Here is a 63483-nt window from a genome sequence, read left to right as displayed (position 1 = left end):
AATTTAAATATTTCATTACTCTATGTCATATATTTTATATTAATCTATGTCTTTCAATCCATGAACATTTATTATTTTGGAGTTCCTTACCCTACATTTTTGCTGATGTTACTCTTGGCTCAATTTTGATGGGTTTATTAATTTTAAAAAACTTATAAAACTTTTACTGCAAAATGTTATGTTAATGCAAAACTAATTGAGTTTCTTTGTTAATGGCATATTGTTCTTATAAATTAAGTTGTAGTTAGTTTCTTGGAATATAGTACATATTATTATAAATACTGTGTTTTTTAAAGAATATAAGAAAAGTTCTTTTTTTTTTTAAAGATTTTATTTATTTATTCATGAGAGACACAGGGAAAGAGAGAGAAAGAGAGAGAGAGAGAGAGAGAGGCAGGGAGAGAAGCAGGCTCCATGGAGGGAGCCCGATGTGGGACTCGATCCTGGGTCTCCAGGATCACGCCCTGGGCCGAAGGCAGGCATTAAACCACTGAGCCACCCAGGGATCCCCAGAAAAGTTCTTTTTATTTCTTTTTATGCTATATCTAACTCAATTTAGTAGGTTTTGCTCTCAACAGTGGTTGAGATTATTATTTATTTTCTTTTTTAATGTGTCCAGATAGCAACTATTTAGTGTTGCACCAGAATATTTTTCTTTGCTTTTCATTAACTTTACAATCATGTTATCTTTCTTCTCTTATGTTAACTTTAAAATATTTTCACTTTGATTAAGCAATAGGTAACAAAATATCGTTTTCCCCATTTCAGCTAGTCACCAGGTATAATTTGGCTACTTTCTTTGGATGGAATCCTAAATTTAAAAAAATTATAAAGTCAGGATATTTTTTATTATATTTATTAATTATCAGTGTTGTAAAATCTACTAAAATTCGAAGAATGATCCAATTGGAAGATATAGTCAGCTTTCCCTAGGTTAAACTTGCACAGGCAAAATGTCAATATAAATATTTCAGAAATTGTACCTTTTATATGAAGACAATTTGTCTTCTTCACTGTTCATAGTATATTCTCACTTTTTTTCTTAAGATTTATTTGTTTATTTGAGGGAGAGAAGGAAGGAGAGCACAAGAGGGAGGGGCAGAAGGAGAGGGAGAGAGAATCTCAAGCAGATTCCAGGCTGAGTGCAGAGCACAATGTAGGACTCAATCTCATGATCCTGTGATCATTTCTTGAGTCAAAACCAGGAGTTGGTTGCTTTAGTTGAGTGGGCCACCCAGGCACCCCTTTAGTCACTTCTAAGAAAACATTGATCAAACCTTTGTGAGATAGCTCTGTATAGTATGTCTATAGAGAAATTTACCCTCTTTTATTGTGATGTTATTGGTTATTGTTATAAATTTTAACCAATTTTGCTATAAAGCAGGTATCTACTTTTTTTTAAATTTTAGAGTTGGGGGAGGGGCAGTGGGAAAGGGAGAGAGAATTTCAAGCAAGCTCTGTGCCCAACTTGAGCCCAATGTGGGGCTGGGTCTCACAACTCTGAGATCCTGACCTGAGCCAAAATCAAGAGTTGGACACCTAACCAACTGAGCCATCCTGGTGCCCCAGTTGTCTATTTCTTGATTCTTGCTAAATGCTTCTGGAAAGTCCTGTATTAGATACTATGAACATTGATACTTCTTGGATCAGTTTTCTGAGCTGTTCTTCCTTAGAGAACTTTCAGATTGTGCTAATGGATTAGCCAAGATATCCCGGACTGTTTTTAGTTTAGAAGCAAATATATTCCATGAAAGAAGAATGCTTGACATAAGATCAAGCAGAATAAAAATTACTAGAATTGAATAAACCAAGGAGGAAATTAAAATGTCGTTATCTATTTGGAATATGGTAAGTGTTATTTTAAATATTGTGTTTTTAACAAATATAGGAAAAGTTTTTTTTTCTCATTCTCTTTATATTGTATCTAATTTAGTAGATTTTGTTTCTTTGGATGCAAATAAAACATTTAAAAATGATATTTGACTCCCACTGATTCCTTAGAGTTCAAACACATACTTTCATCAAATCTATGTACTTTTCAAGGCAAATATTGCATGGATTAATAAGAATCTGCTATTTTCTTTTAAAATGGATGTAATTGGACAGGTTGTGTAATCAAGGCCTACTTGGAGAAATGATATTTGAAGTTAATTTTCATTCAATCAGACATGATAAGTTCACTATTGAGAAGTATTGGTGGAGTCAATGCGTACAAAGTTCTTTTATGAAATTGACCTGGTACCTGACTTACAAGGCTTCAGTCTCACAAGTATAAGTAAGATCGTTTCCTTGCAAGCCAAGGACCCTGGAATTGGGGGACTTTTACATGAGAGACATTCATTTAACTTTGTGGGTACTATAGGTGAAATAGTAGGTCCTAGAGGGTCTTAAAGGTCTAAACCAAGATTCCTCATGAAAGTTGCTGGACAAAAGGTAATTATGTGGCTTTGGTAGTTGCTTAATACTGAAGGCTCAAGATTTGCAGACAAAATCCAGGAGGCCTACATGGCCGATTAACCCTCCTAGCACTTGTGAAAACAATTAGTACAGACCTAATGAGACTGCCACTCCTCTTTTTTTAAGTCAAGAATGATCTTTGGAGAGGGGAAACCATCAGAAACTCAGCAATAAGGCAAAAATAGGAGGTTGCACATTCTTTCAGTACAACTTGGGGGCAAGGGTCACTTAAAGATTATCAGGGAAAATATACTTAATTCATTTCATTATTTACTACAAATGAAAGTTTCCAGACTCCGTGAAGCTACTTATTGATTTTTGTCAGGTACACATGCAAATAATTTCTGTCTCGTGGAACAAATAACCCCAAAGGTTTTATGGCATATTTTATATTGTTTAATTTTATACCTAACCTATCCTTCTTATCTTAATAGTTTTTGTTAAGTTGTCTGTAAATATCTGAGCATTTTGGATGTTTTTTGAAATAGTTATAACATCTTAGTGGTTAGTTAATTAATGGGTTAAATAAAATCTTTGACATGTGTTCACTTTATGTTTGCTTGAGAATATAAAGTAAATATGTATATATATGAATATATATTTTCTTTTTGAAAATTATACTGTGATGAATAATTTGTTAAAATAAGATACCATAGTTAATAATATTCATCTATGAGTCCTACTATAAATTTTAAAAGATTTTACACAAATTGGCAAAGGCATTCTCTTTTATTTTTAATCTTTTCTTTTTTATGCCTGATATCAAGAAGCAATTTGGGATCCCTGGGTGGCTCAGCAGTTTGATGCCTGCCTTCAGCCCAGGGAGTGATCCTGGAGACCTGGGATCGAGTCCCATGTTGGGCTCTCTGCATGGGGCCTGCTTTTCCCTCTGCCTGTGTGTCTGCCTCTCTCTCTCTCTCTTTGTGTTTCTCATGAATAAATAAATAAAATCTTCAAAAAAAAAAAAGAAGCAATTTAATTTTATATTCAGCTGCTTTGTATCTTTGGGATAGAATTTCTGAGCCAAGTGATATCCAAGTGTAGTGAGGATGAAAATCTTTTGTGTGGCTTATATATTAACAGAGTTTGGGTAATCGAAGATCATTTACTGGACATGACAAGTTTCATTTTGTCAGATTAAACACACATTAGATCTTGGCATGGATTTTCTGAGGCCAAGCTTTGTTCAACAATAACTTGAATCCTTGCAGACCTTTTGCATTTAGTGGCTTGAGTATTCTTTTATTTTTTATTTTTTAATTTATTTTTTATTGGTGTTCAATTTACTAACATACAGAATAACCCCCAGTGCCGTCACCCATTCACTCCCACCCCCCGCCCTCCTCCCCTTCTATCACCCCTAGTTCGTTTCCCAGAGTTAGCAGTCTTTACGTTCTGTCTCCCTTTCTGATATTTCCCACACATTTCTTCTCCCTTCCCTTATATTCCCTTTCACTATTATTTATATTCCCCAAAAGAATGAGAACATATAATGTTTGTCCTTCTCCGACTGACTTCTTTATTTTAATATTATCTCATTAATTCTGATTCCTAAATGTTATAAGAAAAGGGCCTGAGAATATTAAGAGAAAAGCATAAAGATATTTTGCATACTGTTGTTATTTAAGTAACAATGACTACTTTTATATTTTTAAATTCACTAAGATGAAAGGTCTACAAGAATACTTCTACTTTGTATTAAGTACTAAACAAATAGTCCTTGAAGGAGGTACTAGCACAGATAAATATCTATAGATCAGCATTTTCCCCCAAATGTACCTTGAAGTTCAGCAATATTAATGACTCATGAATTTATATATTTGTATTATGAATCTTTTTATTTTCCTTATGACCAAAGGAGAAATATATGAGAAAATTCTCCTGGAGAATTTTAACAGCAAGAAGAGATTCTTCTTTTTTGAGATAAGCTATAAACATGGCAGAAGACTAGATGTGAAAACTAGACCCCATATCTCATCTTAATTTTTGTTTAAGTTATGGAACAAGATATTTAATTATTAAACTGTGTGGGAATATATAAAACAAAAAGAAAATTTCTTGGCTTCTCCTTCTACCATTCAATCATTTGGAATATGCTCATTTATTTGTTCTTATTTTATTTTTTTAAAAAGATTTTTATCATTTATTTATGTGTGTGTGTGTGAGAGAGAGAGAGAGAGAGAGAAGAAGGGAGAGCACAAGCGAGGGGAGGGGCAGAGGAAAAGAGAGAGCCTCAAGCAGACCCGACAGTGGCATGGAGCCTGACACAGGGCTCCACCCCAGGATCCGGAGATCATGACCTGAGCCAAAGTTAGACGCTTAACTGACAGCCACCCAGGTGCACCTATTTGTTCTAATTTAAAAGACAAATAAGAATGGATTAGGTAAACTGGGCCAGTAGTGAAAAGATTATTATTATTATTTAAAAATTTTATTTATGTATTCATGAGAGGCACACAGAGAGAGGCAGAGACATAGGCAGAGAGCGAAGCAAAGACCCTACTTCCAGATAAGGTCACATTCACAGATACCAGGATTTGGGACTTCAACATATCTTTTTCTGTGACACAGTTGAACTCACAACGGATATAATGTGTATTTGCCCTTTTGATGATTGCTGACAGCTAGTTTTGCAAGACAGAGGCAACAATTTTCCTCTTAGAGCTTGGTGAATATATAAAATTACTTTTAAACAAGTTTTGCTTAAAGTGCCAATGAATAACCAAAATTCTGTTTCCTCCTCATTTATTTGACTTTGGAGAAGTATGAAAATCTTTCACATAAAATATTTGTGAAGCATTAAACAATTTGACTGAAATGGTGTTTCTAGCTCATTTTCTTTTCTTTTTCTATGTTCTTTTATTTTTATTCTTTTTTAGTTTCAAAGGTAGAATTTAGTGATTCATCAGTTGCATACAAACACCAGGTGCTCATTACTTCAAGTGCCCTCCTTCATGCCCATCACCCACTTAGCGCATCCCCCTATCTCTTCCTCTCCAGCAACCCTTGTAGCTCATTTGCTTTATTCATGTATTCCAACACTTTGTGTTCATCCATTTCTCCTCTACCTAGCTACCTGTGGGAATATACACACTCTGCCAGTGACCCATTCAGTCACTCCTTTGTTTCACTGAGTGCCTACAATAGTCACGGTGCTGTGCTGAGTGAACAGGCTGCAAATGTGATTAAGATACAGGTTTGGTTTTCAAAGATGTCTGAGTTATAGATGAGAGGAACATAATTTTTTAATTATTCTTTTTAAAAATAGATTTTAGTTATTTATTTGAGAAAAGAGAGAAGAGCATGAGTTGGGGGGAGAGAGAGAAGGCCAAGCAGACTACCCGCTGAGTGGGGACCCCTACATGGGGCTTGATCCCAAGACGCTGAGACTATGGCCTGAGCTGAAGGCAGACAATTAACTGACTGAGACACCTGGGTGCCCCAGAAAACAATTTTTTAAAGTGTGGAATTGTATAATGTGGAAGAGAGATGTGCTAAACCATTTAATTATGTATAAAGAAGAAAGCCCAGCTCTAAACAAATGGTCTGTGTATTTGGATATCAGCAAAAATTTCCTTCTTCCCTTTGCCTAGAAGGTGAACTTTTATTTTTTATTTATTTTTATTTTTAAGCAACCTTTATTTCTCCTGAGGTGGGTGCACCGTTCCTGGAAGTACTGCAATACCAGGTCGATGCTTGGAGTGGATGGGGCAAGCTCCTATTCCATCTCCTAATTCCAAAAATCCATTTAATATGTTGTCCTCGGATAGAGGATGTATCAGATATTAAACTGATAAGAACAGATACTACACTTGATCTTAGCCAAAAGACTGAGAAGCAATTGAAGATGAACTCTTATTATGCAAATCTGATGAAGTCCCAATAGTTCATTTTTGCTTTTGTTTCTCTTGTCTTCATGGATGTATCTTGCAAGAAGTTACTGTGGCCAAGTTCAAAAAGGGTGTTGCCTGTGTTCTCCTCTAGGATTTTGATGAAATCTTGTCTCACATTTAGATCTTTCATCCATTTTGAGTTTATTTTTGTGTATGGTGAAAGAGAATGGTCTAGTTTCATTCTTCTGCATGTGGATGTCCAATTTTCCAAGCACTATTTATTGAAGAGACTTTCTTCCAGTGCATAGTCTTTCCTCCTTTATCGAATATTAGTTGATTATAAAGTCGAGGGTCCACTTCTGGATTCTCTATTCTGTTCCGTTGATCTATGTGTCTGTTTTTGTGCCAGTACCACACTGTCTTGATAACCACAGCTTTGTAGTACAACCTGAAATCTGGCATTGTGATGCCCCCAGATATGGTTTTCTTTTTTAAAATTCCCCTGGCTATTCGGGGTCTTTTCTGATTCCACACAAATCTTAAAATAATTTGTTCCAACTCTCTGAAGAAAGTCCATGGTATTTTTTTTTTTTTAAGTCCATGGTATTTTGATAGGGATTGCATTAAACGTGTAAATTGCCCTGGGTAACATTGACATTTTCACAATATTAATTCTGCCAATCCATGAGCATGGAATATTTTTCCATCTCTTTGTGTCTTCCTCAATTTCTTTCAGAAGTGTTCTATAGTTTTGAGGGTATAGATCCTTTACCTCTTTGGTTAGGTTTATTCCTAGGTATCTTAGAGTTTTGGGTGCAATTGTAAATGGGATTGACTCCTTAATTCCTCTTTCTTCAGTCTCATTGTTAGTGTATAGAAATGCCACTGACTTCTGGCATTGATTGTGTATCCTGCCACATTGCCAAATTGCTGTATGAGTTCTAGCAATCTTGGGGTGGAGACTTTTGGGTTTTCTATGTAGAGTATCATGTCATCGGTGAAGAGGGAGAGTTTGACTTCTTCTTTGCCAATTTGGATGCCTTTTATTCCTTTTTGTTGCCTGATTGCTGAGGCTAGGACTTCTAGTACTATGTTGAATAGCAGTGGTGAGAGTGGACATCCCTGTCTTGTTCCTGATCTTAAGGGAAAGGCTCCCAGTGTTTCCCCATTGAGAATGATATTTGCTGTGGGCTTTTTGTAGATGGCTTTTAAGATGAAATATTCTCTTGCTTCAAATCTTTCAATGGTTCCTTTTTTTTTGAAAGATTTTATTTATTTATTCATGAGAGACACAGAGAGAGAGAGAGAGAGAGAGAGAGAGAGAGAGAGGGAGAAGCAGGCCCCCTGTGGGAAGCTTGATGCAAGACTTGATCCCAGGACCCCTGGATCATACCCTGAGCCAAAGCAGATGCTCCACCACTGAGCCACCCTCATTGGCATCCCTCTTTCAATGGTTTCTATCAACAAATGAAAAATATTGTTCTAGTATTTCATTATCTTGTAATCTTATTCTTGCACATATTTTTAAATTTGTCTCCGTGTATACATTGTTTTATGCTTTCAACTTAGCATACTATGTATATTCATGAAGTTAACCTTCAACTTTGTAGTTCAGTCCAAATTCAGAAAGTAAATCAAATTTAGAATTCACTTCATGTGACTTGAATAAATGAAAATAAAACTATATCTGAATAGGGAAGGCTAAATATTGTAAACTACTGATATTCATAATTATTATAACTTGATTTATATTCAATGCAACACTAAACAGTACCCAATATGATTATGGGGATAATTAACTTGACGAAAGATTTCAAAGTTTATTTTCAAAGAAAATAATAAACAGCATTGCAGGAAAAAAAAAGATAAAAACAGAGAGATGGGAGGAACCAGCCATAGTAGTTTCTTTTTTTAATTTTTCAAAGAAGATTTTATTCACTTATTTGAAAGAGAAACAGTGAGCATGAGGGGGTGGAGGGCGGGGGAGAGGGATAAGTAGACTCCTTGCTGAGCAGGAAGCCTGATGGGGGGCTCAATCCCAAGACCCTGGGATTATGACCTGAGTCAAAGGCAGACACTTAACTGACTGAGACCCCCAGGGGCCCTGCCTTTAGTAGTTACTAAAACATTTTATTAAGCTAAAGAATAGCAAATATTTTACTTGTAAAGAAACATATGCAGGACTTCATCACCCCAAAGATCTCTCTAAAGTTATCCCTTTATAGTCATGTCAATCCCCTCTTGCCTTACCATCCCTAATCCCTGAAAATCACTATTTTTTTCCCATTTCTATAATTTTTTTCATTTCAAGACTGTTAAATAAAAAGAATAATACAGTATGATCTTGGAAATTGGCTTTATTTTCACCAGGCATAATATTTTTGAGATCCATTCAAATAGTTGTGTAGATCAACAGCTTGTTTCTTTTTATTGTTGAGTCATATTCCATGGCATGAATGTACCACTAGTATCACCATTCACATATTAGGGCACATTTTGATTGTTTCCAGTATTTGGAAAGATTGTTATATTTTGCCTATCTTCCTGTGGGTTACTTGAACACATTTTGGAATTCCATTTTGATTAATCTGTAGTGTTTTGAGCCAGTTTTTCATATAGCTTTTATAGTGTTTTTAAAAATACTGAGGGAAATAGATACATGTTTCAGAAGGGAAATATCACATTGATTAAAAAAACAAAGGAAAAGGTAGAAGTGTATATGTCATGAATTTATTCAACATATAAATTTTTTATATATCCAATTCCTGTCCCTTGTTTCTCTCACTATCTTCTCTCCTGATGAGTCCTTTGCAACTGGAGAAGGTCATTTGATAAGGTCCACAGTTTCCATTTTTAAACAGTTCTGTGTCCAGATTCTAAACAGTAGAATAAAAGGTGGGAAAATTAGGAAAATTCTATCATCTACTAAAGGAATGATTTTTTCATATTTCAGTTGTGAATATTTGAACTTAATAGAATTTATTTTAAATGTTAAGTATGTTCTTATTTTTTGTTTCATATTTTAGAATGGAGAAGTGAATGTCTCATAGCAAGTGCTATACTGTCAAAGATGAACATTGTCAACCAGCCTAAAGGAAAATCTTGTAGATCACATCTCTCATGCTGTGCTATATGGAAAATTACAGGGAAAGCTTTCCTGACCCTAACTAGTATAAGTTTAGAAACATCCTAAAAATGTCATAGGTGATAAATATATCACCACTAGGGATAGACTATAAACTAAATATTAGATGATTTAGTTTTTATACGTGGCAAATTTCTGGGTTCATCTGCAAACGAGTCACCCCAGGCCCAGTAATTATACTTCACATGCATTTTTTTTTCTTCACATGCATTCTTTTCCTACTGAGAAAGTCTATAATACATTTTAAATAGTTTAAATTCCTAAAAGATACACCATGGGCTTTTATAATATGATAAAGATATGATCAAGAAGCAAACTTATACAGACAACTGATGTTTTATTTATTTTCTTTATGTTGGCATTAGGCTTTACTGTTTATACTTTACCAGCACTGCAGGGATCCCTGTACTCTTCAATAGTAAATTCCTCTGAAACACAAAATGATGAGACAGCAAGGGTGAAGACATTCAGTAGTAGGCATATGAGCAAGTAATTACAAATATAAGCTAGGAAATATATACTTATAAGTATATATTATATACTTATATATATAAGTATACTTATATACTTATAAGTATAAGCTAGGAAAGAAAGTATAAAGACAATTATGTAGCCATTGAAAGCAAATGACTTCTGTACTAAACCATGCAGGACTGGTGGAGGGGACAGGAGGAGAATATTGGGCTTGGGGAATTCAAGAATTCAGGGGCAAGTTTCACTTTTATAGTGAAAGATTATCTATCTATAGGATAATGTATGGCCCGCTCCACAGCTGTGTTCTCCTTATTGGAGAGTTAAACAACTTCCTCTCTGAACTCTTTCACACTCCAGGAAGGAGTCAAGTTTTAATAGGATCAGCTGCTAAGACACTGGTTTCTAGTTCAAAGTCGTGAGCAAAAGGAAGAATTTATGATATATTACAGAGTTTCCCAACTTTTGTGAGACTACTCAAGGCACAAGTCAAAAAGGATCAAATTTGGAGCTCCTGGGTGGCTCAGTTGGCTAAATGTCTACCTTTGGCTTAGGTCATGATCTCAGAGTCCCGGAATCAAGCCCCATGGTGGGCTCCCTGCTCAGCATGGCGTCTGCTTCTCCCTCTCCCTCTACCCCTCCCCTCTGGTCATGTTCTCGCCAATGCACACTCTCTTTTAAATAAATAAATAAATAAATAAATAAATAAATAAATAAATAAATAAATAAAATCTTTTAAAAACTGATCAGATTTTAAGTCTCATATCACAAATCAATATTCAGATGCTTTTTAGTTAGTACTACTCTACTTATATTTCTGGAATAATTCAAACCAGAACAAACAACTTTATAGGAGAATTTAGAAAGAACTGATCCTAATATTGCTTTATGATTGATCTAGAAGAATGCTTCTAAGACTAGTTTAGGAGGCACATGATTATCCAGTGTCTGTAAACTCACTTTCTCTTCCAGTGAAAGATTGTGGAATTTCGATTTAGTTAAGGTGAACTTTTACCAGGTTAGTCAGTTTTTTTCTTTCAAAGCACATCCTGACCCCAACACTGTCGTGCTGTACTCCCCTGGAATCGCACTCACCTGTCTCATAATAGTCATAGGCTTTTACAGTAGCTGGTTTTAAATTGTCAACTTGGATGTCTTGTTCCACTGAGAAGGAGAAACTCAGAGTTTGATTGGTTAGCTGGAGAGACAGGAAAATGGGATTGGAATCAAAGATTAACATCGTGAATAGTTACCATCCTGTCTTCCTATGGTTTTATCAAATCTTATGGTTATGCTATCCATCTGCCCCAAAACCTATGGAAAGCATGGGACATTTTGAGACTGAGGTCATACACTCAGTGGCAGATACAAGGAGGACAAAAGAGATGATTTTATGAACAGTAAATTGTAGTAAATTGAGCCTTGTTGACTGGTCCAGTCTTCATTTCCCTCTATGGCTATTTTCTCTTCCCTCACCTATGTGTGTGTAAAACATTATCTGGAATCTGGATTGGTGTGTTGGAACCTCCAGCAGTTTTCTCAGGTCCAGCAGAGTCACAGAATCTTACCTCTTCAAAGTAAATCAGAACATGGTTGGTGCTCACTTCAGTCCTTTGAATCTGAGGCTTTTCTTGGAGCTGTTGGCCAAGAGGATAAGCCAAACATATGGATGAGGAAATTACCGGCTGAGAGCCCTTTTTATGTACTTGTGATCTAACTGGCTGCTCAGAAACATCCAAACTGCTAATTATGATTTCTTCAAGGTTAATAGCAATATTTATTAAACCCTTTTTCTATTGTCTACCATCTCTATCATCTATTTGTACCTGTGTATCTCTATGTATCATCTATGTGTACCTGTATCTGTCTGTCCAGCTGCTTATCATCTGTCAACTTACCATCTACCTATCCAATCTATCTCTAACATATACATTTTCATGCATATAAGAGAGAGCATTAGCTTTTATATATATATAAAGGATATATATATATATATATATATAGAAACAAGGAAGAATATCACATATATATGTGTGTATATATGAGTATATGAGATATATTTTTATATCATACATATGTGTATATTGTATATTTTCCCTTCTTAAAATATATGATAGGAAGATAATTCAGTACCTCTCCACATATCTGGATGTCACAGGGCTTGCTGGAGCATTTTTAACCATGTCTATGACATATGTCTTACACTGGAGACTGCATAACAGGGCTATCCACTATTAAAATTATGAAGACACTCTAGAGAAGTGAGTTTGAGGGAGTAAACCTCTTGAAAACCCAATCAGTGAAATAAAATTGACAAGCATAAATGTCAGCATTTATCATGGCTTTGCTATCCATAAGATATTTAAGGTTTACCTTTCTCACTGATGATTTCACGGGTATGAAGCCTGATACCATCTTCACGTCAACAATGACCATGTTGGAGCTTGATCGTTCCCCAGTATAACTATGAAGTCAAGGCATAGGGACAAGGCATTCAAACAAAATTCTTTGGAGTTCAACCAAGATAGAAATCCATCCCTCTTCTCTTTTATTTCTGGTGTTCCTGATCCTTAACTACCACTCAGCTTCCTCATCCATTCTATTTGTTCTGCTATGCTTGTTACAAAAAACCATTATTTTGAACTCACACTGCTAGTATGGCAACATCACACACTCAATGTTAAGGTTTTTTTCAGTAAGAGTGAAGATAATTTTCTTGTTAGTAAATTTTGCAAAAATTCCATATTCATATTGTGTGCCTTTGGACAATGCAGTTTCCCAGCAAAGGAAATAAATTTCTCCATATTCTACAAAAGATATTATTACAAAAGGATTTACCTAATGTTGATGTGAATCTGGAATTTCCTGTGAGTGTCTACTCCATCACAATTCTTGGGGAAAGTATCAACCTTCAGATTGAAGGGAACTTTGCCTTCTTTCTTGGGCAGGATGTTGTATCTCAGGGATGTCTAAAACAAATTGAAAAAAACTTTTTTATCTTTGCATGCAAATAGTCTGTCTCTTCTAGATGATTCATATCTCTCCTTAGTTCATATTTCTTCTGCAACTTGGAGATTCATATGTAGTTCCTGAGACCTATTCTCTCATTTGCAGCATTCCCTAAATCCCAGAAGTCTCACCTGGAGGTACACACATCCTGATCCTGACACTGTTGTGCTGTACTCCCCTGGAATCTCTGGCAACCTGACTTCTTGTAGCAACAGGCGATTGGCATCGTGTACTTCGAATTTTTGGGAGAATGTCTCTGAAGACTTGACAGTGACTACAGTTGTTTTCTCCCTTTTACTGAAAGTTGCTGCTCCATATTTGGACAGGGCTTGGAGAGCTACCACTGTATCCTGAAAAAAGATGGGGCAGAAATCACAGGAGAGAAAGTAACAAAATCATACTGGATGTAAATCAGATCAACGGTATTTTCTCTCAGAGTTATTTCATGACAAACACAGCCCTCCCTGCTCTTAACCATAAACTACTCTATGTACTTGAGGGGAACATGAAAAAGTCTCCCCATTCAAATAGTTTATACATAATGGAGATTAGACCCAAACAGCTGACATAAACCAGAGGCTGTTTCAATAATTTATAAATTTATGTAACAATACACAATATTTGTTGTAAATATTCAGAGAAAGGAGAAGAAAGCAGAACTAGATTAGTAAGAGAAAACTTACTAATGAGAAGGTAAATAAGAAGACTTACTGAAGAAGCTACCATGAAGAAGAAATAAAATTATGTATGTTTCATGAGAAAAGTTTATATGGATAGAAAGAGAGGCATCAGGAACTACCAGGGTGGGAAATATTATGTGGAGACAGAGAAAGGAGAGAGCCAATTCCAGAAAAAGGGGTGGGATTAGCCTCATTAGATAGGAGTATCCGTGTTTACTGGGGGAGGGGAAATGTTTTGAATAACATGTTAGATAATTTTAGTCTTTGTATGAAGAAAAGATTTACTTTATCAGGAAATTAAGTTTATGAAATATTGCTTTAGGAAGATTGATCTATTTTATATTTGAGAGTTGATTAAAAAGAAAAGATATTAGCGACGGTACAGAGAACAGAGCAACAATGAATATATAAAATAATGAGGCTGGAATCTTTCTGGTGGTGGAGGAATGGAGAAAGTATGAATTAGAAAATATTATCCAATTATTCAATTCCCAGAATATAGTTGTGTTTATGTAGTAATATATTTATTTTTCTTCCTAGCGTCTCTTCACAGACCTGAGTGGAAGAGAAGCCCCCATTGGCGTTTTGTTGCTTGGTGATCCATTTCACAATACGTGAAGCCACAGACAGGTCTTCTGAAGATGGGGCAGGCGAAGCAGTAAGATAGGCAAGGAGCAGGTAAGAGGTCATCTCCACTTCAACTGAAGGAGCCCGGGGTTGATAGAATGTCGTAACTTCTTCAACTTTCCCAGGACGCTGCCAGTGGATTGAGTCCTCTTTGAAATGGAAAAGAATATGCTCTTAAATTTAAAGAATGGTTTAAAAATCTAATTCATGAACGATCATTACAATCAGAGCTCACCTGGTAAACTGATGTAAAAATATCACATAAATCTTTGCCAAAAAAGGAAATTAAATTTCTAGCAAATCACATTTTGTCTTTGTGTCTATTACATTCTTGCGTGATATTAAAAGTTGGGCTGTATAGTTTATAATGTGTGAACTGAAAAAATGATCCATGTTAGTAACAGAATTACAGTGTTGGATCAATGATAATTGTTTTTTTGTTAAAAAATTTTTAAAAAGATTTAATTTATTTATTCATGAGAGACAGAGAGAGAGAGAGAGAGAGAGAGAGAGGCAGAGACATAGGCAGAGGGAGAAGTAGGCTCCCAGTAGGGAGCCTGATGCAGGACTTAATCCCAGAACCCTGGAATCATGATTTGAATCAAAGGCAGATGCACTGAGCCACCCAGGTGCCTCCGTGGTAATTGTTCTTATCCTTATAATAATATAATATGATATGATATATGATATGATATAATCATGATGGATCTTCCTTCTTCTTTCAATCACTGGTGATTTTGGAGGTAAATTTTGCAATAGCAGCCCTTACCTTCTTTCACAGCATCTTTGTCTAGTGATTTAAGAAGCTCATTTCGCTTGACCTGGTTTCCTGCTAGGGCAAAGGCATAAGCCAATAATGCCTTCGTATAGACAAGACTTCCTTGGGCCTCTGAGATGGATCCCCAGGCACTTTCCAGGCAGAATAGAGCATTGCGGACAAGAGGGTGCTATAAGGAAGATAAAAAGAGATCTTTAGGTAGCAGAACCAGGCTAATGAATTGTTGGTAGGCTAACACCAGATTAAAAGGCACAATGTATCATGTAACATCATGGTTCTGACCAGAGAATAATTTCCTCTGCAGTTTCCAGAAGGATCTAGTCTTTTATGTTCCAGTGAAATATACCAAAATTAAATAACATAAAACCCGCAACTCATTTTACTCAGTTTCAAGATTTGTATTCCTTGTATTTGTGAGGACTGTGCTGGTACATACAGTGACAGGCAGTGGCATCTCCAGCAGAGCAATGGTGATGTAGGCAGAGAGCGTCAATTCATCATCTACCCCACCCTGTAAAGATCAGAGGCAGAGATATTCAAACACTTCAATATTCATTAGCCAGAGTTGGCTAATTCTACTTTCCCCCTGCACACTCTTCACCAGAAAGCATTTTTTCTTGTGCAACATTATTGATTTTTCCCTCTTTCTCCTCCACCCAAAAATTCTTGAATCTGTCTCACATCATTTCCTCTCACTTTCAGTAATATATTAGGGTTTTTGCATGCAGTTTTATAATTCAATAAATAACTACTAATTTATTGTCAGATTTCAGAAGCTTTAGAGATTACCATCCTTCCTCAAAGCTATGTCGCCAAGACGTGAAGAATCAACAGGTGTATCTTTGCTCCTACACATCACTATTTTCAGGGACCAGAACAAAATTAATGGCACCACCTTAATAGCATTGTTTAGTAGTGATCCAGAGCGTTGGAAACAACCATTTTCCTTCTGTCTTTGTGAGAGCCAGGTGAGGGAACTCGTGATGTGTGACATCTCCACAAAAATGTGTGACCGGGCTTGAGCAAAAGACTTGAGCACAAATGCAGTGAGCCTGTCCAGCACAGAAGAGACAGACGTGAGGACCATCTCACATTTAAAGCTCACTTTGGGCAACTAGTGAGCTAATATACAAAGCAATTCTTAGCTTAGTGCTCTTCTCTCAGTCATTGGTCTTTGCCATCCAGTAGAGGAAATTCTTGGGAAGAATTGATGGGGAAATGACACTTACCCCCTAAATATTCTTTTGTTTGTTCAGCAAATATGAGCGTCTTTTAAAAATCTTAACTTTATTGGTTTCTACAGAATTAACCCAAACTGCCAACTCCTGAATGATTTAATTAATTAATTAATTAATTAATTATTATTATTTTATTTTATTTTTTTTAAATTTTTTAATTTATTTATGATAGAGAGAGAGAGAGAGAGAGAGAGAGGCAGAGACACAGGCAGAGGGAGAAGCAGGCTCCATGCACCAGGAGCCCAACGTGGGATTGGATCCCGGGTCTCCAGGATCGTGCCCTGGGCCAAAGGCAGGCGCTAAACCGCTGTGCCACCCAGGGATCCCTATTTATTTTTTAAAGATGTTATTTATTATTCGTGAGAGACATTAAGAGAGAGGCAGAGGGAGAAACAGGCTCTAGAGTGGGAAGCCTGATGTGGGCCTCAATCCCAGGACCTCCGGGATCATGACCTGAGCCAAAGGCAGATGCTCAACCACTGAGCCACCCAGATGCCCTCCTGAATGATTTTAATATCATCACAGTCTCTTTCTGTCCTTTTCCTTAATGCACAGTATAGAAGCTTATCTTACTACCATTTCACATTATAACACTTTCTGCCTTATATTTTCATTTTGAGCAATCTTTATTTTCCTGCTATTTATTGTGCTCCCACAGCTGGTGTGTATTCATACACAAAATGGTGATATTACACAGTAGAATGACAGACATATGGAGTTTTAAAGGATAACACATTTCAATGAAAGAACTTTCCAGAATTCCAGATTAGAATGGACCCATAGCAAACATATGGAAACAATGATCTTACCAAGTGTTTCCCTGACTTCTTCCATCATGATCCCCAAAGGTGCTGTATGAACCATCACTGTGCTTATAATTCAACTGCCTTTGGTACCCTGAAGAGGAAGTATTCATAGATTTATGAAATAGCAGAGACTTTGGAGAATTAATCAGTTTTTTCCCTAAAAGCTTGGTTAGGAATCATAGGAAGGAAAACTATTATTTTATTAAGATGTCTTCAAGGCTTGATAATGCCATTGAATTTCCTGGCAGTACAGTCCGACATTTTATTGGCTATGGAAGCAACAGTGATTATGAAATCTTAACCAAACGTATGTTGATTTGAGTTCACTGAAAGAGATATTTAGGGAATCAATTAAGATTTCTCTTTTTGTAGTTATCTCTCACCACTGATGAGGTAGTTGATGGCTTTGGACTTGATAGTCTCTGTCAGTTGTCGTGTCTCATTCAGGTAGTTCAGAACATAGATGTTAGGGACAAATAGGACCATATTTTGCTCTCCACAACCATATGGCATCCGGAGAAGATTCTGAAGATTTTGCATTGCAGAGCCTAGAATGTCACCTGGGGAATGAAAGATATTAAAACATCAGAGGAGGGGTACCTGGGTGGCTGAGTCAGTTAAGTGTCCAAATCTTGGTTTCCAGGACGCCTGGGTGGCTCAGCAGTTGAGCGTCTGCCTTGGGCTTAGGGCGTGATCCCAGAGACCCAGGATCGAGTCCCATATCAGGATTCCTGCATGGAGTCTGCTTCTCCCTCTGCCCCCCCCCCATGTATCTCTCATGAATAAATAAATAAGATTTTAAAAAAAAAATCTTGGTTTCCACTCAGGTCATGATCTCATAAGTGCAGGATCCAGCCCTGAGTTGGGCTCTGTGCTCAGTGGGGGGTCTGCTTGAGGATTCTCTCCCTCTGTCTTTGTCCCTCCCCCCACTCCCTAGTTTGAGCTCTCTAAAATAATAAATTAATCTTTAAAAAAAATCAGAGCTGGTTTCTGTTGGGATAGGAAGATAGATTACTAGCTAAATGAGAGGTCAAATCACTTATGGAGGGAAGGACAAGAGTATAAGAGGTGAAGAGAAACAGGAAATAGAAAAGATAGAAAAAAGTGGGAAAAATAAAGTTGATGATTCCAGGATGGGAAAAATAATGGCAGGGCACTTTTTTTCTGATGAACTGCATGTCTGGGAAAAGCTAACTGTTTTCAAAACTATTAGGAAGCATCATCACTTAGTCAATCTCTTGAAGATGAGGGCAGAGAGGGGTGACCCTTCTTATTCCTTCAAGTATGTCAAGGTAGAATAAATAGCACAACATCCATCCAACCCCCTTTCTGACTAATATACAAAGCAATTCTTAGCTTAGTGCTCTTTCTCTCAATCCAGTGCCTACACCCGAAGTCTTCATTAACCGTGGATGGTGAGGCTACATGCACTAGAATAATGAGATGGACAGCTGCTTGCCTTGGGCTGGCCGACTCACCCAAAACCGAATATGTCGCCCTGGCAGATCCTTCAACCACATCTGAAGGAACTTTTAGTGACAACTTTTCAGGTACATCAGTTTCTAATGAAAGAAGACAAAGATATATAAGAGAGGGAAAAAGAATGAGAGAAATGTTCTATTTTTTTTAATTTTTCCCCCTTTTTGATCAAATTCCAACCTGCCATTTCTCTTGACTATTCTATAATAATGTAACCCAAGTTACATTATTTGATGTAACCCGTTTCTCCTAAAGTCATGATTCATGTCAGTTAAGTTCATAATAATATATGTTTGTGCTAAATTTTTATAGATTTCCTTACAGTAGGCCTCGAGTGGGACCCGCTGGGGAAGCCGCAGGATGAATGTGGGGGTGGCACACAGCGAAGTAAACCCCAACACTCCGTGGTGAATAGCCGGGGCATCTGGCCTACATCATCTTGGTAGGACTGCTGCATGTGGTTCTACTCAGCATCCCCTTCTTCAGCATACCTGTTGTCTGGACCCTGACCAACGTCATCCATAACTTGGCTATGTATGTCTTCTTACATACAGTAAAAGGGACACTCTTTGAGACCCCTGACCAAGGGAAGGCTCGGCTACTGACACACTGGGAACAGATGGACTACGGGCTCCAATTTACCTCTTCCCGCAAATTCCTCAGCATCTCTCCTATTGTACTCTACCTCCTGGCCAGCTTCTACACCAAGTATGATGCTGCTCACTTCATCATCAACACAGCCTCATTGCTTAGCGTACTGCTGCCTAAGTTACCCCAATTCCATGGGGTTCGTCTCTTTGGCATCAACAAATACTGAGGGATAGGGCTGGGGATAACACTGGACCAAAGGGCTAGAACATCCTTTCCTTCTCCGTATTGTCTTCTGTATCTTGAAAACCTGAGAACTATATAACCTTTCCCCAACTCCAGGAAGAGAACAGATTGGAAAATGGGGCTCCCGGGGCCCAGCCCTAAGAGCAAATTTTTTTGAATCAGGAAAGGTGGGAAAGATAAGGGCTCAATCACTCTCCTTCATAGCAGGAAGCCATGTTTAAACAGCTCATTTGGTAACTGAGCAGCTTGTTTTGTGATTTTTTTTCTAGATCTTCTACCCACACCACTTTCCAGCTCTGTTTTGCTGTGTATTTTCCTTATAATAAAGATACTTTTTTTTCTTTCCAAAAAAAAAAAAAGATTTCCTTACAGTAAATAAGGAAACATAAACATATACCTTATGTTATGCTTATTTCTTTTCCTTCATTGTTTATGTCAATATTTATTATTAGTGTTTTTAAAAAATAATGTTCCTGGGGTGCCTGGGTGGCTCAGCCTGTTAAGTGTCTGCTTTTGGCTTAGGTCATGATCCCAGGATCCTGGGATTGAGCCCCACATCAGGTTCCCTCCTCAGAGGGCTCCTACTTCTTTTACTATCTCTCTTTCTCAAGTAAATAAATAAAAATAAAATCTTTAAAAACAACACTCATGTCATAAGTACGTATTAAGTGCATACTATATGCCAGGTTCTGTTTTAAGTGCAATGATAAAACAAAAATTTCCTGAATTCCTAGAGTTTTTATTTTAATGGGAGTAATAAAATAACAAATAAATATTTATTATGATAGATGTTAGAGATATAGTTCTACAGAGCAATATATAGTTCTATATAGTAATAATATAGCTCTATAGAGAAAATTAAGGCAGAGAGTTAATATGGGTGAGCTAGTATGACAAAATAAATCAGGAAGTGTAGGGTGTGGGAATCGGGCTCCCCTCTTTGATAAAACAAAATCACAGGTGATTGAAGACTTCATATGTGTCAAGGAGTAAGATTTATAGATATCTGGGGGAAAAGACTTCCAGAAAGAAGGAACAAGAAGTGAAAATACTCCAGAAATTTGAGCATGCAGGTTGTGTTGCAAGACCATACTAGGAGTCCACTGTGGCCAGAGGAGGGTGAGGGAGAAAGTAACAGGATATGAAGTCATGGCAGTAGCAAGGGTTTGGATGGGACATTGAAGATATAGGCTCTAACTTTCAGGTCATGGGAAACTCTTGGAAGATTTGAACAGAAGAGCCACATGATCTGGCATGTGCTTTAAATGATCCCTCTTGCTGTACAGGATCAAGGGAAGATGACCAGGAGATCAGTTAGGAGATTGTTGAGATGATCCAGGAGCGGAAAAACTAGAGTAGAAGTGGACTTGGTAAGAAATGGGAAGATTCTGGATATAATGTGAAGATGGAGCTAATTAGATTTGAAAATAGTTTGGTTGTGGAGTCTAAGAGAGAGAACATAATAAAGGGTGACTACAAAGATTTTATCTCAAGTAAGTAGAAAAAAAATGGAATTTCCATAATATGAGATGGAGAAAACCATAGGAGGAGTGGGCCTGTGGAGACCAGCAGAAGTGTAGTTTTGAACATGCTGGTTTTGAGATGTCTATTAGCCTCTAGGCCTGTTAGTGCAGATGATTAGTGGGCAACTGAATAAACGAGTTTGAGTTAGGAAAAGGGCATGGACCTAAGTAGTGCATTTTGTTGTCTCCAGTACAAAGTTATTAGTTCAAGTTCTGTGACTAAATGAGATTATCAGGGGATGCTGATAGAGAAGAGAGATCTGCACACTGAGCATCATCCCAAGATGATTCTAGATGGTGCAGAGTGAAACATTTTAAGGATAATTTTTATATGATTATATTAATGGTATTAATAAAACATTGGTTTCCTATATATGTTATTGACCTGAAGTTCTTCTTCAAGCAACTTACATAAGTTAAACTTGAGTATCTTTAAACTATTAATTGAATAATAAATAGTACTATTGCCACACAGATATTTTAACACTTTGAAAATTGTTTAGGAAGAAGCTTGAGTGTTGGAAAGAATCCTGTTCTATGCTCATCAGCTTTAGTTCTCATTGTTAGTCAGGAGCTTTTAGATAAGTCTTTTTACTTCTTTAAGCCTTCATCAGGAAAAAATTGTTCTGAATCAAAGATTTTTAGATTTGCACATGGGAGAGTATGCTAATTTTTTTCCCAGAGGAAAATATACCCCCAAATAGCATTCTGCCACTATACACTTTGGCAAGTGGCTTAATATGAGAATTTTGTTTGTTTTTGATACTCACCTGCTGCACAGAGGAGTGTGTTGAAAGTTTCCTCCTTTTCTATTCCTTCAGGCTTTATATTGAAAAAAAAGGTGAAAAAGTAAGGTAATACTGAATATATAGGAAAAACATCAACCACTTTAAAGTGGAAGAGAAAATGTTAGTAAGAAACTGAGTTGTAAACACATCTATATTTTTGGGAAATGAAATGTGATTGTCCCAGACATAGTGGGTAATGCTATATAATATGATAAGGCCCCTGAGAGTCAGAGAAAGTATACCTGCATACCTCAACTAATAAGGGCTTGACTACAGTATCCTTCTGTCCAAGTTCTGGGACTCTTGGCACCTCATTGCCACACAATTCCTGAGACTGCAAGGCTTCCACAGTAGCTGTGAAATTCATCTTTCCTGGGGAATAAGATTCTTAAGGAGTTAAACAGCGATTCCATATTGCATGGCTTGCCTTTTGAAGATATATATATATATATAACTATATATATATATAGTTATATATATATATAAAATTTCTTTCAGCTCATCATTGTTGAAGGAAGAGAAAAAAAAGCACGTATCTGGGTCATAGTGGAAAATCATAGTGGAAATCATTACAACATAGGAAGTAGGATTTGTTAACAACTTTACCACTTACCCAGTGACTTTGGGGTCACAGCCCAGAACATAGTTTTCTGGTGATTTCCACAGATACAGGGAGTTTCTTCGTTCTTTCTCTCTAGGTCAGCCGACTTGTCAGGAGAGGCTTCCAGCTGCACACTGACCTGTCCCCCACACCCACCCACAAATCTGAGAAAGATCACAGGCAGAGGGACAGTAACAGGGGAAAGGAACTTCAAAGGACAATGTGAACCAACTGAGAGGCTTCGAGGAATTGTTCAAATGAGGTAAATCCTGTCCAACGCTTTGTAGTATAGCTGTTGCCCATAGGAAACTGAAAAGCCAATGGAATTGAGATATTCCCAGGGCTTAGGCTTTCATGCCAACACAAGGAGGACATGTTTGCTTTAGTCAGAGTGAAAAAAAAATAATAAGGTAATCAGGTGGCTGTTAATGTCTGAATTTAGGAAACAGCCCTCAGTGAATATGACCTTATCACCTTGGATCAATCAGGGAGCTTTGCTCTTAACACCTATTCCATTCCCCAGTTTGGCTACAGCATTCTTCAGCTACCATCCCTGGGAGATGACCCGGGAGATCCAGATATTAAGTGGCGGTCATGTTTCTTCTTTGCACTTTGCTCGCTCTCAGAGGAGTGTCCTTACCCGAATGCAGTGGGACAAATAGTTGAACACGGTTGCTTTGAGTGTGAAGGCTTCTCCTCGCACCACAGAGTAGGGAAGAGTGAGTTCCAGGAAAAAAGGCTGGAACACTTGAAGAGAGATGGTGGGGGAGAGGCCTAGCCCTGTCATTTCTGACAAGCAGAGGGCACTGGCCTTCCACTCTGTGATGGTGTCAGGGACCTTCACTGCCAGCTCACTTCTACCTGATAAACTAGAGGAGGGAAAGAGAGGGAGACTTGTGAGTCAGTATTTTTTTTTATTTTTATTTTTTATTTTATTTTTTAGCACAGACCCTAGCTGATTATGGAGCTTGGTAACCTAGTCATCCAGTGTGGTCAACACTAAACCTGATACAAGGTTGGGCACTTCTAGCAAAGTCTTTGAAAGTTCATCCTTTCCTTTTAGGGGCAAAGGTAGTCTCCTACTTTCCATGATTTTAGACATATCAGGACCAAATTAGGAAAAAACTGCATTTTAAGCTCTGAGATCAATGAACTATGAACCTAAATGTTTACCAGGAAGAAGTGGAGCAGAACCAAAAGGCTGAGGAACACCAGAATCATAGAGGATGGGTCGCATCTTCTCCTGAACTAAATTCTGGGCAATACACAACTTACTCGACTGGTACCAAGTCCCAGATCCAGGTCTCAGGGAAGTACTTCCGCACTGTCTCTTTCACTTCCACGGCTGGAGAACTGTGTCTCATGACCATTGGATAAACTGCTCCTGCACTACCACGTGCTAGAGGCAGGACTGTGGAAAGACAGTACAAAGGGCCCAATGTAAACCTCATTTTTATCATGAGTTTCTTAGAGTTGCCTAATTTCTCAAATAGAATAAGGTCATTTGCTCAGGGAAGGTTTATTATTGGAACAACTTAACACACCAGCTTGTTACTTTGTACATTTATCTATTCTGTCTTCTAGGAAAGCTAATCCTGCTGCTTCTTCAAAGAGTCTGGACATAAATGTATTTTTCTCAACAAGAACCATATGATCCTTTCAATAGATAGAGAAAGCATTTGACAAAATACAGCATCCATTCCTGATCAAAACTCTTCAGAGTGCAGGGATAGAGGGAACATTCCTCAACATCTTAAAAGCCATCTACGAAAAGCCCACAGCAAATATCATTCTCAATGGGGAAGCACTGGGAGCCTTTCCCCTAAGATCAGGAACAAGACAGGGATGTCCACTCTCACCACTGCTATTCAACATAGTACTGGAAGTCCTAGCCTCAACAATCAGACAACAAAAAGAAATAAAAGGCGTTCAAATTGGCAAAGAAGAAGTCAAACTCTCCCTCTTCACCGATGACATGATACTCTACATAGAAAACCCAAAAGCCTCCACCCCAAGATTGCTAGAACTCATACAGCAATTTGGTAGCGTGGCCGGATACAAAATCAATGCCCAGAAGTCAGTGGCATTTCTATACACTAACAATGAGACTGAAGAAAGAGAAATTAAGGAGTCAATCCCATTTACAATTGCACCCAAAAGCATAAGATACCTAGGAATAAACCTAACCAAAGAGGTAAAGGATCTATACCCTAAAAACTACAGAACACTTCTTAAAGAAATTGAGGAAGACACAAAGAGATGGAAAAATATTCCATGCTCATGGATTGGCAGAATTAACATTGTGAAAATGTCAATGTTACCCAGGGCAATTTACACGTTTAATGCAATCCCTATCAAAATATCATGGACTTTCTTCAGGGAGTTGGAAAAAATTATTTTAAGATTTGTGTGGAATCAGAAAAGACCCCGAATAGCCAGGGGAATTTTAAAAAAGAAAACCATATCTGGGAGCATCACAATGCCAGATTTCAGGTTGTACTACAAAGCTGTGGTCATCAAGACAGTGTGGTACTGGCACAAAAACAGACACATAGATCAACGGAACAGAATAGAGAATCCAGAAGTGGACCCTCAACTTTATGGTCAACTAATATTCGATAAAGGAGGAAAGACTATGCACTGGAAGAAAGACAGTCTCTTCAAAAAATGGTGCTTGGAAAATTGGACATCCACATGCAGAAGAATGAAACTAGACCCCTCTCTTGCACCGTACACAAAGATAAACTCAAAATGGATGAAAGATCTAAATGTGAGACAAGATTTCATCAAAATCCTAGAGGAGAACACAGGCAACACCCTTTTTGAACTCAGCCACAGTAACTTCTTGCAAGATACATCCATGAAGGCAAAAGAAACAAAAGCAAAAATGAACTATTGGGACTTCATCAAGATAAGAAGCTTTTGCACAGCAAAGGATACAGTCAACAAAACTCAAAGACAACATACAGAATGGGAGAAGATATTTGCAAATGACATATCAGATAAAGGGCTAGTTTCCAAGATCTATAAAGAACTTATTAAACTCAACACCAAAGAAACAAACAATCCAATCATGAAATGGGCAAAGACATGAACAGAAATCTCACAGACGAAGACATAGACATGGCCAACAAGCACATGAGAAAATGCTCTGCATCACTTGCCATCAGGGAAATACAAATCAAAACCACAATGAGATCCCACCTCACACCAGTGAGAATGGGGAAAATTAACAAGGCAGGAAACAACCAATGTTGGAGAGGATGTGGAGAAAGGGGAACCCTCCTGCACTGTTGGTGGGAATGTGAACTGGTACAGCCACTCTGGAAAACTGTGTGGAGGTTCCTCAAAGAGTTAAAAATAGACCTGCCCTACGACCCAGCAATTGCACTGCTGGGGATTTACCCCAAAGATACAGATGCAGTGAAACACTGGGACACCTGCATCCCGATGTTTCTAGCAGCAATGTCCACAATAACCAAACTGTGGAAGGAGCCTCGGTGTCCATCGAAAGATGAATGGATAAAGAAGATGTGGTCTATGTATACAATGGAATATTCCTCAGCCATTAGAAATGACAAATACCCACCATTTGCGGGTGGAACTGGAGGGTATTATGCTGAGTGAAATAAGTCAATCGGAGAAGGACAAACATTATATGTTCTCATTCATTTGGGGAATATAAAAAATAGTGAAAGGGAATAAAGGGGAAAGGAGAAAAAATAAGTGGGAAATATCAGAAAGGGAGACAGAACATGAAAGACTCCTAACTCTGGGAAATGAACTAGGTGTGGTGGAAGGGGAGGTGGGAGGGGGGTGGGGGTGACTGGGTGACAGGCACTGAGGTAGTCACTTGATGGGATGAGCACTGGGTGTTATTCTATATGTTGGCAAATTGAACACCAATAAAAAATAAATTTATAAAAAATGTATTTTTCTCTATACATGAAAACAATTGTAGCTCTCTATAAGCTGATTATTCAATGGGTAAAGGAAAGAATAAAGAGTAATTTAATGCACCAAATGCTGCTTTAATGCTGAAAGCACGTGATCTCCATTTGCAGTGAGAATCAAACAAGAAGAATGAAGAGTAGCTACAGCAAGAGGATTTCTGAAATGCTTTTTTATTTTACAATGAGTAAGATATGGACACAAACCCTAGGAAACAGTTAAGTATGTGTTATAGAGAGTAGAGATTCAGCGAAGGACAAAAAGTGAAGTTTAGATTAGCCAGAGAAGACTTCACCAAAGTAGACTTTTAGATGATCATTGAAGAATGAGAAACAGAGGAACATGGAAGAGGTATTTGATGGAAATGGCTTAACGAATACACACACCGAGGTTAGAAAGGATGCTCCATAGGGAAAATGGAGTAGGATGTCTATTTTAGGGCTGTGTTGAGGAAATAGTAGGTGTAATTATATAATGAAACACCTTGAAGATTAGGACAAATATATTAGATCTGTTAAAGTAGGAGTTAGCTTGATTTAAAAATAACAATACTTCAGAGATCAAAAGATATATAAAGATTACAGGTATAAATATATAAATATAAATGTGATAAATATATACATTTATATTTTATACATATATAAAATAATAACATGGGACATTCTTTTTTCAAACCTCAAGGACAGTAATTCTATGAATTCTGGAAATAGTGACTGTCTATGAGAAATATGTGACGTGATAAAAGCAAAGTTTAAGGGTGATGACACCTTTCACAGTATTGAGGACAGATTGAAGTGGAAAAGGACTGGAGGCAAGAAAGGTAAGTTAGGATGGTTTTCATTTATATTTTATTTTTTTTAGGATGGTTTTTATAATCATTTCTTTATGAAATAATGAGACACAAGACTAAGCTGGGGTTACTAAGAATAGAAAGGAAAGAATGGGGGATCCCTGGGTGGCGCAGCGGTTTGGCGCCTGCCTTTGGCCCAGGGCGCGATCCTGGAGACCCGGGATCGAATCCCACGTCGGGCTCCTGGTGCATGGAGCCTGCTTCTCCCTTTGCCTGTGTCTCTGCCTCTCTCTCTCTCTCTCTGTGACTATCATAAATAAATAAAAATTAAAAAAAAAAAGAAAGGAAAGAATGGATAGGTGATAAATACAACTGCAAAATTTGCATAGAGCCTTACAGAGTATGTGGGATAAGAATGTAATGATGGGGGCCCATGGGTGGCGCAATTGGTTAAGCGTCCCACTCTTGGTTATTGTCTGCTCAGGTTGTGATTTCAGGGTTGGGATTGAGGAGTGAGGAGTCTGCTTCTCCCTCTCCCGCTACTCCTCCCCCTGCTCACATGGGCCTCCTCCTTTTCTCTGTCTCTCTCTCACAAATAAATAAATAAATCTTTAAAAGAAAAAAGGAATGCAATGAAGGTACTCTGTTTTCAGGTTTTCTTGATCATTCTATGACCATGTTTTCTCTTAGGATTGACAAGAAAATACCTACTTGGTATCAAGAGGAATATGAACATAAAGTAATAGTGCTTTACAATTTTTTTTAAAAAACATACTATTCATGGAATCATAATTCTATTTTCTTCATTTATGCTCACATATATGCTCAGTGACTTTATCACTCTTAATTTAGGATCAAAGAAATTGAGCCTTTGATAGCTTATGAGTCTGTGAATTTTTGAAGTTCCATATGTCCTACCATGTTGGAGTATAATGAGAATATGTCCCTTTACTCTTAGCACAGTGCTCTTTTTCCATACACAGAATTTTCTTTTCTTTTTTAAAAGAAAAACTTTTATTTATTTATTTATTTATTTATTTATTTATTTATTTATTTATTTATCTATTTATTTATTTGAGACACAAAGAGAAAGGCAGAGACATAGGCAGAGGAGAAGCAGCCTCCATGCAGGGAGCCTGATGCAGGACTCGATCCCGGGACCCCGGGATCATGCCCCGAGCCAAAGGCAGATGCTCAACTGCTGAGTCACTCAGGTGCCCCTGTACACAAAATTTTCTTTCTGTTAAGGGAATATTCTTAGTCACTTCTCTGTTGTCAACTAGAACTTTATTCTTTATCTTCTTTGGTAAGTGATTTCTACTGTGTTAAAATATGTGTTTATTTTTAAGAAACACTTTTTACAGCACATTTCTTATTAGGAAGTAGGATTAGTAGTTATACAAACATGCAGTGAGAGACTTCTCTCTAGACCTGACAGAAATAGAAAAGAATACTCAGAATCTTTCCAACTTTCCCTCATTTCCCTTTCCAGATACACTTGAAACACACAAGGAGACTAGTAGTATATCTGCTGAAAGTTGGATTATTCTATTTTGTCCAATATATCAAAATCACTTTGGTTTTCTTTTTTTTTTTTTAAGATTTATTTATTTACTCAGAGAGAGAGGCAGAGACACAAGCAGGCTCCATGCAGGAAGCCTGATGTGGGACTCGATCCCGGGTCTCCAGGATCACACCCCAGGCTGCAGGCAGCACTAAACAGCTGCGCCACCAGGGCTGCCCTCACTTTGGTTTTCATAAAAGAATGTGACACAGACAATTCGTGTCCTTCACATTTCTCAGCCTCCTTTGCAGTAAGGACAGATGTAATATATGCCACTTGCACAGCTGGCCAAAAAAGTCCTGTGCAAACCAACTCCTTTCCCATGGTAATGATCTTAATTGTTGCATTGGAGATGGAGTCACAAGATGAAAGCAGAATGGGTATCCCTGACTCACTGTTTGGCAAGAAGCTGCTCTGGACAGCTACTGGACTCAAAAAGCAGTTTTATGTGAGCAAAAAATAAACTGTTATATGCTTAGCCACTGAGATTCGGGGTTTCTTTGTTACTGTAGTACAGTTTCTCTTATCCTGACCAATTTAGGTGTTGAAACCACCTTGGATAAGAAGGACTTGAAATAGCGACTATTGAAGGCTAAGTCAAAAAGGCAGTCAAATTTGATTTCAGACAGAGACAGTAAAAAAAGAAACAATAATCTTTTTAAAGGTCCTATTTTTTGGGGGGGTGGGTGGAGATGTTATTTGGGGGAAAATTTACTAAGAAATCACTCCAGAGTCATCACATTCAATACACAGAAAAACATCATTTTTTTCCATTATCCTACCTGGCAAATAAATCTCACCGTTAACTGCTGCATGGGCCATAGGCACTCCCGGATATGGCTGTGGCAGCTGACAAAAATTCGGCTTGTGGATTTTTGAGTTGGTAAAAATATATAATCCTGCGGACTGGGTGAAAATGAATGATTAAAGCATATTGGCAATCCAATCGTAAGAGTGGAATATTGTCTTACATTTGTACTGTAAGGGGCCAAGAGCAGGCTGCCCCAAAATGAACCACATGGCATATTGATTTTTTGGAATTGAAGCTATTTGAGAAACAGTTGGTACAAGGACACTAAGTCCCTCCTCTGTCCTTTCAGAGCAGGAAACACATCTCCCATGTGAAAAGTACCCTCCCTGTAGTAAGCATGAAAAAAAAAATTCCTTATCAGCAGAGATAGAAACTTTAAAGCCAAGAAAGCTATAGAAACGAACCCTGTTATTTTTTTTCTAATCTATGATCTCAGCCCAAATTCATTTTTTTTTCAGCCCAAATTCCACTTAGAATTCTAGAGTTCCCAACATCTGCTTTCCTTATCCTGTCAATTTCTCACAAATGTATTGTATCTTTGTCTAAAAAGTGTGAGAACTGCCTGCATTTCTCTAGGTCTCAATTTCATTATTGGGCTTGCGTGAGTACATAAAATTGTTTTTTTCTCCACTTAATCTGTCTCATGGAAATTTAATTCTTAGTTCAGCTAGAAGACCCTGAGGAAGAATATTTCCTTCCCAACACTATCATACTTTCATTATTATTATGTACAGAGTTCATAAGATCTTCATGAAAATGCCACAAAATAGGGAAGAGACCTATTTTTAAAATATGAAAACAGAGTCACAGAAAGTCCAGTTCATCCAGTTAGTGAAGAGAAGTTGGGATTCGAACTCATGTCTTCTGATTCCTATTTCTGAATTTTGTGTGCTATATGCTGATGCCCCTTTAATTATCTTTTGCATCAAAGAAACTAAATATTTTACACTTGGATGTTTATGTTTCCTTTCTTTTCTCCCTTCAAACAAATATAATGTGGGTGTGCTGGTGTGTGTCTGTGTGTGTAAGTCATGGTCTTACGGCACAGAGTACTTTTTTTGTTTCTTTTCATTTGAAATTATAGGGTTGCATAGTGGAGATTTTTCTTCACAATCCTAGTAAACTTTGCTTTTCTTTATGTTTTATGTTTTGTTGGGAAATATGCCTTTCCCTGAATCTCTGTGCTCAACTCAGCTCTTTCATAATTTATTCCTTCTCCCTTTCTTTTAAGTATCTTGAATCTTTGTATCCAAAACAGACATGCAGATGCCTGCAGTCACCTGGTTCCTACAACCCACCAGGTCTCAGCTGCCTTTTTTTTTTTTTCAATATTAGCCACAGGTAAATATTATTTGCTGTCTTATTTCAGAGTAGTGAGAGACTGTGAGAACTGAGGCACAGCTATCAGTGGTGGCAGTGACATGAGATAGAAAGAAGTCAGAAATACATGTTTAAAGATTAAACAATAAGCTAGGAAACCTAAGAAGTCCTCTTCCTTTTCCCTACCACCAACTGATTTATGATTCTGGAGGCTCCAGAAGAGACAGATTTAAATTGCTGTCGGCTACTCTGCAGAAGAATGACATATTTTCCTCAAAGTGTAAAGAGAGTTGTCAGTCCTTCTGGTGGTGATAAGGTTTAATCTCACAAACTAGATAAACTCTCCTTTCACAACACTGCCTAGTTAATCTCAAAGATAAATATTTTATCTAACATACCCGTAATACTAGCATTACTACCCAAGTTTTGTGAATCTTTTCTTCATGAAAGATTACTTTCAAGTTTTCCTGAAATTTTGCTGCACTTGCTGAAGATGATGAAAGTATCATAGTTGTATGTTCAGTCATTTATTCATTCAATATGTATTTATTGTGCATCAGACTGATATGATGGCTGCCAATAAGGAATTCACCTTTCCAACATATGGGAAATGTTTTGTTATCCTCACATACTAGAATCTCTGACAGTGGCTGAGAGGGGATATGACAGTAGTGAATAGCTTTGGGATCCACTTGGTTGAGGTTGTGAACCCTAAAAGTACACCCCTTGCTCTTTAAAGAGCCAGATAAATTCGTGATAGAATATCAGTATATGTACAAAGTTCTCCATGCCTCTGATGTTTCAGTATTTTTCTATTAATCTTAGCTTTGTTTTAGGGAGCACAGGACCAGATTCTAGAGCTCAGAAGCCCACTTATTCTCCATTTTAGTAAAGACTTGAAACTCAGTTTGGTTATATTATCAGGAAGATGAATTACCTCAAAAATACTGTAAATGTCATCATTATCCAGGATCTGCTTTGGCGTGTAAATGATCCCCTCGTGAATAAAGTCTTCTGCGTGGATACATTGCTCACTATCTTCTCTTCTGAGATCTCCATAACCAACACTAAAGATACCCTTTACTGGTAGCAAATTATAGACCTGCAAAATTGAGAGAAGGAGGGAAAACTCGTTTTTTTTTTTTAATTTTATTTTAAGTGTGATAATGTTCAACCTGGGATTTAGAAGATCATGGTGTTTGTTTAATACTCCCATGCTGATGTTATAAAAAGCAACACAGATAATCATGGGGAAATAATAAGAGTTATGGATCCTAATCTTCCTATGCAAAGGAAATTAATATGTAGAGAAATCAAATTAATTGATCAAAGTCTCACAGCCCATGGTTAAGAATAAAACTCAAGTCTCCTATGTCCTAGCCCAAATGCCTTCCTTTAAAATGAAGCAGAGGGGTTCCTGAGTGGCTTAGTTGGTTAAGGGTCCAATTCTTGATTTCATCTCAGGTCATGATCTTAGGGTCATGAGATTGAGCCCCTTTTGGGCTCCACACTCAGTGGGGAATCTGCTTGTTATTCTTCCTCTCCATCTGTTCCCCTCCTCCACTTGCCTGTGCAGTCTCTCAAATAAATAAATCTTAACAAAAAATAAAAGGAAGCCAAAAATGTGAACAGTACAGAGAAGTGTGATGAAAGAACAGAAGCCACTCATAATCCTATCATTCAGAAATAATCATTGTAAATTCTTAATTCATTCCTTTTCCCACTTTATATAACTGTTTCCAACTCTACTGAAGTTTTTTGTTTGTTTTAGTCTACTATTTTGGGATCATGTCTAGTTTGAGAAAAAACTAGGTGCACAGGCAACCTAGAAATAAACCATTTGCAGTTCAGTCTTTGCCTAGAGCCTAGTGTCAGGCACCTGCTTAGTCATATGGTATCCAGGTCATTAAACAAATACTGGCCTCTGTGCAGACAGTTTAATCTGGCTGCGCTCATCTCTTATCTATGCTACGACAATAACCTACTAACCCTTTCCATTCTTTCAATTCAGTTCTTATCCTCTCAGCAGCAAACAGCATCTCCTTAACAGAGAAATCTGAATTGTCATTCTTCTGTTTAAAACTCTTCAGATTCCAGGTTCAGCAGGTTCAGGTTCCTCAAAGAGTTAAAAATAGATCTGCCCTATGACCCAGTAATTGCACTGCTGGGGATTTACCCCAAAGATTCAGATGCAATGAAACGCCGAGACACCTGCACCCCGATGTTTCTAGCAGCAATGTCCATAATAGCCAAACTGTGGAAGGAGCCTCGGTGTCCATCGAAAGATGAATGGATAAAGAAGATGTGGTTTATGTATACAATGGGATATTACTCAGCCATTAGAAATGACAAATACCCACCATTTGCTTCCACGTGGATGGAACTGGAGGGTATTATGCTGAGTGAAGTAAGTCAATCGGAGAAAGACAAACATTGTATGTTCTCATTCATTTGGGGAATATAAATAATAGTGAAAGGGAATATAAGGGAAGGGAGAAGAAATGTGTGGGAAATATCAGAAAGGGAGACAGAACATAAAGACTCCTAACTCTGGGAAATGAACTAGGGGTGGTAGAAGGGGAGGAGGGCAGGGGGTGGGGGTGAATAGGTGATGGGCACTGAGGGGGACACTTGACGGGATGAGCACTGGGTGTTATTCTGTATGTTGGTAAATTGAACACCAATAAAAAATAAATTTATTATAAAAAAAATAAAAAAATAAAACTCTTCAGATAAGTTTGGAACAGACAGTAAATGCTATGGTACCCTGCAGGGAGGCCAATGCTGTACTCGATCCCAGGACCCTGAGATCACGATATGAGCCGAAGGCAGATGCCCAACCACTGAGCCACCCAGGTGTCCCTTGTTGCTTGTTTGTTTATTTTAATACCTCATAAGACTGTAAGTCTAAGATGGTCAAAAACCACATCTGGTTGTTCACCAATAGAATGCCTGTTCCTAGAGCAGGATCCAGCCCCTGGTCAAGACATAGCGAACATTTGTCGCTTTGTCACAAAGTGAACATTGTCCCTTTATTAGGGGACAATGAAAGTAAACCACAAGGCCTTTTTGAAAGTGCTTCATTAGTAGTTTGAATGGAAACTCTCTTTTGTCCATATTTCAAACCAGTGAGTAACTGCCTAGATTTTTAGAGCAAGCTTAAAAATCAGGCATTTCACAAACTACCTTGAAACGTGGTACATTAAAGGTAGCATTGAATATGAAATCTGATTCCAAATTCCACATTTAAAATATATTTTTGGCCTGCTCCTTTTGTAGTGGTTTTATCTATCCTAGCTATGTTTTCTTCATTCATAAAATTAAGGTAATAATACCCATCTGAAAGAATTATTACTCATGTATTCATTCATTGACAATGTACTGGCATCTTTGTACCTACATAAGGTACTGGGCTAGGCAGGGAATGCGGTGGGGAGCCATGTTGCTCCCTCAATGAGAATATATTATAACAGAGAATGAAGAGAAGTGAGACTTGGAAAGCATTTGCGCAAAACGTCTTTTGTGGAACTGAATTATATTCCGTTTCATACATAACCTACTACACCATGCCTGACACTTAGAAGAACACATGTCCTTTCAGCTATAACCTCCAGTTTCCTGAACTGGTCTTCTCCTGTGTGCATGCTCTGACATGCAAGACTCACCGACTGAGGGGAGAGCTCAGTTTCAGGCTTCATCAGCAGAACACTCTGGTCTACTGCTCGGAGGGCACAGAGGGAGTTAGGAAAGGCCCTGACCTCTAGGTTGGTGTGTGAGGCCGGCAGGCTCTGGTTTGAGGAGAAGCTCAAATTTACCTGTAAAGAGAATACAATTATGGCAGCAAATTTTCTAAGTATTACAACCTCAACACTCTCTTCTACCCCAGGCTAGGGCTAGCTCTTTCTTCACTTGGCTTTTTTTCATCCGTTTTAGACCAGGCTTAAGAGATGTGTATACTGCGGGACTACCAGTTAATGATCTCAGGAATGAACTGGAAATGTGGTTCCAGTTAACTCAGGTTTCCTGCTCCTTTAATAACTGGTGAAATTGGGACGCCTGGATGGCTCAGTGGTTGAGCATCTGCCTCCGGCCCAGGGTGTGATCCTGGAGTCCCAGGATCAAGTCCCACATCGAGTTCCCTGCATGGAGCCTGCTTCTCCCTCTGCCTTGGTCTCTGCCTCTCTCTCTCTCTCTCTCTCTCTCTTGGTCTCTAATGAATAAATAAATACAATCTTTTAAAAAAAATAACTGGTGAAATGTAAATTGGTTTCGGTCACATTGAAATAGAATCCTGAGTGGGAATGAGAACACATCCACTAACAAAGATACATACCTTGCTGTAGTTGACTTCTCTCTGTGCAGGTTTTTGTGGTGAATGTGTGTAGTTTGCATAGTGCCCTGAAAAATCATGCTCGGCCTCTGAGACCAGCCACCTGAAGTCTCCTCCAGGGGGCAGTCTTAGTCATCTGACATTCTAGAAGGGTGCTTTATTGTTTATCAGGATCCGGGATTTATTGGGTCATTTAAAAAATTGAACATCTAACATGCATCCTGAGAGTTAACTGGCTGAGATAATTCAAAGAACTGTGAATAAAGAATAAGAACTACAAAATAATGGAAAATTGTGCAATAATTTTTTTCAGATTTGATTCTGTTTTGGCCAGTAGAAACTCACTGATAAGTGAGTCTATTAGTTCCCTATGTTTATGTAAACATTTCTTGAGTAGAATCTGAGTTTTATTTTATTTTGAGTAAATTTTGAGTAAATTTTGAGTAAAAATTTGAGTATAAATTTGAGTATAAATTTGAGTATATTTGAGTATATAAAAATTTGAGTATATTAAAATAAGTCATTTAGAATTTAGATACTTTAGTAGTATCAGGTAATATCCTCAGTTTATAACTTTAATAACTCTCTTTTCTAACTTTTAGTGGTAAATAAAAATAGTCAACTTTCTTCTAAATACTTTTCTTTTTTAATAGCTTTCTCTACTTTTCTTTTCTTTCTTTCTTTCTTTTTTTTTTAGAGAGAGAGAGCATGCACCCACAACCCTGAGATTCCGACTTAAGCCAAAAGCAAGAATCAGTCACTGGACAGTCTGAGCCACCCAGGTGCCTCAGCATCTCTACTTCTGATGACTAAGTTACAAGATATTTAACATGAAGAGATTGAGAATAATGTCCAGGGACTTATGCTTCTGCGTGAAAGTTTTCTGATGTTACTCAGGAGGTGTCACATGCTTTGTACCAGAGAGAAACCACTGCTGGAATGAACAAAGTGTGACAAAAGCTGTAGCATAACGTGACCATTCCAGAATTTAACGAATAATTAACTACCCATGATTAGCAGTAAGGGCATTGAAGTTTGAGACAGGAATCTCCTCTAGGTTCACAAGGAACACACGGTACATACACGGTACATTCAAGCAGAACAGAAACTATGCTCTTGGATACCTGTCCAGGTTTAAATTAAATTAGCATCCATTGTGTTTTTTTTCTTGGATCATTATTTATTTATTTAGACCTTATATATTTATTTATTTATATATATTTTTTAATTTATTTTTTATTGGTGTTCAATTTACTAACATACAGAATAACCCCCAGTGCCCGTCACCCATTCACTCCCACCCCCCGCCCTTCTCCCCTTCTACCACCCCTAGTTCGTTTCCCAGAGTTAGCAGTCTTTACGTTCTGTCTCCCTTTCTGATATTTCGCACACATTTCTTCTCCCTTCCCTTATATTCCCTTTCACTATTATTTATATTCCCCAAATGCATGAGAACATATAATGTTTGTCCTTCTCCGACTGACTTACTTCACTCAGCATAATACCCTCCAGTTCCATCCACGTTGAAGCAAATGGTGGGTATTTGAGACCTTATATATTTAAAGAGGGATAATCTAATATAGTTTTCATTGCAGAAATGCTCATTTGCTGTAATGCATAGTTTAAATCTCCATAAAACTCATGCTCTATAAGTATATTTTAAAAAAGATATGTGAAGCTGGTGAATGCTATCTGATTGTAATGTTATGACTATAGCACAAAACTCCCTTGAGATAAAGCTTTATGTTTCAGTAGGCTTCTTATTACAGCTATGTATTCTTTGGAAATATAAGATTCCATTTGCAAGTTTGGTTTTTCTGCTATAGTCATTAGAGTGCTCAGGTTATGTTTCTCAAAATGGGGCACACACACATATACCTCTGTTCTGTATTATCAGAATTTAACTCACAGTGAGTTGCTGGTATCAAATAGTTTATGGAGATATGTCAGGGGGGATGATGGGATAAAACTGTCAGGTCCTTGTGAAGCATCATTTTTAATGAAACATATGGGGAACAAATATTTCAAAATTAACACTATGAAAGCTTTATAGCAGAGCATATTTTGAATTCCATATGAATTTTAAGATAAAACAAGAAACTTTGAAAACATTGGACTTATGGCCACCTGTTCCAGACTTCTCCACTAACCCTCTCAGGCAGGGTATGGCATCATTCTCTGCCTTTGGAGGTCTTACAGAGGGTAGTTTTAGGAGCACTCTATGGTAGTTTAAAAAATGTATACAATTTCCTTCTTTTCCATACTTCAGAAGGGGAGATGAATAAAAGAACTGCTTACACAAAAGACCCACCTTATTGGCAAAACAGTTTTCAATCTCGAGTTTCTCAGTATCGGCAACAATTTCTCCATTGGGCAAAATAGCATAAATGAGCAGCTGGGCTGCAGGAGCAATGTCTGATTCCACTCGAAAGGAGAAGGAAAATTCCCCTTTCACTGGAGAATAAAGAAAGTTCAAGATAACTGATTAGGAAGAAGGAAGAGTTCTCAATTTTATAAGGAAGAGGCTCTCCAATTATTTCACTTATTCACAATCTGGAGCACACTAAAGAGAGGATTTGCATTTATACCATTGCGCATGTAGTAGTGTCCAACACCTACATGCCAAACCAGCAATAGTTTTCCTCAAAGATGTAGGATAAATTATTTCCTTTGCTTAAGTAGAAAAAATCCATTTCATACACATTTCTATTTTACAATTTAAAAAAGGACGTTGTGGGGGATCCCTGGGTGGCTCAGCGGTTTCGCGCCTGCCTTTGGCCCAGGGCCAGATCCTGGAGACCCGGGATCGAGTCCCGCGTCGGGCTCCCGGTGCATGGAGCCTGCCTCTCCCTCTGCCTGTGTCTCTGCATCTCTCTCTCTCTCTCTCTATGTCTATCATAAATAAATAAAAATAAATCTTTAAAAAAATAAAAAAAGAGGTTGGGGGGGCCCCAGGGAGCCCGCGGGACGGGCCGCAGGGACGGGCCGCAGGGGCGGGAGCAGGGCGCCCGGTACTCCTGCCCCCCCTTCCCCCCCTAAAAAAATTAAAAAGGAGGGTTTATTTTGTATGTTTGTTTCTGTTTCTGTTTTTAAAGATTTACTTGAGAGAAAGAACAAGCAGGGGGAAAGCAGACTCCTCGCTGAGTGCAGAACCCAACTTGGCTCGATCCCAGAAACCTGAGATCGTGACCTGAGTTGAACCCAAGAGTTAGACGCTTAACCCACTGAGCCTGCCAGGTGCCCCTAAAAAATATTTCTCAAGAAAAAAGTCAAGAGAGAAGAATCTCTAGACGTCTTTAATTATCTCTATTTATGATCCAAATCAACACAATTCCTGTCATATGCATAAGGATAATTCAAAGAACGCAACACAATCTCTACCTTCATTTCAATACTGCAGAGATATAGGTACAAATAATCATATACAAAACATGCCATGTTTCTGATTTTTATCAGAGAATTTCCTGCATTTATCTTAGTGGTTCCTTTTTATGTGCATACACAGTGCTTATAGTTATGCCCACTTAATTTTCTCATAAATGTTCTAAGTTCCTTGTAGCATGAAATTATTTAAAAATTATAGCCATCCTATATCTATAGAAAATTTGAAGACAGGTTGTGGTGAAAATACATAGAAACAGGAGGGTTGAAATAAACTTGAAACTTCTCACTTATGTCACTTGGCATATTACCCTCTAGAGGCCATCCATGTTGTTGCAAATGGCAAGATCTCACCCATTTTTTTTGTGGCTGAGTAGTACAGCATAGGGAATGTAGTCAATAATATTGTAATAACATTGTATGGTGACGGATGATGACTATACTTATCGTGGTGGACACTGAGTAACGTATAGAATTGTCAAATCAATATATTGTACACCTGAAATTAATATCCCATTATATTAACTATACTTCATAAAATAATTTGAAATGATAATACTAAAACCATATAATGGGCACATAAAAAACATAATATCCTGAGGGCATCTTGAAGGCATGGACCATATTTTATTAATGTTTTTATCCAAAAGCCTTATTATAGAGATATATGAAGAAAGATATATTATCTTCAAATTTAGTTCTCTTCAAGTATAGTTCAAATATATAAACTTCAAATAAAGTTTAGCTATCACAAATTGTAAACAAAGAGATATCCTTCACTGATGAATTAGTTTAAAATATTTATTATGTACCCACAAGCATGCCAAGGACTAAGAGAAAAAATGGGGTTTCGAAGATAAGGGACAAATACATTTTAATTTTTGTAATATGTATTCTTCATTTTTTCCTAGATATTCTGACTTACTTTGGGTAGGTGAGCTTTTTGATCTCCCTAAATATGCTCTTTTAATAAAAAAAATTTTATTTTGCCTTAGCTAAATGATAGCCTATATTCATTCAAATGAATAGAAAAAAGGGAAGCTAATTATGAGATTTAGACTGGGGACATGCAATAAATAAATAGACCAAATGTATTCATCTTTTTGTAACAGATCCTTTTTAAAAAAAGTTATTTATTCTTTCATTAAGAGATGTTAATGATTCAAGAAAATCCAGAAGGAAAGTATTATCTAAGATATAGAAATGCTGTGAATCACTTGACTTAAATGACATTTAGAAAACACTCCACTTAAAGCAGAAGAATAGAAATTCTTACATTTACCAAGATAGATCATATGTGGGGCCATAAAATATGTCTCACTAAATTTTTAAAAAAATTCTTTAAAAAAGGTTGTATGTATGTATGTATGTATTTATCTATAGAGCATGCAGGAGCAGGGAGATGAGGTTTGTGGGGAGAGAATCTAAAGCCTACTTCATGCTGGGTGCAGAGCCGATTTGGGGCTTAATCTCACCATCCTGAGATCATGATCTGAGCTGAAATGAAGAATTGGACACGTAACCGACAGAGCCATCCAGCCAGGTGTCCCATGTCTTACTAAATTTTAAAGAAATAATCACAGCAGCATTAAATTAGAAATAAATAAGAAAAATCTCTGAAAAATATCTTGCTATTTGGAAGTTAAATAACATTTATTTTATGAATCACCCATAGTCCAAAGAAGATATTAAAAGGGAAATTTGAAAATGTTTTGTACTGAACATAAATGAAAATATCACATGCAAATAATTGTAAGATGTAGACAAAGCAGTATCTTGAAACCTAATGCTGTTTGTCCAACTGCTTTCAAAATTTCTTCTGACTGATGACTCTGTCATGCTAGAAAGGATTACACCCAAGGCCCCATCAGTATCTAATTTAGATAATTGAAATGATGATATTTGGGCCTTTCAAGCTGATGAGACTTACATGAGATTTTGGACTTGAGTTAATGCTATAAAGGATTGAGGCTTTTAGGGTTGTTGGGATGCGGTGAATGCATTTTGCATATGGGATGGATGTGAATCTTTGGGGCCAGGAGGCAGTTTGTGGTATGCAGAATAATGTCTCCCAAAGATAGATCTCAAAACCTTTGTTATGTTATATAGCAAAAGGGACTTTGCAAATGTGATTAAGTCAAGGACTTTGAGATGAGAAGATTATCCTGCATTATCCAAGTGAGCCCAATGTAATCACAGTAATCTTTAAAGAAGGGGTAGAAATGAAAGAGAGAGATTTGAAGATGATGTATTTCTGGTGTTGAAGATAGAAACTGAAGGATGTAGGAGGTCTTTAGGAAAGGAAACGGATAATTAATTCCTGAGAGCTCCAGAAAGCCTGCAGTCTTTGGACACCCTGATATTTAGTCCAGTGTGACATCTGACCTACAAAACTGTAGGCTGATAAATTTGCATGGTTTTAAGGCAGAAAGAGGGTGGCAATCTATTACAGCAGCAATAGGAAACGAATACAAAGACCTACACAGTAAGATTTTTCTTTAGTGATTTTCTGTGCTTTTAAATTATTTTATGCATCTTAAGACATTTAATTATAAAATGAATATATTTTACTTGAGGAATAAAATTTAAAATATAGAAATGCTATAAAATGAAGAAAAGATACTAAATGGACTAAAATGGGGGTGCCTGGGTGGCTTAGTCAGTTAAGCATCAGCCTTTGGTTTACGTCATGGTCCTAGGGGCCTGGGATAAAGCCCTGAGTTGGGCTCCCTGCTCAGTGGGGAGCCTGCTTCTCCCACTCCCTTTGCTCCTCCCCCTGCTTGTGCTCTCTCACTCCCTTTCTGTCAAATAAATAAATAAATAAAATCTTTTAAAAAATGAACCTAGTATGCCATGTTTTTATATTAGCTTCCTCATCTCTGGTTGATGGAAGAAGGTTGGTGACCATCGCCTCTGTAAAATGTACATGTAAAATGGAAGATATAAAAGTAACTCCATCTTGCTAAAATGTTTAGGATCTGAGTATATGAGAGAAAAACAAGGAAATCCTGGAAGTACTTACAGTCTCCTTGTTCAATGGACAGCACATGGATTCCTGATCGGGAGATCATTCCTCTTGCTTTGATCTGAAGAGGGAAATATATCCATTATCATCTTAAAGTGCACATAGTAAACTTACATAAACATATTTAAAATATATAAATAATCTCACTACTCCAATCCAGAAGTTTTTTTTAATATTTTATTTATTTATTAATGAAAGACACACACACACACACACAGAGAGAGAGAGAGAGAGAGGAGAGAGAGGCAGAGACACAGGCAGAGGGAGAAGCAGGCCCCATGCAGGGAGCCGATGCGAGACTCGATTCTGGGTCTCCAGGATCACGCCCCAGGCAGAAGGCAGGCGCCAAACCTCTCAGCCACCCAGAGATCCCTCAACCCAGAAGTTTTGAATATTTTTCAGCATTTTCCTGTATGTATAGTTACACACTTTAAGTAACAAATATATATTTTGCAACGTTTTAGTGTTTTACTTAATATTTGCTACTTTTCTTGAATATTAATACTTCAAATTTACATATTCTTTCAATAAATATTTTAAACATACACAAAGCAATATGCAGTACAGGAGGATATAAAGTACATGTAAGTTTTCTCTATTGTTAAAAACCTAAATGTATTGACACTCTGTGTGTGCCAGACGTTGAACTAAATATTTTGGTTTTAAGATTTTATTTAATGTGCACAATATTCGCATGAAGTAGGTATAAATCCTATCCCTAGTATTTAAGAAAGATGACTGATATTTGTCTTACAAATGAGATTATATAAATTGCTCAAAGTCACATAACTAGGAAGCAATAAAACTAAGACTCTTATTGTCAATTTCTTTTTGCTTTTTCATAGATTTTTTTCATAGATTTTTAAAAATATTATTTATAGCTAATCCTACCTAGAATTTCCTACACATTAATTTTTCTTAAAATGACTTACTTGAGTAACTACCAGTTTTGGATCATATTTTTAATCTCAGGGCACAAGTAAGTTTATTGACCTCAAAAGTATGATACCAATTTATAATATGCCTGTCAATGTCCTTTTTTCCTTCAAATGCACTATTAAGAACTTTGTAAACTATTCAGAAGCTTTATAGGTGTAAAATGTTACTGCTTTACTGTTTTATTTTCACTTCTCCAATTAATGTCAAATTTGAACATTTTTAGAAGATTGTTTATAATATATATATTTTTAAGTCACTCCATACCCAACCCAGAGCCCAACATGGGGCTTGAACTCACAACCTTGAGATCATGACCTGAGCTGAGATCAATCAAGACTTGGATGTCTAACTGCCAACTGAGCCACCTAAGTCCCCAAATGTTTATAATTTTTATTTCCTATAGTTCTTGATTTCCTTAGTTCTTGATTTCTTATACTTTGCTTATTTATCTGTTAAGTTCTAAGAAAAACATTCTTTTTGACTAAGAAGGCATTTTTTCTTAGTCTTTTTCCTCTCAGTCAATAATTTTCCATTGGAACTCATAAAACTAAAAAGTTTCAGTAGGGACCAGAGCATAAGTAAGAAATTAAAGCATTAGGAATTTTATTAGGAAGTAACTTTTCTTCAAAAAAAAAAAAAAAGAAGGTGCACACTGATATCTAGCACAGCGCATTACTTAGATAGGAACTCAATCTCCACATGATTAGAAAGAGCTATAGTGGTTTCCATTCTTACCAAATAATAGAAGGTTAATTCTTTTTCATCCTTCAGAATCTGTCCATTCAGGATGTAGTGCGCCCGGATCTCCTGGGTTTGTCCACAGGTTATGGTACCAGCAACAAGTTCAAGGTGAACATAACTCTTGCTCGGGGAGAAAATATGCTTTACAGTGTGCTGTGCTTGGTTATGAAGTTCTTCAAGCCACCAATTATCAAAACAGTGGACATTCTGTTTGTAAGTCACCTAGTGTAAAGAATAAAAGGTCTTAAAAAGGCTATTTGTTAATGTACATTATGTATATCTTGGTCACCCTGAAATGTCATGTACTGAAGATTTTATGTGAACCGGGCCTATTTGATTCCATCATAGTCTGCTCTCCCAAATAAAGCATAATCTGTGAGTGACTTTTCCTTAAGTTTATTTAAGGTTGTGCTATACTGATTTAATAGATAATATTCCCTCATAGTCGAGATCAATTACTTTTTCTTAATACTCTTAAGGCTCTAAACTGCATAAAGATATTTAAATTTTTTACAAAAAATAAAAAATGGTGGTAACACCAAAGAAACCAAATAACATCTAAGCTATAATAATGTTGTAAAAATATTGAATTTTATATGGGGATATCAAGATGATCTAAAAAGTGTCTCCTGACACTAGACGATGCTAGAGTAAAAGTTTTCTGGCAGATAATTTTTTTCTTATAACTTAGGTTTCTGATTTGCTTAATTTCTATTTTACTCTTTATTGCCATTTCTTTCCTCCCTAGAATTTATGCGCTTCCTGGATATGTTTAAGTTCTGTGGCCTCAGCAATGTCTTTTCACTTACCATAACTGTAAAGAGAGAAGATGTGAAGTTGGTGGTATCAATGTAAATGTTCACCAAACCATGTTCATTCGTGGTAAGGCTGGATTGGTATGTGGTTACGTCCACACTGACGACTACAGTTTTATGGGCCATTGGCTGATCCTTCTCGTCAACTAGAAGAACCTAGAAGTGGAAGTAATAGCTGGTGTCAAGGGTTACATAGCAATGACACCTTCCACTCTCTCTTGTGTTCACCTCTTGAACTATTGGCCACTGTCATTTACTAAAGATCTTAGAATCTGAAAATAAGATTTGTTTTTCTGGGCTCTAAACTGTTTTTCTTTCTGACATTTCTATTTAGATGTTCCGTGAGCATATAACAATTAAGAATATGCAAAAATGAGCTCAAAATACCACCTTTCTCAATTTTCTTCATCCCTGTGTGCTCTATCTCAGGATACAGTGCTTCTATCCATTCCCATGGATTATCCAACAATATCAAAGGCCTTTTCCCATCATTTTCTCTCTTTTGCTGACTACATCTAACCCAAGGCTAAGTGCTATCTCTTACTCTGTTCAACACATTTTATTTACTTCTCTTCAGACCCATTGCTATCATTCCAGTTAAAATCTGTTTAAGGTGAAATAAAATGAGATCACTTATCAAAAGGTTTACAGTGGAGCTGAGAGGAACCACGAACTTTTGAATTGGGCGAAACTCAGCCCAAATGCCTGTAACCTGCTACAGAAGATTTTGCTCAGTGAAAGCCTTAGCAACCAATTATATTCAGTCAAGATTAGATTTCTGCCACCAACACCAATCAAAATTCCTCATGAATAACATGCACAAGAATCCTCCTTTGTCTTTAAAACCATTGATATCTGTTCTCAGGGAGAAGATACACTATGTGGATTGCTGCCCAAATCCATGTTTCTTGAATTGCAATCTGAGGCCCCAAATAGATGTTTTGTTTTTATTTTAGCTCTATTTCTTTCCTCCACAGACAAAACATAATATTTTTCCCCCATCTGATTTCCAACAGCTTTTTATTTAATCTTCCACAGTTCATTCTCTTACTGCTTCACGCTTGCTTCAAATCACTCTCTCTATGGCCTGAGCTAAACTGGTCATGTTATTCTCTTTAAAACTTTCAGTAACTTCTCAATCCAAAATTCTGAGCAGGGGTGCCTGAGTGGCTCAATTGGTTAAGCATCTATCTGCCTTTGGCTCAGGTCATGATCCCGGAGTCCTTGGATCGAGCCCCATGTTTGGGAGGGTCCCTGCTCAGCAGATAATCTGCTTTTCTCCCTTTCCTCTCTGCTTGTGCTCTCTCTCGCTATATCTGTCACCATCTCTGTCTCTCTCAAATAAATAAATTCTTTTTTTTTAATTTTTTATTTATTTATGATAGTCACACAGAGAGAGAGAGAGAGAGAGAGAGAGAGGCAGAGACATAGGCAGAGGGAGAAGCAGGCTCCATGCATTGGGAGCCTGATGTGGGATTCGATCCCGGGTCTCCAGGATCACGCCCTGGGCCAAAGGCAGGCGCCAAACCGCTGCGCCACCCAGGGATCCCTAAATAAATTCTTAAGAAAAAAAAAGAAAAACAAACAAACAAAACCCCATCAAAATTCTGAACATATTCTATAAAGCCCTCAAGATCTGTTCTGGCTTACTTACAGCCATCTCCAGCTATATCTCCTATCTCAGCCTGTCACATAGTTGCTCTTTAAAAGCTGTTTCACACCTAGGACCTTGACCATTCTCCCCTTTCTTAAATTTCTGGCCAAGTCATATTCATCCTTTTAATCCTCAGTTTTCTCACATTCTTCACTTGTTCCAAGATGGCTTTGCCCAATCATATCTATGCATGTATTAATTTCTTGCCAATTTGCAACATAATACTGTAATAAATGAAGAAAATACAAAATTCGTAATGTCATCAACTGTGAAATACTTAGAAATTTCACAGTTAATGAAGAAATTGCCTATCAACTGTCAATTGCCTATCAGCTGTCAATTCAAATATTAGTTACTAAAAAAGGAAATTTAAAATGCCTAGAAACCTTATATTTATTATATGACAGAAAACTGATAGTTTACTAAGTTAGATATCAGTCTGAAAACTTACCAATAGTATTACCAATACAGAGCTTTGAAACTGGAAAAAAAACTTTTAAAAACTATCAATATGAAAAAAGAACTCAATCATCTAGATGAAAGAGTATCTTTAAAAAAGAATTGTATTACAAAATAATTGTTTATAAAGGGGCAATCTGAGTATGCAGCCAAACTACACAGGAAAAATGTCTTTCAGAGAGATGTGTTAGGAAGTTAGTCAATAAAAGTGTGCTTTGTTTTTCTGGATATGATGTTATTTGCCTTTTAAGTTTGTCATGGCTACCATTTCTTTCCCCATTCGAAATAAATATTTATTTTTATAATAAATTGTACTCTTGTGGTAGTAGAATTTATTTTCTTAATGGCCACCTCTCCCAAAATATGAATTTTATTGAAAAGATATTTTACCTGCCCATAAAAAGGAAGCCCAGGTCTATAATATGTATCCGCTTTCGTAAATTTCAGCTTGCTCAGGATATTTGTGATTTCACATGATCCATGCCCAGTTAGTTCCACCTCTGAAAAAGAAAGAAGTGAAATCGAACTGTTCTATATATTCAACTCACTTCCTACTTCCACTCCAGCTTTGCTCTGTCATGACAAAGTACTATCCCTATTCTATTTCTTACTCTTTCCAGAATTTTTCACACTTAGAAAATACAAGCAACTTGACATTAGCTTCACCTTCAAGATAAAAAATTATTATACCTAATTTCCCAATTCTTCTGGTTTCACTGGTATCTTATTTGTTCCATCTGTGTTCTTAAGCTCTTCTCAGATCTGTGATCTTGCTCCATTTCTGTTTCAGCCTCTCTCAGATCCCTCTCCTCTCCCCAGGACTTTCTGCATACAACAGGATTCTTCACATTGGTCTCAGAATATGTTTATATGTCTATCACAAACTACTTCCCCAGCAAGACCCTTCTTTTCGCTGTATGCCCCTTCCACAGTAAAATGCAATCTGTACCTTGGCTTCATTATCTAAAGCATTGGTCTATCAAAGTCTAAAAGGTCTCTTATTTGCTCCAAATATAATATTCTCTCTCTCTCTCTTTTAAATTAGGTTCCATGCCCAGTGTGGAGCCCAGTGCAGGGCTTGAACTCATGATCTTGAGATCAAGACCCTAGCTGAGATTAAGGATTGGACATTTAACCAACTGAGCCACCCTGGCACCCTTCCCAGTATAGCATTCTCATCTCAGACTTGATCAAAATGAACTCCTAGAAGTACTTTATAAATCAGTGCCACCGAGACTCTTCCAGTGTCTTCTAAGAAATTGTACTTTATTATTTTCCCTCATGCCTGTGACTTCTAATTTTATTATGCTGGTTTATTTGATACTATGTCCTAAATGTAGTTGTTTCTGTCCTTGGGCTCTCCTTGTCTGTCTCTAGCTTCAATTTAGCAATGCTAAGTGAGTTCACTTTTAGAATGATTGCCCTTACTCTTAGGAGCTATAGATACAATGGGAATCGATTTTGGTCCTGATTTTGCTCTGATTTTTTTTAAAAATTATTTTTATTTTTTAAAAATTATTTTTAAAGCTGAATGAATCAACTTCTATCTTGATGTTCCAGATTACAATAACTCATTGTTGTAATGATTTATTGTTGAATGACTTTTCTTTGACCCATTTCATTATATTTCTTTTTATCTACTTCTTATCTTTGATTAATGGCATTTCCATTTCCCAGGTCCCAGGTTTGTAATCTTTGGGGCAATTTTGAATAATAATCTGATGTATCAAATTGTAACACCTTAAAATTGTTTCATCTAGCCTGTCCTCTTCATGTCTGCTAGAACTATATTTTCAAAATATCAATATATTTAGAACATTCTCCTCAAATATATCTGTAGATACCTAAGGCTTTTCATAATAAAATTTAACCTTTTTAAAAAAGATTTTATTTATTTACTTATGATAGACACAGGCAGAGAGAGAAGCAGGCTCCATACAGGGAGCCCAACATGGGATTTGATCCCGAGACTCCGGGACTATGCCCTGGGCCAAAGGCAGGCACTAAACCGCTGAGCCATCCAGGGATCCCCAAAATATAATCTTTTTAGCATATGATTTACTTTTTTACACACCTTAGCCCCAACCTACATTTTCAGTTTATTCTGAGACTAAACATATTTGTTTTATAAGAATCATGCTTTCCCAGTTCATCACAAGCTTTCAAAATATTATCCAAATCAGCTCACATGCTACTTTATCAACTTTCTTTGTTTCTATATAAAAATTAATTCTCTCTTTTCATACTCATTTGGCTGTTAGTTTTTACATTTCTTATAGAAATTTTGTTGTGGTTATAAATACATACACACAAGTAAACATATACATATATACAAACCTATATATAATTTCTTCTTAGACTTCTAGTTCCTTGACAGCAGAGACCATGTTATTTTCATAGTCCCCAGAAACTACAAAGTGTTTTACATGGAATGGAAGTTTGATAGATGCTTAATATATTGGAGACTTAATGAATTAATATTTATAAGTAATACAAACAAACCTGTTCCCTCCTCTTTGATTTTGGCTTCCACTTGTATTGTCATGTCATACCCCCTTTGTCTCAGCTGAAATACTTTGGTCTTCACGAGTTGTGTGAAACAGCCTTTATCATCTGCCTGAAGAGAAAGAAAGAGAGTTCCTGGGTCTTCCAGTTTGATATAAAAAAAGTCAGTTATCAATTTGTGAAAGATTTTTGTTGGCCAAAGGAAATTTTACAAATATTCTGACCATCCTTTAGGTGCTTACCCTTTCCCAAGCCAAAAATGACATCCAGTTTCTTCACTGATCATTGAGTTACTCATTGCCAACCTTTGCCTTCCCCCTTCTCTTCTGAAAGCCTATCCCATTTCTGCCAAATTAAACTTCCTAGTTTCTAAATGTACCAGTGTACTCTGTCTGCATACATTGCTTCACAAGTGATAACATTCTTTGTTCCATTCTTATCTTGGTTAAGAGTTACTGCTCTTCTAAACTCAGCTCAGATATAACATCTCCTCTGTGACCACTTTCATCTACATATCGACTAAGGATTATATTTTTTTAACTGTATTTCTCCATGTCTAGGACATTAATAAAAAGATATATATTCATTGAATAGATGAATCATTATAGTAATTAGATTTCCAAATTAAATATTGGGGCCCACATCTTAAGAAAGATTTGTTTTCATGCACATATGTGTGGGTGAGTGGGGTTGGGGGAGGAGCAGAGGGAGAGAGAGACTCTTAAGCAGGCTCCAGACTCAGCACAAAGCCCAAAGTGAGGCTCAATTCCACCACCCCAAGACCATGACCTGAGCTGAAACCAAGAGTTGGATGCTCAACCAACTAAGTCACCCAGGCACCCCTCGCTGCAGCTTTGATAACTTTCTTTTTCATATCCTTACACTCACTGCCATTCTCTAGGCTTTTATGTTATCTTTCTATGTGGGTTTCATATTCTTCCATATGAGCTTTAGATCCCATAGCAAGTCATTTAATTCTCCCACTAACCGTATTCTCCCCCCCCCTTTTTTAAAGTAAGCTCTTCACCCAACATGGGGCTAGAATTTATGACCATGAATTCAAGAGTCACAGGCTTTACCACCTAAGCCAGCCAGGCACCTCCTCCCACTAACCAAATTCTTAACACCTGCCACATTCTTCTTTTATCTGTTTGATAAAAGCCGACTTTGGATACTTTCACATTATTTTATGCCTTTATATTTAGCATGTTAATTGCTGTCAGAAGGAAATTATAAAACTGGCCAAATAAATGCCACTATAAATTAATGAACCAAATTCTCAAGTAGGCTCCTAACATTGCCTGGCAATCTTACAGTGTTTCCCCTACCCCACACTGCTCTCTGTTGTACTGTTTTCACAATACAGTATTGTATTCTTTTGTATGATATTCTTTATTGCATTATAATCCATGTGAAAACAGGCTCTGGTGTTGGTGTCTTGGGAAGAATGGTTTCCATATACCTGTTGACTGAATTCTTCACAGACACCTTGCGAATGCATTCCATGGCAGGCAAAATGATATTGTGAGTATTTTCTGCATATGTTAATTGTCACCACACCAGAGACAGGCTTTCCATACGTGTATCTATAATGGTAAAGCAGTTATACAATAGGATATTTAATATAAATAACTCAGATATTTGTTCACATGATTTGATCCACACATATAGCCATCTTGTTCACATAGCAATTATACTTTAGAAGCACTTATTCTGAAACTACATCTTAATTATCTAATTATTTTAATTATTACCCATGTCTACAACTCTAAGAAAATGCCTACTGGATCTTTTTAAAATACCTCTAAATGAAAATTTAACAATGTAGTTTTTCTCAGATCTTTCCTTACTTTTAGCTGTGGTTTTACTCTAAGACTATCTTATTTCCTTTTTCTCTGCCTTCAGATTATCTAGGTAATAATTCCAGTTTTGATAACACCTTCTAAGGTGTTTTAAGGCAAAATTTAAGGATATGTAGACAGTGTATTTCTAAGTCCTCCCTAATTTATATGTATTTTAAGAGGATAAGTGAGAACTTGAATGGGAATTTAAATATTCAAAAGCACTAACCACGCAGAACAGATATGTTATAAATGAACAGTATCATAATAACTTAGTCTGATTATGCCAAATCTGATGGAAAGATATGCTACGGTATAGTCTGAATGTTTGCATCCCTCCAAATTTATATGTGGAAATCCTAAAACCCATAGATGATAGTCTTAGGAGGTAAGGTCTTTGGGAGGTATGTTGATGATGTGAGTGGAGCCCTCCTAAATGTGGTTGGAGTCTTTATAAAAAAGGCTCCAGCAAGATCCTTTGCCCCTCCCACCACATGAGGACATGACAAGAAGGCATCAGCTATGAACTAGAGAGAGAAGCTTCACCAGAATGTGACCATGCTGGTAACTTGAATTTGGATTTCTAGCCTCTAGAACTATGAGCAATAAATTTCTGTTGTTTATAAACTACCTACTCTGTGGTATTTTGTCATAGCAGTCTGAGTGAAGTAAGATATGATGGGAAGCCAAACTTAGTCTTGTTTCTCAGAGTGTGCTTTATGGAACACGTATGCTGAAATTACCTGAGATATTTATTGAGATTCAGAGTCCTGAATCTTTCCTTAGGTTTATGATTGAAATTTATATATATATATTTTTAAAATTTATTTATTCATGAGAGACTCAGAGAGAGAGAGGCAGAGATATAGGCAGAGGGAGAAGTAGGCTCCTTGTGGGGAGCCCGATGCCGGACTAGATCCCAGAACCCCGGGATCATGACCTGAGCCAAAGGCAGATGCTCAGCCACTGAGCCACCCAGACACCTTATGATTGGAATCTTCAGATTTTGGGCCAAAGGAGTCTACATTTTAGTGAATCACCGCCATAGAATCTGATGCTCACTAAGTTTGAGGCCTATTGCTTTAGCCAAAACTGTGAGGTAGGTGAGCTTTGGCTTTGATGGCTCTAATCATCCCCTCTTTATAGTTTTTTTTTCTCCCTAATTTCTAGAAGTACTGATAAAGCAATAAATTATTTATTAAATCTCACTTTGTTGAATCTTATCTTTAAATCTGACTCAAAGGGCTCTCTCTCATGAGGGAAAAATCTAAAGCACCAAAACTAGTGACAAAGATGAAAATATGATCCTCATATTGTTTTCAAAAGCAAGAGGTAAAGTGTCTCTCCTCAGTGCATGTGGAGTATCTTCTAGTGAACTAAAAGGCAATCAGGGAAGAAATAACTATGACATGTATTGTGAATTCTACATTATGTATCTATATATTTATTTAAGAAGATCTGCTTAGTTTTTTCCCCTAATTTTCCATAGCTTAAGAAGATCTGCTTATTTTTTCCCCCTAATTTTCCATAGTTTAAGAAATCAGGAGCAATAAGAAATGGGGGTAATAGGACAAAGAATAGCATAGACGTTATGAGCATGAGCATGAGCTTGAGCTGAATGTCCTGTGTTCAGTTTGGGACAGTGTCTGGCATGTAGAATACTTCATGAAGCTAGATTTTTTTTTTTCAATTGCAGAGGCAATATAGGATAGTGGTGAAGAGTTCAGGGTCTGGAGTCAGACTGTTGGATTTAAAGTCCAATCTGCCGTTTATTATATGTAGCAACTTGAACACGTTTTCTATTCCCTATGTGTTATATTTTCCTCATTTGCAAACTAAAGGTAACTATCCCTATCTCACAAAGCACTTAAAACATTATCTGGCACATTTTAAGTGTTCAGTAAGTACTGTTATTGGTAGAAGTAAGTGTCCTGTGCTACCACCCCTGCTCACTCTCTGGAGCTCAGACATGTCGGAGAGAAAGTCATTCTCTAATTCAAATACTTGAAGTCCAGTAACAATTACTTGCAATGCACTTAGAGTAGGGAGATAGAAATGGGATGGAATAAATGTAACTCACAGGCCACAGGCGGATACTACAAATTCTTCATCCAGAAAACTAATCGTCTTGGGCATTTTCACTTGGACCTCAAATTTGGGCAAAACTGTCGTCAGCAGAAGGAAGAAAGAGGTGAAGGTGGGTGGGTAGGATATCTTGCAAGTATTAGTAATGACTCTATTACAGAACCTTATAACGTAGGATCACATGAAATGATTACAATTACAATAAGCAGCAGCAGAACTTTACTGACAACGGAGACGTGTTTATGATCATGGGTATTTTGTACACGTTAACTTGGTTAAGCTGGCACTACATTTCCTAGGATCCTTTCAAAGATGGAAGGAAAAAGCAGCACCATTAGTCTCTGAAGATGGTCATGGTTAGATGTGGTGAGAGGTGCAGAGAGGCCTCTGGATTCCAGTTTGTTCTTATTCTTTCCCTCTGTGTGTCCAGTTCTTTCCAACTGCTGGTCCTACTGACTAATGGAAGCCCCATACTCATCACCAGAAACTTGATTACGGAAGTATTGAAGTGGTACATATACATACAGTTTTCCATCGATTGTTCTATCACTTTCCCTTCATGGTCACTTTAGCATCTGAAGGCACCCTTACAGGTGATAATTTATTCATCGCCACTAATGCTTCAGGAGAACTGGTTAGTGAGTGCCTCCAATCCACCAGCTCCTCCTGCTGGGCCCTTACTTTTCTAGCCTCTCTCACAGTTGTACAAGACTAGCTGTTCCTATAACAAATCCTGGTCCTATAATCCTCATGACAATCCAGGTGAGTTTGGGGAATCATGTTTTGTGGTAAGTCTCTTCATCCATGGCATGCTATACTTAATTTATATTAGAAAATCCACATGACTGATAACTCATAAAATGGCTTCAGTGCCTGGCTGCTTTGATTAGAGTAGTATAGGTGTAGGTCGTAGACAACCAGGAGGTGCCTTCAGCTATAAGTTAGAGTTCAACAGATGCATGCAGATATTTATTGTTTTGGTTCACAATTTTGTTTGAATAGGGTAATGGACCTATTAAAATCTCTCTTGCCTCTTGCTGGCTCTGCAATTTTGGTAAATCACTAACTGTACTAGTTATTGATGTACTCGTTTGTAAAATGGAGATAACATAGTATCTGCCTCAGATGGTTGATAAGAGGATTAAATGAGATAGTGCATGAAAATGGCTTAGTGAATATTTAGGTAAATTAAAAAATTGCTAATTTCCAACTATCATATGCTAGATTTTTGCTAGTACCTATGTGTAAAAACTCTTACACTCTTAAATAATGTCATAAATGTCTTGGACACAGGTAGAATTCTTACCGTATTCCTTCACTTCAAAGGGGTGCTCTATTTTTTCCCCTGACTCCTTCTCCAGCTTGACCTTATAAGCACCCAGGGTGGGCTCCACTGAGAGTGGGAAGGAGAGCTGGCTGAGTCCTCCTTGCAATCTGAGATTTTGCCATTGGAAAATTCGGTTCCTTTTGGGATTCTATAGGTTAGAACATTATGAGTTCATAGAAAAAATTAAAATATGTATTTTGAGTAGAGGGACAGCTTTTCAGGGAGGGCACATTGGGGCTTGGACAGTAGATGTTTTGTAAATTGACATCAAAGGTACTGAGCAAAGTTGTCTAGGAATTCTACACTGAGGAAAGGGCGGCAGGGTTACCAGCTATGAGATATTACAGATTGTAATACCTCTTTTTGAGATTATGCATACCCAAATTGGTTAGGAATTTGGCTCTTCCGTAAGAGCCACTAAGTTGTATCAGCTCAGGGGATTTTGTTCCTTCATTTACATCTTACCCACTGCCCAGAGGACTTAAAATAGACAGGAAAAACTGTTTAGTCTTGGTGAAGTGCTGGTGAGGAGCAAGGAGGTGGCAATGGAACAGAACTTGTCGTAAGGCCTCATCCCAACAGATATAAGATATTACCTACCTCAATATAAACCACCGGCAACTGTAAAGAAAAAAAATAGTATGAGTGTGAGATAGAGGTTAGAAAAAGAAAGGCATGACATCAGGATCTATCAACATAGAATATCTGAATCAGAGGAAGTGAGTCTGCATATTTCTTGTCCAAACAAGGAAATATGCCCCAGTTTGGGTCACAGCAACTTATATGTTTAGTTTGGGAAATATATCTCTTGACAAATCATGACTTTACTTTTATGAAGTACTATACAATTGAGGAAATGTATACTAAGGTAAAAAAGTCCAAATTATAAGTTTATTTTACAGATGAAATTTATCTCTGAGAAAGTCTCCATTTCTCTAAGGGAGAAATCAAGAGCACTTGTTTTCTTGTGTTCAATAAAAATTACTGGGATCTTGAAAAGGATAATTTCAACTGAATATTTTATTTTAATAGTGCAGTTGATGAACTGATTTCCCCGTCCTCCAGCAGTGGTACTTTTATGAGATCATACGGGTCTTAGGTTCTCCAAAAGGATGGGATTGACATTTTTGCCTGTTTCCTCCCAACTCATCCACTGTTATGGGACTTACGGTTTCATTCAAAGGATGAAAACTGACATCCACAGAGACAACACGGAATCTCACTGAAACATAAAGATTTTTTCCCATGAAACCCTCCAATGGGAATCCACCATAGTAACACAGATAATGACATGGCTGGATTTTCATGACTACAGAATAAGTTATCGAGAACCACCCACCTACCCCTTAAAGTTGGCCTTGCTCATTTGGTTCCTGACCTGTTTGTCCTGGCTTGTAGATGGGTTTGTCTGTTTGGACAAAGATCAGGCTGTTTACTTTTGTGATGCGTACTTTCTTCTTCTTTATGAACAGTTGGGTTGGCCCCTTCACCTCCACGGTAATGAGCCCTGGGGACGACGGCAACTCTGGAATCTGTAAAACAGAAACGAGTTGAAAAATCTGCCCAGATCTACTTCTGAATGTCTCAGCCTTTATGATTTTCTTATTCTCTGCTTAGTCCCAGAGAATGAGTAAGGAATAAGTCAAGAATTATGTCCCTGGACTTAAAGATTCTTATGCTTATGTAACATGACAGTAATGCTTTGTTGATTTAAGGGGAAAATGTCATTGCAGTAAAACAAACTAGTTCTTCCAGTCATGACAGTGAAGAAAATAACATGCTCTTATTTCCATAGCAATATAATGTTATTACAATAATTACCAAATGTTATTTTCCAATAGTCAACATCGACATTATATACTATCACTGGTAGTAAGCCAGTATGATTACCTATTTAATTCCTTACATAATAAAAGGTTACAAGGACAAGATATTAACCATCAACCACTTGTGAGATCTTAAATAAGTCACCTAAATTATGAGTTTCAGAACTTTTATGGGTAATGGCAAGAACTTTATTTACCTCACAAGTTTATCTTTCCTATAGCTACCACTACCTTTTGCTTATTGTGCTAGAATTGTTTGTAGATATCATGAAAGCATATTCAGTAGGACGTTCATTTTTAGGACTGAATTTGAAGTTCACTTTGTACTTATGCTTTTTTATTGTTGGGGGGTCAGAACACAAAGTAGCAGCGAATATGCTCTTCCTCTAATGTGCACCCATATCCCAATGAATTATACTGACCGTGAAGGGCCTGCAGTAGAAGGAATTCTTTGTCACCACGTCTGAGAGGAGGGTTCTGGTTTGCATTGCATACTCCAGAATTAAGTTTACTGTCACCGTCTCATTCAGGTCATTAAGCATAACACAGGCCTTCTCAGGAACCTTAGCGTACAGCTGTGATGGGACCAGCACTAGGTACTGCCTGTGGAGAATAGGGGTCTGGATCAACCACGGAGAAGTTAAAAAGACGTCATTTTTGTGGCTGTTTTCTAGATCATCTTTTCTGTAATCACCAATCACAGAACAGAGCCAGGTTTCAGCAAGAGGGCGGAGGAGTGTATTCTTCAAAGCCCAATCCAAAAGATCTTAGAAACTCAGAAACCACCAACAAGTTAAACGTTATGCTTCTCTTGTGTTGTGGAGATATTCACCCTCACAATATTTGCATAAGCTATGGATAAACAATCCTTAAGTCATTATGTATTTTGGATAGAAATTGTTTTCAAGGGCGCCTGTATGGCTCAGCTGGTTAAGTGTCTGGCTTTGGCTCAGGTCATGATCTTGGGGTCCTGGGATCAAGTCCCACAATGGACTCCCTACTCAGAGGGGAGCCTGACTCTCTCACTCCCTCTACTCTGCCCCATTGCTCATGCTCTCTCTCTCCTTTCCTCTCAAATAAATAAATAAAATCATTTTAAAAAAGGATTATTTTTTTATCGAATTTCGATTTGCCAACATATAGTATAATACCCAGTGCTGAGTGAAGTAAAAAAGGATTATTGTCAAATTTATAAATGGATCAAGAAAGCTGAGATTATATATTATGGGATATGGTTCAGCCTTAAATAAAGAAGTCTTATCATTTGCGATAACATGGATGGAATTTCAGGGTACTATAAGTGAAATATGTCAGAGACAGGTAATATTGCATGCTATCACTTATATGTAGAATCTTTTGAAAAAAAGTCAAATTCATAGAAACAGAGAGTAGAAAAATGAATGCCAGGTGCTGGGGCGGGGTGAGGGTGTTGAAGGAAATAGGGAGAGGTTGGTAAAAGGGTACAAACTTTCAATTAAAGTAAGGTAAGCAAAGTCTGAGGACATAATGTATAACGTGGTGACTATAGAATTTAAATGTTCTCGCCAAAAAAGAGGAAGGAGGAGGAGGAGGGGGAGGATGAGGAGAAGAAGAAGAAAGAAGAAAGAAGAAAGAAGAAAGAAGAAAGAAGAAGAAGAGGAAGAAAGGAGAAGAAGAAAGGAGAAGGTGGAGATAGGTATTTAAATTAACCCAATGGGAAGAATCCTTCCATTATATATGTATATGAAATCATCATGTGGTATACTTTCATTATTTTGTAATTTTTTTGTCAATTATGTCTATAAAGCTCAAAACTTTTTTTAGCAATGACAAAATGTAATTAACCAATTAATTATCTTTGAAAGTGTTAATAACCTATTTATATGGGGTCTTGAGTTTCATGTGGATGATATGAATTTCTTTATTCCAGGACACTAAAGAAGTAACAATAGAAAAGGAGGAGCTGGGATCCCTGGGTGACGCAGCGGTTTGGCGCCTGCCTTTGGCCCAGGGCGCGATCCTGGAGACCCAGGATCGAGTCCCATGTCGGGCTCCCAGTGCATGGAGCCTGCTTCTCCCTCTGCCTATGTCTCTGCCTCTCTTTCTCTCTCTCTCTGTGACTATCATAAATAAAAAATAAAAAAAAGAAAAGGAGGAGCTGAAGTGCTTTTCAGTACTATTTCAGAAGTAATTTAGGCTCTTTTCTATTTCTCTCTATTTTTCTGATATCAGAGAGCCATGCAAGGCTAATCACCAAATATATTATCATGGACACCCAGAAAAAAATATCACTTTCTTGTTGCTCTTTGTCCATCATTTACAACCACTCAAATGCCCTGTACTTTGCAATGCTCTGGTTTCCTATGCCTCTCTCTCTTTCTGAAGTGGCCTTTTTCTATCTGGATACAGTCTATTTGCTTCATAAGATTTATCTCAAAAACAACTTTCTTCAGACTTAGGTGATGCGCCTTTCTCTTATATCCCTTAAAGGCTCCAGGAGGAGGTAGATTTTTCTGTGAGCATTCTCACAGAATCCTGCAATGCTTGCTTCTGATTTTGCACCACATTCCTTTCTCTGTACACTAGTTCCTCTATGTACTGTGAGAAATTGAGGGCAGGATCCACATTTTGTTAAATCTGTATATTCCCAAGGTGTAATGCCAGCCCACACAGGTTTGCTGAAGAATTGCATGATCTGACACACAAATGTTGGCTTGTCTGAGGGTCATGAATCCATCTTGGTGATCCTGACTGGGGGAAAATACAGACACTGAGTCATTTTACAGTGGATGTGACACTGCAGCCTTTTTTATGAGACAATAAAGAATGTACATTTTTTTCCCCTTTTGGGCAGAAATTCTGTATTATTATTTAATGAATGTTGTATAATTCTGTATTCTTATTAGGTGAATATTTCACAAATGTAACTGACCTATGTCCCCGTGTTTTCTAGAATTGGAGTATGCTTCTTTCCACATGAGCCATAACAACTTACTGACCTTTCCAAACCCCTTCAACAGCAGATAATTTCACAGGAAATCAGAAAAGTAAGACAGACATATCAAGAAGCAGATAACACAATGAGACAGAAAAGGACAGTAGAATTTAATAGAAATGTTGCTTACGGTTTTGAAGTAGTGGAAGCATCTCTGGGAAGGAGCAGGAAAAACAGAATCAAGACTGGGATGGGCAGTGGATTTCTCCTCATGGTGTGGAGAGAAAGGGGAAATAATAGGAGTCTCAGTCCTTGATTCCTTGAACTCTGTTCTTGTTCCAGAATCACTTGTTTTTAATTTACCTGATGGGCAGTGAAAGTAAACTGCTAACCATTTATTTTTGTAACATATTAACTACTTCCAGAATAAAAAAATCAATTCCAGATTATTTCTATGACCATCAGTATTCTTTTATCCACTTTCTCAAATTTTCAAAGCCTTTTAAAAATACTGCTGTTAGCCTATATTAGCTCTGATTATTAATCAGTATCTTAAATATTTTCAAGAAGAAACAAAATAAATTATATGGACTTGATGAAATCAATTAATATTCTTGACTTGCATTTTCTTTTTTTAAAGAGCTATTAATGTAAATACATATACCAAATTGGTTCTTGGTAGTCCAGGGAGCATCACATATTCCTCTGAGCTTCATCCTCTATGGTTCTTTAATGAAACAAAGAAGTGAAGTTTATCACAGGGTTTTAGACACAATAAATTTGAAGACAATCTCTTCCTTGTTTAACCACTTAATGTTTGCATTTTATAGCTCTCCTTATGTTTGTTTATAAAGAGAATGATAGTTCATTTGGATACAGCCCATGTAATACATATTATTTCTTAGTTCATTGAACACCTAGAATAGAAAGTCAATTAATTCATGATTCTTGATGAACATTCTTATTTAATTCTACTTTGAGCAATATAAAAATATTTTACCAAGGTGCCTGGGTGGCTCAGTTGGTTAAGCATCTGCCTTTGGCTCAGCTCATGATCTCAGGGTCCTGGGATGGAGCCCCGCAAGCGTAGGGCTCCCTGCTCAGTGGAGCGTCTGCTTCTTCCTCTCCTTCTGCCTCTCCCTCTTGCCTGTACTCTCTCTCTCTTTTTCTCTCTCTCTCCAATAAACAGTCTTTTAAAAAAATGTTATCAATAATGATTCATCATCCTATTTACTTTCCAAGGGAGATTGAGGACTCTATCTTTATGGAGTCTTAAAAATAAGAAAGATCCACACTGTTACGTTAATTTAACTAGGAACTCACAAGATGAAGTGTACATATTTTGAATAGAGAACGAGTTTAAACTCTAAAATATGATGTGATGAGAAACAGGCGCTTCTATGGATGAGGTCTATTTTGTTTTGACATACATTGTTTTTTAAAGATTTATTTACTTATTTGAGAGAGAAAGAAGGAGAGCACATGAGCAGGGGGAGGAGCAGAGGGAGAGGGAGAGAGAAAATCCCAAGTAGGCTCCACTCTGGTCATGGCTGGGCATGGAGCCCTCTGCGGGGCTCAATCTCAAGATCCCAGAGATCATGTTTTGAGCCAAAATCAAGAGTCCCACGATTAACCAACTGAGTCACCCAGGCACTCCTTTGATGTATAGTTTTGTAAATGGTCTGAGAGAGTGAGAAGTGAAGATAACGTACATGGCAACCCTTGTGAACTGTATGTAAAACTACAGATATGTAAGATATTTAAATTCCAAGGAGGATAATAAACTAGGGGAGATATAATGCAAAATCAAACAGCATAAACTCTAATAAAATATTGTCCTGGCTCTTAGGAGTTGGCAGATGTTTGCTGAATGAATATAAAACTCTTCTGTGTCATTTTGGGTCCTTCTCTCACTAGAATCTTTATGCTCTTTTCTCTTCTCTGAGCTCCCTACTATTCTCACCCTCCACTCCTGCACTGTCATAAACAATACACTTACTCTGCACCAGCTCAATGTGGGATAAATTAACTTATAATAAATAATAAATGATTTTAAGAGGCCCTTATGTTACCTTTTCCAGGGATAATTAAAACTTACTGGATGTGCAACAAACCTATATTTTGGCCAAATGCTTAATGACTAAAAATAAGAATCCATATTTGGATGAAGCATAAATCATCATCATATCTTGAACTTCAGGAATGGAAGAATAAATTGAATGTCATCAAAATTTAATCATTTTGATTTTTAATTGCAAATTTTATTAGGAACATTTAAAATATATATTATGTGGCATAAATAATACTTTTCTTAGCATTCTCAACTAAGGCTTTTAGACTCTTTGGTTTTCAACCTTTTTCTTTTATTTGCAAGAATTTGATTAAACATGTAACTCCTCACACTTCCGTAACTTAAAATTTTTCATCATATGCGAGATGATAAAAAATGTATTATAAATACTGATATTTAAAAATAAAACTGTAATATCACTTTTTAAACATATCCAAAGTGATTTAAATACCATTAGTCATTTATTGCCTACCATCATTCATTTTAAACATACATGAATTCTTTTGTAACCAGTTGGAAATTTTAAGTCATTCTTGTTTCTTCTTGATCTTGTATTTCCATTCTAATTTCCCACATAATTTTATCCCGGTGTTTTGTTCTTCAATATATTTTAATGAACATTTTGTCATTCATTTCTATAGCTAAAGACAATCAAAATCATAAAAAGGTTTTTGTACCTATAAGGTTCTGAGTAGTAATGCAATTTTTCTGGATTGAATTATCATTACTAGTGTTGTCAATGTATTACTTATGAAGATGGGATGACCACTGGGTAGTATACTATATGTTAGCAAATCGAACTCCAATAAAAAAATATACAAAAAAACCCCCATACATATACTACAATCTTAATACATATGAAACGCATGAGATAAAACTGTTTGAAAATGCTTTCTTGCCTTGTTAATTTGCCCCATTCTCACTGGTGTGAGGTGGTATCTCATTGTGGTTTTGATTTGTATTTCCCTGATGGCAAGTGATGCAGAGCATTTTCTCATGTGCATGTTGGCCATGTCTATGTCTTCCTCTGTGAGATTTCTCTTCATGTTTTTTGCCCATTTCATGATTGGATTGTTTGTTTCTTTGCTGTTGAGTTTAAGAAGTTCTTTACAGATCTTGGAAACTAGCCTTTTATCTGATATTTCATTTGCAAATATCTTCTCCCATTCTGTAGGTGTTCTTTTAGTTTTGTTGACTGTATCCTTTGCTGTGCAAAAGCTCCAACATTTGTTGTTTCCTGCCTTGTTAATGGGGCAAATTAACAAGGCAGGAAACAACAAATGTTGGAGAGGATGCGGAGAAAAGGGAACCCTCTTACACTGTTGGTGGGAATGTGAACTGGTGCAGCCACTCTGGAAAACTGTGTGGAGGTTCCTCAAACAGTTAAAAATAGACCTGCCCTACGACCCAGCAATTGCACTGTTGGGGATTTACCCCAAAGATATAAATGCAATGAAACGCAGGGACAGCTGCACCCCGATGTTTATAGCAGCAATGGCCACAATAGCCAAACTGTGGAAGGAGCCTCGGTGTCCAACGAAAGATGAATGGATAAAGAAGATGTGGTTTATGTATACAATGGAATATTACTCAGCTATTAGAAATGACAAATACCCACCATTTGCTTCAACGTGGATGGAACTGGAGGGTATTATGCTGAGTGAAGTAAGTCAATCGGAGAAGGACAAACAGTGTATGTTCTCATTCATTTGGGGAATATAAATAATAGTGAAAGGGAATATAAGGGAAGGGAGAAGAAATGTGTGGGAAATATCAGAAAGGGAGACAGAACGTAAAGACTGCTAACTCTGGGAAACGAACTAGGGGTGGTAGAAGGGGAGGAGGGCGGGGGGTGGGAGTGAATGGGTGACGGGCACTGGGGGTTATTCTGTATGTTAGTAAATTGTACACCAATAAAAATAAATTAAAAAAAAAAAAAAGAAAAGAAAATGCTTTCTTTTGGGCAGCCCGGGTGGCTCAGCGGTTTAGTGCCGACTACCGTCCAGGGTGTGATCCTGGGGACCGGGGATCGGTCCCTCGTTGCGCTCCCTGCGTGGAGTCTGCTTCCCCCTCTGCTTGTGTCTCTGCCCCCGCCCCCTCTCTCTCTCTCTCCTCTCTGTGTATTCTCATGAATAAATAAATAAAATATTTTTTAAAAAAATGCTTTCTTTAAAATTTTTTTTTTATTGGAGTTCAATTTGCCAACATGAAAATGCTTTCTTAATGAAATAAATTGTACATTTCATCCATCTGGTTTTCCCAATCAGATTTTGTATCCTTGGATGAATATTACTTATTGGCCAATTGAGACAATTTCCACTATCTCTTTACCTCCTATTTTTTCTTTTCTATTTTATTTCTCTTCTAGAATATTCCTGTTCTATTCCCTATCATATAGGTGTAAGCACCAAGATATCTTATTTACATAAAGAGAGAGATGAGAGAAATTCTATTAGAACAATATCATTTATTTATACATCTAAGTTATAAGCCAAAGTTCACATTATAATTATCATTAAATATAATTTTATTTATCTATCAGTTGAAAAAATAGCCTTCTTAATTTCGTTGAAAGCAAAACACTGGAAACTAGGTCAATTGCAAAAGAATTTGGAACTCAGTCATTAGAATCAATCTCATTCTTAGTTTCTAGAAAGTATGCAAAAAAGACTTACCAGCACTTATAAATGGCTACTGATTGCTATTTTCTTACTTAAAGATGCCTAATACACTTAAGAAGTCTTAGAAAATTTAAATATTATTAACTCAGTTATACTTTTGTAAATATAAAACCTCATAAAATTATTTAACTTATTTTTTTAAAATATACATTTAGCTGATTAAATTTTTAGAAAATGTTCTCCA

At 37.1% G+C, this 63483-nt stretch overlaps 2 protein-coding genes and 1 non-coding gene across 4 annotated transcripts; 1 reads left to right on the top strand and 2 right to left on the bottom strand.

The window, feature by feature from the left end:
• Window positions 1–6108: 6108 nt before the first annotated feature.
• LOC112665700 (U2 spliceosomal RNA) lies at window positions 6109–6299 on the bottom strand. The gene has a single exon (XR_003140531.1). It is a non-coding gene; the product is annotated as a U2 spliceosomal RNA (small nuclear RNA).
• A 2330-nt stretch (window positions 6300–8629) lies between these two features.
• On the bottom strand, window positions 8630–58891 carry LOC112665367 (pregnancy zone protein-like). Of its 2 annotated transcripts, none has more exons than XM_049102520.1 (36): window positions 58738–58891; window positions 56056–56236; window positions 55186–55339; window positions 54977–55029; window positions 54408–54428; window positions 53787–53955; window positions 52476–52560; window positions 50017–50140; window positions 48552–48666; window positions 46440–46549; window positions 43931–44092; window positions 43116–43343; window positions 41439–41502; window positions 37347–37489; window positions 34371–34520; window positions 31643–31807; window positions 29357–29480; window positions 23545–23680; window positions 22910–23138; window positions 22282–22408; window positions 21919–22040; window positions 21651–21702; window positions 18523–18606; window positions 17428–17604; window positions 17048–17135; window positions 15896–16052; window positions 15437–15511; window positions 14992–15169; window positions 14151–14371; window positions 13047–13265; window positions 12745–12875; window positions 12280–12370; window positions 11475–11543; window positions 11002–11104; window positions 9822–9863; window positions 8630–9166 (listed from the first exon to the last, which is right to left on the bottom strand). In XM_049102520.1, the coding sequence occupies exons 1-36, from the start codon at window positions 58818–58820 to the stop codon at window positions 9144–9146; spliced, it is 4455 nt and encodes a 1484-aa protein (XP_048958477.1). In that variant the 5' UTR covers window positions 58821–58891; the 3' UTR covers window positions 8630–9143. The 2 variants fall into 2 exon arrangements, with proteins under 2 accessions (XP_048958477.1, XP_025310813.3); XM_025455028.3 differs by having other exon boundaries at window positions 29375–29480.
• Window positions 18855–19671, top strand: LOC112665368 (ORM1-like protein 2). The gene is given in 3 exon segments (XM_035707120.2): window positions 18855–18923; window positions 18926–18949; window positions 18952–19671. Coding segments are annotated over 3 exon segments (453 nt in total). The 5' UTR covers window positions 18855–18883; the 3' UTR covers window positions 19341–19671.
• Window positions 58892–63483: the final 4592 nt, after the last annotated feature.

This window comes from Canis lupus, chromosome 27, assembly GCF_003254725.2.
Source record: "Canis lupus dingo isolate Sandy chromosome 27, ASM325472v2, whole genome shotgun sequence".
Lineage (NCBI taxonomy): Eukaryota > Metazoa > Chordata > Mammalia > Carnivora > Canidae > Canis > Canis lupus.
The sequence above is the reverse complement of the archived record's forward strand: the minus strand, read 5'-3'. Positions and strand labels throughout refer to the sequence as shown.

What these genes read in the sequence shown, in the direction of transcription:
- LOC112665367 (XM_049102520.1), bottom strand. Translation starts at nt 58,820, where the DNA reads ATGAGGAGAAATCCACTGCCCATCCCAGTCTTGATTCTGTTTTTCCTG. An exon ending in GTCCATTGAACAAGGAGACT is followed by an intron (nt 37,490 to 41,438) that starts GTAAGTACTTCC and finishes TTTATTCTCCAG; the next exon opens with TGAAAGGGGAATTTTCCTTC. An exon ending in AGATGCCACTGCCTGTCACT is followed by an intron (nt 15,170 to 15,436) that starts GTATGTACCAGC and finishes TCTTCCTTATAG; the next exon opens with CACCCTCTTGTCCGCAATGC.